Source organism: Amia ocellicauda, chromosome 9 (assembly GCF_036373705.1).
Source record: "Amia ocellicauda isolate fAmiCal2 chromosome 9, fAmiCal2.hap1, whole genome shotgun sequence".
NCBI classification, from domain to species: domain Eukaryota; kingdom Metazoa; phylum Chordata; class Actinopteri; order Amiiformes; family Amiidae; genus Amia; species Amia ocellicauda.
The window spans coordinates 42485060-42557148 of NC_089858.1; the positions used below are offsets into that span (position 1 = coordinate 42485060).

Consider the following 72089-nt stretch of genomic DNA (forward strand, 5'->3'; position numbering starts at 1 on the left):
TGAAAATTATCTTCTATAAAAAACAAAAACATAATCTATGGTTACCATAATATAACCATAATGTTACCTGACATTACTTTTTAATATTAATCTAGTACTTAAAGGGCTGGTTTCAGAAGCTAATTTTCGATTAGATAGATTAGTGCTAATCGTGGTTTGTGAAACCAGTTAAAAATGTTTAGTTATGCAAAACATTTCCTAATATTGCATTTACTTTTTTAATAATTCAAATAGTGTGGCATTGTTGCCCATTTGAAGTTCAATTAATCACAAATAGTTGAGGAATAAATACGGTAGGGAATATGTCATTCTTACTGCACATAAGCACAAATAATGACTTTTCTGTGCGTGTCCTCAATAATAAGTCGTAGTAGTAGTACTTAAGTTACGTAGTTAATGAATATCTATTTTACGCAGCAGTTTTTAAAGAAAGTTCTAAAGTCTCAAATCAACTGTAAACCTTTCCTGTGTATTGTGTCGGGTTATATTTTTGAGTTAAGTGTTGCGTGTGACTTTGTGGGTAACCGTTTCCTCCGTTTGCTAATTTCAAAATATATTTATTTCATTTTATGAATGTTACACTGCACGTATGTTACTGTTCTGCAAAATAATGCAGAACTTACGATTTAAAAAAGGAAGGAAGAAGTACAATGTTATTGTATTACCTAGATGCAAACACACATACCAAATTAATATAGTCTGAACTACAACTGAAAAGAAGGGAAAAAACTACAATATCCGTGATACACTGCAAAGAAAGGGGCGGGAACACTTTGAGGATGTACAGTCCAATCAAAAGCGCATCTGTCTCTGTGCAGTTACAGTCTTGTGTAATTTGGAAATTGACAATTCGTGTAAGGGCATTAATCATCAAGCGCTCGCCTGGAGTTGCCGGCGGTCTGAACGTTATGGAAGAAAGAATATAAGAAAAAAGGACGTGGTGGTAAATAATTATAATAACAATCCACAGTGTTTATAGAAAGGTTTCTTTGAAATGGGTAAGTTCTTTTTTCCTGTCTTGAAAATATGATGAAGAAGTTTATAATGAGTTGCTTTTCTAATTGTGATATAATTCTTTGGAAGTATAAAACTGACAATGAGTCATGTCAGGATTTTCATCACTATTTTTATTACTGCATATGACCGCATGTTGAGCAATTTCCTGGATTTGTTTGCCTTCTTCATTTTTTGTTGTTGCAGCTTTATTTCCTAATATAGATTTGGAAGTGCAATAGTTTAAAAATGTAGTGGTACAGTCCCAGAAACTAGATTTCAAGTTCATTGAAGGATACTAGAATTTCCTACCTCAGCGTTTCTGTGTGTCGCAAGATTGTGTGTATGGTTTACCTTCGATCATATTATAAGGTTAAAACACTGATTATTGGTATCTACCACGTAAAGTTGCAACTGACGTGTTTTTCATATTGATAATAATTATTAATTCAATGTATTGTAAAGAACACTGCTTCCCCAAACCTATACATGTATGGAAGGCGCCATCAATTTAAATAATATTACTAATTATGTTTAGTTAATGTTTAGCAACTACAGTATGTGGGAGGTATGATACGATACAGTTCTGTGAAAGTTTCATATCTCCTTTATGAAGTAAGCTTTGTGGTTGAGCAAATCACAAATTCATTAGGGTGATATAGTTAATGCAATGTTTACAGCGGGAGTCAGACCCATTTATCAGAAGCGGAATTACTGTGGAATCGCTGTTTTCAGAGAGAGAGGAAGTGGTAAAAGCGGTACAGTACAGCATGTTCGGTCAGACTCATTAAGCGCAGGAAGACTGACATCTGATTCTCGCTTTGCTCAATTGCAGTTGAGGTAAATTTGAAAGGATACACAGGTAAGAGACCAACCGATAAGTATTTTATGTCACAAAAGTATAGCTGAAAAACAGTTATCAGCGTAATACAAATGTTATCATTTTGAAATAGCCTACACATTCGGTATTCTGTAAGTGCTATGCTAATATGACCAATTTTGTCATTCAGATACGTCATTATGTTCGAGTGTAACCTGTCAGATTTATAAATCATTTACTCATCATTTCCTAAGTAATGTAACATATTGAGTTTGTGAGTTTGGTTCACTGGTGTAGTGGCGAATATTTTTTAATGTGATTGATTTTGATTGATTGATTGTAATAGCGTTTCTAAATTGCTTAATTTCCAAGCTAATATTATTGATGTGTAAAGCACTTAATTTCATCATAGGACTATTACAACATATTGTGTACTGACGTCTGCAAATTCTTTCCTGTGGACCTTTAGTTTTACAGTTCTAACTGAACTTGCAAGTATTGCATTGACTAATACCTTTTAAAATTGTTTGAGATTTCAAGTAATCTAAGGAATTTAAAAAACGCTAGTCTTCTGATTGAAATATATGTCAGATTTCCCTCCGTGTTTCACATGTGTTCATTTTTGCTGTTTAAATACCAAAAGAATGTCAAAAGTCAACCTCTGTAAATTCCAATCTTAATTAAATAGGCAACTTAATATAGAGAGCTTCTAGTCTAGTACTAGAGACATTTTGAAAAGCCAATTTTCTTGCTCAGCTTGCGTGACACTGATTGTTTTATGAGATGATTCTCAAGGCTATTCATTCACAAACGTGAATGTACAGTGATTCCACTTGATATTGAAAGTGCGCTGTTGTTGGTTTGCTGTACACCCGTTGCTTCCAAGTCTATTGAGTTATTATGCCCAGCTGTGTGCTTCTCAGGTATGTATAGTTTGGTAAATGCAAAATAGTTATTTTAAGGAGATATCATAGCATTATGCTAGCGTTTTCTTACTAAGTAATTCCTAGTAAAATCATTAATTAGTGATGCTAATAATGATATGCTGTTACCTTGTCAATGCTTATTCGTTGTGATTAGTTCATAATATCAGATATTGGATACCTTGTTAAAAACTGCCTGGTGCGTTTTATATTTCAAAGTGAGATGACATAAAAAGGCTATCATCTTGGTGAAGTTGACTGTAGAAGTTTTTTATGTTCATATAAAAGTATTAAAAAATAGTTAATTATAAAAAATCTTGGGAACATGTGAAAACGTGTTTCTCTAAAAGGTCTAAAGTTAAACCATATTTGTTGCCTGTCAGCTTTATGGTATTACACTTAAATTGGCAATTTCAGTTGACAATCAATCAATCAATCAATGGTTTTCTCTTACTGTATGCTTCTACTTTGAGTCCTTGTATTAAGAACAAATGGGAATGTTTGGTACAACTTGCACAACTCTTTTAGGCAATTTAAATACCTGAACTGAATGCCCTGTTGGACTGTGCATTATCATAAAAAGCATATACAAATGAAGTATACAGAGTAAAATGGAGGCTACTTTTTTTATATGAGGAATGAGTCTTAAATCAATTAACCTGTTATATCATATAGACTAGACTTAATGTCTATTTACAATAATCCCCTCTTCACCATAATCATAGATTATTTGATGGGTTGGAGGGAATGCAATAGTAATTTAAATATACATTTTAAATTAAAAGTAATATAGAAAGCAGCAATCTGCCACAGCACAGGAAATGTGTGATCTCGAAAAAGAAGCAGTTCTGTCAAGTGATTTGATTGTTGTTGATTGAGTGGAAGTGAAAATGAGATTGGAGAGAAAACTGGGGGAGGAGTGTCAGTCACAACAGATGTGGTTTCAGAGGTAAGAGGTTTGTACACAAGCTGATTGATAAACAAATAAACATACAGGTGGCCCTGTTGATATGAAAGAAATAGGAACATTTAACAGTTTTAATCATCAGAACATCACAATGATCATAGAGATATTGATATTGAAATAATAGACGCTTCTATAGCTTTTATGTTTTTAGAGCAAGGATTAAACATTCACATACATACACGTATGTGTACATAAAAGAAGACAAACAAAGTCCAGTTCTGAATTTCCAAGTACATAAATCCAGATTCACTATAACCCTTTCATTATTCATATCAGAATAGAGCAGCGTTTATTGTGGTTCAGCTCACAGTCAGGAAGTGGTCATGTTGTAACTGTGGTTTTTGTATCTAGAGCTTCCTGTTCTAGGGGTAAGGGGTTTGTGCAAGGGGGGTATATTTCTTAGAAACATTGTCAGCTGTTAGAATTTTTTTTCAAACCACCATGTTGTTTAATGTCCTTTCTCACGCCACATTTAGGAGATTGTCATAATGAGCATGGTTACGCCTTGCTCTGTGAACACCAAAAACCCCACTCCCACTTCAGATTCTCGGAGACATTGTACATCAACTGGAACTGTCAAATGTTTATTGTCGTCATCACAGAAGCAATGATGCATTTTGGATTATCCACTCATATTTATATGTACAATATTAGAAGGACATATGTGAAAGGGTAATTGATTCTGTGGTCAGTGAGACATTTTTGTGTGGATTTGTAGGAATGCTTTGGATTATTGTCCTACTGGAAGATCAAATGACTACCCAGTTTTAGCCTCCTGGCAGAGGCAACAGATTATGGTCTAAAATCTCCTGGTACTTGACAGAGTCCATGATACCATGTATCTAAGGGTGGGCATTGGCAAGTACCTTGCTATACAATATATATCACGATAGACATTTTACAATTCAATACATCATGATTCATCACAATATCTGAATATAATCACTATAAAAATGCTATATATTTGTGGTGAGCCCCAAATAATATTAAGCTATATACTTCAAAGGACAAACTTTAGCTAATTCTCATTACCAAAATAAAATTGAGAGCTTGAGAGAAAAGAAAGAGAGGCAATAGAAAGAAAGAAAGGGAGACAGTAAACTAGTTGTTCATGAAGAAAGGTGAGTTTACAGTCCATGTTAGGCTATGTTGTGCTTTTAGTTTAAACCAATGTACACTATACCTAGCTAGCTAGCTAGCTAATGGCAAGTATCCTATTATGGACACATTTTCCTCAGAAGCAGGAAGACGTGTTGACAGCACTGTTAGCTAGTGATTAACAAACTACTCAAATTTCATTATGGTCTCGCATTTTAGCAAAATGCCAGTGGTCAAAACGGATTAAACTACAATTATTGCTTATAGGACTATAAGCAATAATTGTAGTTTAATCCGTTTTGACCACTGGCATTTTGCTAAAATGCGAGACCATAATATTGACACAATATCAACTTATAGTGAAGTGACATGATTTGTCGCCTGCTGCATCATAGCAACTATTCATGAATGTAATAGGCTAAACGTGAACCTGTCTTGCTTGTTCATTTATTTGTGTTCATATTCTTAATTAAAATCACATTTAAATGATGATACATGGCCTAAAGGTGGGGGGTAGGGGTCCCAGGGTTTCCTGCAGCGCTATTCAAACCAGTGCTGCCTGGCCTGAATGGCTCAACAGTCGACAATCAGCGAGCACTCCCCCACCCCCACTCAACAGTTCAGGATTAGACAGCCTTGCCTATGCACATTTCTAAGGGAAACACACATTCCAGGTTTGTCAGGTAGGGAAATAATTGTTGAAACTAAGCAAGCCTAATCAAAATGCATAGTCAAAATCCATGAATTTCAAATGCAAATGCTGTTGCTTTCAAAACAAGCCTATACTTGTTAATGTGGCTTGAGTGTGAACCTTTTCATCATTAGTTCTTTTGAACTGGGATGAGTGAGGATGCCAAGTGGCTGACATTACCAGGCATTTTTCGTATATGCCTACAAAGCTGTGATTAATTGTTAAATCCCATTAATTTCTTAAATCAAGGACGTGATGATGACAAAAGCAACTAAAATATTATTCTAGTTATACATTTCCTTTTAGAAAATTGACTGATCAATTTTCAATCTAGGGAGGGATTATTAAGGCCACTTGTTTAATCTAGAGCAGCAGGACATAACTCCAGTCTTGGAGAGCCACAATCCAGGATGTTTTTTTGGTCTTTCTGAATCATCAACACTGAGAAAAATGGAAAATGTAATTCAGTTGGTCCAATAATTTATATAATTAGGTAGCCAACAGCTTAGGTGGAACTAAAACAATAAGACACTGGCTCTCAACGACCAGAGTGGTGCACCCCTGGTCTAGAGACACCTATCATGTAATACATTTGTAGCATAAAATACATGTGTGAATTAAAAAGCATGCCACTTAAATACATATATTAAATATGGTGTAGACCTGTAAAGTTATGATTTCTATCATAATGCAGTTTGTGTGTTAATTCCACTGTTAAGATGTAGAATTGACATTGAAAAATAGCACACATAAGAATCAATCAATCAATCAATGTTTCTATTTGTATATAGTGCTTTACAGATTGATAAACATACAGCAACAAAATAAATCAAATAAATAAACCATAAACAGTTTACACATTTACAAAAACTCAATGGCAGAAAGTTCTTAAATGGTGTTGCTGGCTATAGTCCTGCTGTCACTCAAAAAGTGTTTTTTGTGATCTCATTGCAGTGCATTGCAACCTGAAAGAACCTCAGAGAAAGAAGCCGGACCCAAAGGACTCCAGCAGGGACGACAGTGTCGGAGAGAGTAGGGGGACTCTTTACCAGGTAAGTCACACAGCTTCAAAGCCTGCTGATGTCTCAAGCTTTCTAACTAAGATATCAAGCCTAACTATTATATTTCATACATTGGTTGGTTATGGTGGTCTCTTATGTAACTTGAGTAGCAACAAGAAGCTAGTTACAGTACCTCAACTACTGTGCAGTGCTGGGACTTAACGGAATAAAAGTAGCAGCATTTAGTAGTCAGATTACAGAATTTGTATAATTATTTCGGTTACAGTTACTCCTGTCAAACGAGTATTCTGATTACCGATACTTATTTTAAAGAATAAGAGATTACTGAATACTTTTAGATCATTTACATGAAATTGTACAAGTGTAAGTGAATTGTCCAAATCTTAAGGGGCCGTGTGTAGTATTTTTGCAATATTTAGTTTATTTACGGTGTCTAGCCAAATTGCGGGTGATTCGGCACCATTCTGCAACAAGCAGCATAATGAAAACTGCTAGTCAGCGATATCCCAGCTAACATTCTACAACATTGTGGCAATATTGTGAGTTAGCATGGATTTAACTCGTAGAAAAACAGGCAATTGATAACTTTCAAAGAAAGCAAATGGAACAAATATTAAAGTGCAATACAAGATGTGCCTACCACGGGACAATGTACTGTCTACTTCCAAGGACTCAAAATGTAAAAAAAAAAAACATCTGGAGGTAAGATTTTATTTTTTAAATGTGTGCAGCCATAAAGTTGACAATTAAGTTTTCAAGAAAATGCTTTTTACAATAAGCCTAGCATTTCTCAAGGCCCAGAAAGATTAATCAAGGCACAGTGGTTTCATTCTTAATAAAACAGGAACAAGAATTTAATTAGTTGGAAGAAATAATGCAGAACTCAGATTCATCCAGTTTTGTCACAAATTCTGTAAACTGAATGGCATTTACAGGAAGTCCATAATATCAGTGTGGTATCATCAGAAAGAAATAAGAACATACATTTCTCAAGTCATATTATTTTTCTTTTAGCAATCTTACTGAAAACTCTTTGAATAACATTAATTAACAAAATGTAGTTTAAATTGCCTTGTTGGTATTTAAACAGAATTAAACAACTGTGCTGTATTTTTTAACAATCAGTAGCATGGTCACTTAAACAAAATGTCATTTAGGAGATGCTTTACATGTTGTGACATGACATGGTTTTAGCAACACCAATTTATAAAGTTCACATACACAGAATATTAAAACTTTAATAGAATCACCATTGACAGATTACAGTCAGGACATTTAAGGTAATATTAGGGTTTGTGTGAAGGGGACTTTTTGACTTTCTTGAAAAATAATCTATTACTTTTTTAGTCTTGCAGGTCTGTGTCTCCAGGTTTTTGCATTGGTAGTTAAACTGTGTGTGTCCAAGAGACTGTAATAATGTAGACTAGTTCAGAATGACATGTACATTATAATAAGAAGAAACAGTTGAGTTCCAGTCTTTAGAGACTTCTGGTAATTGAAGCTGAGAAAAAAGAACACCCAAATAGCAATGCATCATATTTCCAAGACAAAGTTGCAAGATTAAAGCACAGTGGTTTGTGTGGTTAAAGTTGGCCTGGTGATAACATCTAAACCCAATGCGCCACGAAACAATCATAGCAGAATGGCCTTATCACCCCATTGACATCAACAGCTCCCACGCACTTTTCCGAAATTCGATTGCTGTGGAAATTTAGAATAAGATGTTTACTGGCTATGTTTCAAAACAGATTTAAATTTTCAATGTAAAAACGTAACATAAGAAGAAGTGGAAATATTTGTTAAGGTAAATGTCAAGTGGCTACTAACCTGTCTTGTGTAGAACATCCCTTCTGGGATCTCTTCAGCTATTCAGATACTGTATTTTCAATTTATTTTCACAATTCCACTTTTATTTTTGTCTTGACTGTATAGTCACATAGTTAAGCAAATTGGAAAACTATTTATTCTCCTATTGATTTGAAAATAAATAGGCTACAGCCTCTTGTAACACCCAGTTACCAGACTAGTGATGTCACATTCAAATTCAAAAGCTGTATTTATTTTATGTTTGTTACAGCTTTTTTTTCTATATATATATATATATATATATATATATATATATATATATTTTAATATCTATTGTGTCTTTGATCCAGATTCTGTTATAGAGGACAGTGGTTAACTACCACTTTTTTTTTCCACTGATGCTCTTTATACAAGCCTTCTGCAAACATTCTGGTTAGTAGAGAGTTGAATTTTTTGTCAAGTTAAAATTGATAGTGTGTCTCATTTCCTGCATTGTCATTTAACATTTTTGGAATTGTATCAGACCCTGCTGCTACTCCCTGTTCTATAATATCAGGTCACTTTCTACTTTCAGATGGTTGGCTTTAACCATTAGAAACAGTAGTGAATTAGATTTAGAATTAGAAATTCCCATTAATTCGTTTTTGAGGGGTAACAGATTACAGCATCTGGGTGACAGGAATATTGTTACATTGATTAAATATTTTTAAATAATGTTAGATTGGTCTTTTTTGTGCTCAATATTCATCATATTTTCTTCATAACTTAAAATGAACATACTAGGAGTCTTAGTTCTGTTCTTTAAGATCACACATTAATAGATTGTTATTTATGTAAGTTAGAAAGATAGGAATCTTACCTACCTTACCTGGTTTGTATGACAGTGATTCTGTTTTACAGCAATGAGTAATACATGACATTAATATATCAATCAAATGGGAATGTGAAGTAGTGTTTACTGAATATGCAATATAATCATATATCAAATTAGAAAAAAGCTATGATACCAAATACCAGGGCTAAAATGAATCAATGTCTTAGATTTGAACATTTGGTTTCCAGAGCAAATTCCACAGATGTGTGTAACTATTCTGTATATGAATCAAATGAAAGCAGCAATCAAGTTTCAGGTGGAAGAAGTCAAAAACATGGAAACACTAAAAATGTTTTGCAGCATTTATTGGATCTCTACCCCTAATGTTTATACATTTTTTGGAACTGGCTTTCATGCTGCAAGAGGCTCACTGACTGCTTAGGGTCAGCACAAGAGCAGTACAAAAATATACATTATAGACTATATTTTCTGTTTTACGCTGTTTAAAATGTCTCTGAAGCCCTTCGCGCACCAGCAAGACAAGTGCTGAATAAATCATATACACATATATATATATATATATATATATATATATTATATAACGATCAGCCATAACATTATGACCACCTGCCTAATATTGTGTAGGTCCCCCTTTTGCTGCCAAAACAGCCCTGACCCATCGAGGCATGGACTCCACTAGACCTCTGAAGGTGTGCTGTGGTATCTGACACCAAGACGTTAGCAGCAGATCCTTTAAGTCCTGTACGTTGCGAGGTGGGGCCTCCATGGATCGGACTTGTTTGTCCAGCACATCACACAGATTCTCAATTGGATTGAGATCTGGGGAATTTGGAGGCCAAGTCAACACCTTTAACTCGTGATTCATCAGACCAGGCCACCTTCTTCCATTGCTCCGAGGTCCAGTTCTGATGATCACGTGCCTATTGTAGGCGCTTTCGGCAGTGGACAGGGATCAGCATGGGCACCCTGACTGGTCTGCGGCTACGCAGCCCCATACGCAACAAACTGCGATGCACTGTGTGTTCTGACAACTTTCTATCAGAACCAGCATTAACTTTTCCAGCAATTTGAGCTACAGTAGCTCGTCTGTTGGATTGGACCACACAGGCCAGCCTTCGCTCCCCACGTGCATCAATGAGCCTTGGCCACCCATGACCCTGTCGACGGTTCACCGCTTTTCCTTCCTTGGACCACTTTTGATAGGTACTGACCACTGCAGACTGGGAACACCCCACAAGAGCTGCAATTTTGGAGATGCTCTGACCCAGTTGTCTAGTCATCACAATTTGGCCCTTGTCAAAGTCGCTCAGATCCTTACGCTTGCCCATTTTTCCTGCTTCTAACACATCAACTTTGAGGACAAAATGTTCACTTGCTGCCTAATATATCCCACCCACTGACAGGTGCCATGATAACGAGATTATCAGTGTTATTGACTTCACCTGTCAGTGGTCATAATGTTATGGCTGATCGGTGTACATATATATATACACTCACCTAAAGGATTATTAGGAACACCTGTTCAATTTCTCATTAATGCAATTATCTAACCAACTAATCACATGGCAGTTGCTTCAATGCATTTAGGGGTGTGGTCCTGGTCAAGACAATCTCCTGAACTCCAAACTGAATGTCTGAATGGGAAAGAAAGGTGATTTAAGCAATTTTGAGCGTGGCATGGTTGTTGGTGCCAGACGGGCCGGTCTGAGTATTTCACAATCTGCTCAGTTACTGGGATTTTCACGCACAACCATTTCTAGGGTTTACAAAGAATGGTGTGAAAAGGGAAAAACATCCAGTATGCGGCAGTCCTGTGGGCGAAAATGCCTTGTTGATGCTAGAGGTCAGAGGAGAATGGGCCAACTGATTCAAGCTGATAGAAGAGCAACTTTGACTGAAATAACCACTCGTTACAACCGAGGTATGCAGCAAAGCATTTGTGAAGCCACAACACGTACAACCTTGAGGCGGATGGGCTACAACAGCAGAAGACCCCACCGGGTACCACTCATCTCCACTACAAATAGGAAAAAGAGGCTACAATTTGCACAAGCTCACCAAAATTGGACAGTTGAAGACTGGAAAAATGTTGCCTGGTCTGATGAGTCTCGATTTCTGTTGAGACATTCAGAGTCAGAATTTGGCATAAACAGAATGAGAACATGGATCCATCATGCCTTGTTACCACTGTGCAGGCTGGTGGTGGTGGTGTAATGGTGTGGGGGATGTTTTCTTGGCACACTTTAGGCCCCTTAGTGCCAATTGGGCATCATTTAAATGCCACGGCCTACCTGAGCATTGTTTCTGACCATGTCCATCCCTTTATGACCACCATGTACCCATCCTCTGATGGCTACTTCCAGCAGGATAATGCACCATGTCACAAAGGTCGAATCATTTCAAATTGGTTTCTTGAACATGACAATGAGTTCACTGTACTAAACTGGCCCCCACAGTCACCAGATCTCAACCCAATAGAGCATCTTTGGGATGTGGTGGAATGGGAGCTTCGTGCCCTGGATGTGCATCCCACAAATCTCCATCAACTGCAAGATGCTATCCTATCAATATGGGCCAACATTTCTAAAGAATGCTTTCAGCACCTTGTTGAATCAATGCCACGAAGAATTAAGGCAGTTCTGAAGGCGAAAGGGGGTCAAACACAGTATTAGTATGGTGTTCCTAATAATCCTTTAGGTGAGTGTATTTCAGCTCATGTATGCACATTTAAGAAGGTAAATAATATACTGTGTAATTCTTGCCAAAATTATTGTATTTTGTGTAGTTTGTCTTTGTAAAATATATTAAATCCAGGCCTGTATGTTATGTTAATATGTGGGCTACAAATGTATTTTGTGGGACACATTTGGCTTCAATAAACTGAAACTGATTATGTTCTAATAGCACGTCAGAGGAACTTAGTAGCCTGTTCATTTTAGAAATTTAGTTAAGCAACATTTTATTGTACTACACAATATTATGAGCAGTTGAACTTATTATATAGTTCAAAATAATGACTTTCTCCATATACTGAGGACAAAATTATAAATTGTTTGCAAATTTTACAAATTTTAAAATGTTGCACACAAACTGTATTCTTTAATGAACGCATTACGGTGTTCAGGTTGTTTTTACACTGGAGAAGCAACAGTTTTTTTTTGTTATCACATGTTAGTCAACCCTGTATTTAATGTATTTGAACTTTGATTAAACTAGAACTTGTATTTAACTGAAAATTAACTAATAATGTCCAGGAGAGGTTGGCTGAGGTATTATAGGTATGGGTGGTGCCGAGGATAAGTGTGCTCCGGGGGGGTGTGTTGACCAAGACTTCTGTCTTCACCACAAAAAGAAATATATGCATTAGTAGGCATTGAGCTTTCCTTATAACTTTTTAAAATTTAAACATGCCTCAGATAGGCAAGGGGCTATCATCCCTCGTGATCCTTTTGTTTATTTTGCCTTAAACAAATTACTTAGCCTCTTCACCTCACAACTTCAAGCAAATGACTAAACCCTGGCCCTATGACTAAACTCAAAACCCTGCCCTCCAAATGCTGCAACATTTATGATGCAAATCGTATCTAAATTGCTTGTCTCACTGTGGTATTTTAATTAATCTTTTCCTTGTTCCTGTGTATGCTAAATGGCTTACAGCAATTTCAGTCATCAAGTGGAGAGTCACACTGTCACTTGAGGTATTCACACTTTCAATACTAACGTCAGCAGGAAGGGGGGGATATATATGTGTATATATATATATATATATATATATATACACACACACACACACACACACACACATACATGTGTGTATATCAGAGAGAGACAAAACAAATTCACAGGAAATTACTGACAAGTCAGCATACAACAGTTTGTGGTCAAGATGTAAATCAGTTTGAGGAGAAATAAAAGCAAACGTTATGTTTGTCAGAGGGTGAGATGAGAGGGGAGGGGAGCAGCTGTACTTTGCTGTGACTCAGTCAGGGCTATCCCACGACAGAGCTGAAAGCTTCGCTATGATTCACAAGAGGCCAGGCTTCTCGTAACTGCTGCTGAGGAAAGGAACTCGATTCACTGTGAAACTGTCTTGCTGCTGTCTTTTAACACTTACAATCGAGATCTCACTGATCTTGGCTTCTATAGTAATTCAGAGTTTTTATTTGATTAAAAGAGTCAAATTAAGTGGCACAGGTGTTTTCTGCGATGTAAAGAGTTAAAAACGTTGCAAAGATCTTAGCATTTCTTAGGGAATATAGATAATAAAATAAACCTACTGACTATTCTGGTTTTGTAATATCAAAGTCTTAACTAATTGACTATTTAAAGGGTTCATATGAATCTATTAATATAATTTTAGTCCCTGTCTGTACTATGCATTTAAACAGTATTAGTGGGCTTTTAATAAAACTAAAAGTGTTCCATATGGTTGCGTCTACACTACACATAATTTAATATCAGACTTCAGACGACCTCGAGGGGTAGTCTATAGTCCGATTCTAAATTAGAATGCATCAGGTAGTGTGGTTAATAAGAATGTGCATGGTGTGATACTGATCTAATTTTGGTGTCCTCTACAATCCCAAAATGCTGGGTTATGTTTGGCACTCCAGATAAAATTAAAAAGTAGTAGTAGTTGTAGTTGTGTAGCCACTGTTTTGCCTGTTGCTGCTTTCCTATGGTTTTGAAAACAAAATATATGAGAGGCATGTGTTCTTCACCCTACATAAGTGCATGGTGGGATACTACCATAAAGCATTGCATTGTGAGGAGTTGTATCTGAAGTACATATGGATGCAGTAATCCCAAATTGTACAATCGTTCTTCTGTGTGGAAGCTTTGAGACTAATTATTTAGACTAGATAATATTCAAGTACGGTTCTCAAGATTGGTTATGTAATTTAGACAAGGCTGTAAAAGCCAGACACAAGAAGGTGGGAGAGGGTCTCAGGTTGTGCCGGTGTCCGGGCTTTATTGAGGTTAGTCCAGCAGGGAAACACAAAAACGGGAAAAATAAAACAAACTAAAACAAGCACACAAACGTCCACACAAACAGGGTGCTCCGGGCAGTCAAGGGTAATAGTGGTCAGGGGTAATAGTCCTTCCCATCGGGTTAGCTGCCTCCGTCGGGGAAGGAGAGGGGTTAAATAGACAGGGCACAGCTGCCGCTGACGTCACAGTCACCTCGGTGCTCATTGCCCGGTGCTCATTGTGAGTCCACAGCCTGTTTGTGAGGGAGCGGACAACACAGCTGCGGCACATGAGCACCTAATCAGCGGGCGTCAGCAGCAGCTGTGCCGTGACAGTCAGCAGCCTGTCATAAAGGCCTTAAATACCTTTACTTATCTTTCTGTTTCTCTGAATGATTGAAAAATGTCATTCTGGAATATATAATAGATAAATGTACACATGAATCTGTGGGAATGTTGCATGTACACATTGAAGTGGTATAGGTACACTAACTTAATTTGATTGCGCTTGTATGTACGAGACAGACTAGTTTTATCACACACTCACAAATCACAATTGTTCAAAAATAGGCCTGGACATTTTCTGTTATCTGACTTGTTAGATGTTACAATGGTGCAGGGCACCTAAGATCAGGAAACACCTATACATTTGTGAGTTTATATTACATTATATTGCCTTTGAAATGGTTTACTTTATGGTATGTGTCTATTTATTGACTGCATAACCCATTTTGTGCGTTTGTCCAACCTGGCTGTTGTTTCTGCTTAGATTGCCATTTTCCCATACTAAGTAAGTTCAGCAAAATAGCTTCTAAAAAAAGCAAACAAAAAATGAAAGCTGAATAATTTGTTGTACTCCACAAATAGCAATCTCATCAGAAGCAATGACAAAGGATCTCTAAGAACCCCCGGAATGATGCAATACGTTGTGGAATTAGAGGAAACCGCTGATGATGTGAAATAATGAGTTACAATGACACTTAGATAAAGCAAGCAAGCAAATACACAGAGCACTTTCTGTAGTCATCCAAATGGCAGAGGTCCCCGGTGTATATTACATGACAGGAAAAAGCTACTAAATTTCTTGTATTGCATGTTTTTTTTGTTTTTTTTTATCTTTTATTGAAATTCTGCATGTATATCATCTTAGAAAATATATATTGGTCCAAAGTGATGTTTAAAGCCTGCTCTATGCATCTGTGTATTTATATTTTTATAGGTACATTGTGATTATAATTATCACAACCCTTTGAAAGGAGTTTAAGTGATTTGAATGAGGTTTTAAAAATGACTATGCAACCAATTTATTTTGAATATAATGCTGAATGTTTCTCATTGCACGGTTATGAAGACAATAAGCACATAAATCAGTAAAATAAGACTGCAAGCTGAATAACTTTTCACTGTAAACGTCCACTAACCAGGCCAATAATATTGAAAGAAAGATGCAAATATGCTACAAAAAACTAAAATGTAATTGGGACTAACTTTACATCTATAACATCATGTGGAAGGAGCTGTATGGTTTATCTTAATGTCTGACTTTTTAAACTAGGGATGCTATTAGTTTACAGTTTACATTTTTTTTTTTTTAAGAAAATAACATAAGTCAAATAACAGTAGAAATTGGTGGGTAAAGGGGATTTATTGCAGTGTTTGGACATTATTAATCATTGTAGTTGCACACTTTTTTCACAGTTTCCTGTAAGATTTGTTTTGGTTGTGTTGATAAAAAAAATGTTTCAAAGTAAAATATAACAAATAAAAACCCAGCCCTGGTGAATCGCACCTTACTACACTGTTGTGTATTTGCTTTCCTGCCTGGATAAGGGTGTCTGCTAATAATGCTGCTAAGCAGTTCCACCACTTTTTCTTCTTCAGGTATGATAGGGCAGTCTTCCTATAAACACCTAGCAGATAGAGCTGTCCTGCAGGAAATATCTCCCTAATACTACTTGATTCTCTATAATTTCCTTTATTGAAAGACTGAATGGAAGCCTTTCCAGAAGAATAGGAACAAAGTATTTATCAATTATTTATTTTCAGAGTTTGCTGAACATTGATTCAGTCTAGAGAGGACTAATAATTCCAGCTGTAACTTGTGTGTAAAACTTAAGAAATTTAACAAACGAGAGGAAGCCATTCAACCCATCTGCTTGTTTGATGTCCATTAGTATCTAAGTGATCCAAGGATCCTATCTAGTCTATTTTTAAATGTTCCAAATTTTCAGCTTCAGCCACATCGTTGGGGAGTTTGTTTCAGATTGTGTCACCTGTTTTCTGTCTTGAATGCCTTGAAGCCCAATTTACATTTGTGTCCCTGTGTCCGTGTGTCCCTGTTGATCTGGAAAAGTTCCTCTGGTTTGATGTGGTCGATGCCTTTCATGATTTATTATTATTATTATTATTATTATTATTATTTTTATTTCTTGGCAGACGCCCTTATCCAGGGCGACTTACAACATAAGTGCAAAATAAAGTGCAAAAATACAGTTCAATTAAGGCATTAATCATTACAAATTCAATTGACATAAAACATAGCAATTCAAAATATAATACATTTTACAACTTCCAATTTACAATTTATACAGGCAAGTACAGTGAGGTCCTATATCCTGGACGGTAAAAAGCGCTGTCAAGATGTAGGGTCATAGTCAAGGGCTACAGGAAAGGGATCAAGGAGGAAACAAATAAAAAACGCAAGAAGCATAATAACAATCTGTGAAGTCCTATCTGACGGGGGTTAAAAGGACTAATATTATAAGTACTGTCTGAAAAGATGTGTCTTGAGTAAGCGCCGGAATGAGGTCAAGGACTTTGCTGTTTTGACTTCGGTGGGAAGGTCGTTCCACCATTTAGGAGCCAGGGATGAGAAGGAGCGGGCTCTGGAGGAAGGAGAGTGGAGAGGAGGTAGAGTTAGTCTTCTGGCACAGGAAGATCGCAGTGGTCTGGAGGGAATGTATGGAGAGACGAGTGTCTGAAGGTAACTTGGTGCAGTGTGGTTGAGACAGCGGTAGGTGAGGGTCAATGTCTTGAACTGAATGCGTGCCGGTATTGGGAGCCAGTGGAGGGAGCGGAGCAGTGAAGTAGCGTGTGCGAATCGGGGCAGAGAGAATACCAGACGAGCCGCAGAGTTCTGGATGAGTAGGCAGGCAGGCCAGGAGGGAGTTGCAGTAGTCCAGGCGGGAGAGGACCAGTGACTGGACGAGCAGCTGAGTCGAGTAGTCGGTGAGGAAGGGATGGATTCGGCGTATGTTGCTCAGGAAGAATCTGCAGGTGTGTGTCAGCGTGGTGATGTGCTAAGTGTAGGAGAGCGCAGGATCGAGGGTGACTCCTACATTTTTAGCGGAAGAAGAAGGAGAGAGTGTGGTGGATTCCAAGGGAATCGAGATGGGGAGGTCAGCAGAAGGTGAGGAAGAGTGGGAGAAAAACAGGAGATCCGATTTGGAGAGGTTGAGCTTGAGGTGGTGTGAGTGCATCCAGGCGGACAAGCAGGAAGAGATGCGAGAGGGGATGAGAGGGTCAGAAGAGGGAAAGACGGGAAGATCTGGGCATCATCAACATAGAAGTGGTAGGAGAAACCATGGGATGTGATGAGGGGGCCCAGGGAGCGAGTGTAGAGAGAGAACTGGAGCGGGCCCAGGACAGAGCTTTGGGGTACGCCTGTGAGGAGAGGTTGGGGGGTGGATGAGGAACCTCGCCATGTCACTTGGTAGGACCGGTCACTGAGGAAGACTTGAAGACTTGAATCAAGTCTCCACATAGTCTTCTCTGTTCCAGGGTGAAAAGGTTCAGTTCCCTCAGTCTCTCAGTAGGACATTCCCTTCAGACCTGGAATAAGTCTGGTTGCTCTCCTCTGAACTGCCTCTACAGCAATGATATCTTTCTTGAAGTGTGGTGCCCAGAACTGTACACAGTATTGCAGATGAGCTCTAACTAGTGCATTGTACACTACAATACAATTGTACACTAGCGTAACAATATACCCTAACATTTGGACTGCCACTCCATATAAATAAACCCATGAGCAAATTATGGTTGTTAGCAAATGTCTGCTGTGGACAGGGTTATTGTATAAATGTTTCATAGTTTCTTTTTGTGCTTTTGTATTTATGACCTGTCTGTGTATGTTGAAAAACCAAACGAAACACTGAAATTCTCATCTCATTTGTGAATCCCCCTAGGACAGTAGTGAGATGGAAGTTTGTGATTCTACGGAAGGAGGTGATGAACAGAGCACAGCCAGTCTCTTAGAGGTGGAGGAGAAGAACTTTATGACCACTTTGTATAAATTTATGAAGGAGAGGAACACACCCATCGAAAGGATACCACACCTGGGCTTCAAGCAGAGTATGTCAGTCTTCGACCTTTTTATCACTGAAGTTAACACCATAGTATTTAAGTGGCATCTTGGACTGCTATTGTGTAAATATGCAACAGATTGCACTTTCTTTTGTTGTCCCACAGAAAGATAGTTCTTACTATGTAATAAAACATGGGATTTAAAACTAATCTCATGTGAGGGGATGCAATTACTTAACAGTTTGAAGTAAGGCCTTGAAATTTGCCTAAACACCAATATTAGTAGAAAATAAAAATCAAGAAATATTCTGTCCCTCGGGTCCTTTTATACATTTATCTTTTAAAAACACTATACTGCATGCATACAATATATGTTTAAATAAAATGTTATTTATGGTTTTAACAAAAAATAGAGGTTATTTATGGTTTAAGTACTGGACTATTTGTTTATTTTGACTGTCCTGAATAAAGAACACCAATTTCAAGATACTAAAATAAAATGATTTTCAGTGATCTATCTTGCAAGGGAGTCAAATCAGTCAAAAACTACCACTAATGGTGGACCATTCCCTTGAAAAAGTATTGGTTCTTAAATTTATGTAACAGAGACTGTGAGCATGAATGCTGTAGGAAAACCCTTGCCAATCAAAAAAGGACAAGAACTTGACTGAGAGCTTTCAACCAGTAATGGTATAGATCAGGGGAGTCAGACTCCAGTCCTGGAGGTCTGCAGGGTTTGCTGTTTTTTCTTCCAACAGGATCTCTCAGTTATTCAATAATGTAATTATTTTCTCAGGTAGGCTTATCTAAAATTAACATTCTAGTTGTAAAACAAAATATGTTGTTTATTCAAAAGATAGCCCCTACAGAACATTTCAAAGTCTGGAAGTGTTAACCTAATTTAGTTTAATTAGATCAATTAAGGAGCCAAAAGCTGGTCTGGAACAAAAACCAGAACAAAACAGCACGGCTCTCTAGGACTGGAGTCTGACTCAACTGATATAGATCCTTTAAACCTAGCAGCCACTGTCTCCGGGTGCTTGTCTACTAAAACTGAAAAATCACATCTGAGAGTGATGAATACCAGCAGACCACATGGGTCAGCCAGATGCAACCAGTAGTAAAACCCACTATATAGACTCTTGCTGGAATTATCTGTGCTGTTTTCAACTGGCCTCTATTGTGAAACATCTAGTGTGTACATTTCTAAAAAATAGATAATAGTAAGAATTTTTAATTCCTTAATTGCCACAGATTAGCATAAATATACAGCAACAACAACAACAACAAAATATTTCTGGTGAAAACATAGATTTAGGCTGGGATTAAATCAAAACTTTGACCCACCCGCTAATAGAAAACTAAAGAACTGTACTCAGTTGCAGCTACATTTCTTGTAAGATGCCACTTTCTTCTAATCATAGATGTAACCGCTATGATGAACAAATGTGTAGTTTTTATTTAATCTGGCCCTTAGTATGGTATGTATTTATTCCTATGATTTATACTCCTGGTATCAATTACTGTATACACAGAATTAACAACAGAGATAATGAATTACATGTTTGAAGTAAAGGCTCTATTTCATTACAATGGATAACCATAATGAACCTTTTGTAGATTAACTTGCCATGGGTGACCAATAAATGGGGACACATATGCTAACACAGTGCTTTCCCTCTCATCTGTGGCAATTAAACAATAATGCAATTCCATTAGGAGGTGAATAATCTCTTTTCAGTCACTCATCATTGTGGTCCTGTTTGCTATCAGTGTCAACACATCATATTGTAAATTCATAATAACCTATTGTCTATCTCCTTTCTGTAGTTAACCTCTGGAAAATATACAAAGCTGTGGAAAAGCTGGGAGGATATGACTCCGTAAGTAGAGCTTATGCAATTGTGCAATTGCTTTTTTAAATATTTTAAAAAGGTGCAACATTCTCCCCCTGATACATATTGCTTATAACTTATAACTTTCCTGCATATATATATATATATATATATATATTTTTTTTTTATTATTTATAGAAAAGTAGATAAATCAATCTTCAAGTCCCCCAGGATATTTTCCAAAATAGAAGTAAGGGGTTTATTATGTATTTACATTCAGATTATGTATATGACATTTTTAGATTTATACTTTGATCTTAAAATATATACATATATATATATATATACACAGCTCTGAGACCACTCCAAGTTCAGAAATCAATGTTAAGTGGTCTCTTAATTATTTCCAGAGCTGTGTATATGTATATATATATATATATATATATATATATATACACACAGTGAGGGAAAAAAGTATTTGATCCCCTGCTGATTTTGTACGTTTGCCCACTGACAAAGAAATGATCAGTCTATAATTTTAATGGTAGGTGTATTTTAACAGTGAGAGACAGAATAACAACAAAAAAATCCAGAAAAACGCATTTCAAAAAAGTTATAAATTGATTTGCATGTTAATGAGGGAAATAAGTATTTGATCCCCTATCAATCAGCAAGATTTCTGGCTCCCAGGTGTCTTTTATACAGGTAACGAGCTGAGATTAGGAGCACTCTCTTAAAGGGAGTGCTCCTAATCTCAGCTCGTTACCTATATAAAAGACACCTGTCCACAGAAGCAATCAATCAATCAGATTCCAAACTCTCCACCATGGCCAAGACCAAAGAGCTGTCCAAGGATGTCAGGGACAAGATTGTAGACCTACACAAGGCTGGAATGGGCTACAAGACCATTGCCAAGCAGCTTGGTGAGAAGGTGACAACAGTTTGTGCGATTATTCGCAAATGGAAGAAACACAAAATAACTGTCAGTCTCCCTCGGTCTGGGGCTCCATGCATGATCTCACCTCATGGAGTTTCAATGATCATGAGAACAGTGAGGAATCAGCCCAGAACTACACAGGAGGATCTTGTTAATGATCTCAAGGCAGCTGGGACCATAGTCACCAAGAAAACAATTGGTAACACACTACGCCGTGAAGGACTGAAACCCTGCAGCGCCCGCAAGGTCCCCCTGCTCATGAAAGCACATGTACAGGCCCGTCTGAAGTTTGCCAATGAACATATGAATGATTCAGAAGAGAACTGGGTGAAAGTGTTGTGGTCAGATGAGACCAAAATCGAGCTCTTTGGCATCAACTCAACTCGCCGTGTTTGGAGGAGGAGGAATGACCACAAGAACACCATCCCCACCGTCAAACATGGAGGTGGAAACATTATGCTTTGGGGGTGTTTTTCTGCTAAGGGGACAGGACAACTGCACCGCATCAAAGGGACGATGGACGGGGCCATGTACCGTTAAATCTTGGGTGGGAACCTCCTTCCCTCAGCCAGGGCATTGAAAATGGTTTGTAGATGGGTATTCCAGCATGACAATGACCCAAAACACACAGCCAAGGCAACAAAGGAGTGGCTCAAGAAGAAGCACATTAAGGTCCTGGAGTGGCCTAGCCAGTCTCCAGACCTTAATCCCATAGAAAATCTGTGGAGTGAGCTGAAGGTTCGAGTTGCCAAACGTCAGCCTCGAAATCTTAATGACTTGGAGAGGATCTGCAAAGAGGAGTGGGACAAAATCCCTCCTGAGATGTGTGTAAACCTGGTGGCCAACTACAAGAAACGTCTGACCTCTGTGATTGCCTACAAGGGTTTTGCCACCAAGTACTAAGTCGAAGGGGTCAAATACTGATTTCACTCATTAACATGCAAATCAATTTATAACTTTTTTGAAATGCGTTTTTCTGGATTTTTTTGTTGTTATTCTGTCTCTCACTGTTAAAATACACCTACCATTAAAATTATAGACTGATCATTTCTTTGTCAGTGGGCAAACGTACAAAATCAGCAGGGGATCAAATACTTTTTTCCTTCACTGTATACACCGATCAGCCATAACATTATGACCACCTGCCTAATATTGTGTAGGTCCCCCTTTTGCCGCCAAAACAGCCCAGGCCCGTAGAGGCATGGACTCCACTAGACCTCTGAAGGTGTGCTGTAGTATCTGGCACCAAGACGTTAGCAGCAGATCCTTTAAGTCCTGTAAGTTGTGAGGTGGGGCCTTCATGGATCGGACTTGTTTGTCCAGCACATCCCACAGATGCTCGATTGGATTGAGATCTGGGGAATTTGGAGGCCAAGTCAATACCTTGAACTTGTGATTCATCAGACCAGGCCACCTTCTTCCATTGCTCCATGGTCCAGTTCTGATGCTCACGTGCCCATTGTAGACGCTTCTGGCAGTGGACAGGGGTCAGCATGGGCACCCTGACTGGTCTGCGGCTACGCAGCCCCATACGCAACAAATTGCAATGCACTGTGTGTTCTGACACCTTTCTATCAGAACCAGCATTCACTTTTTCAGCAATTTGAGCTACAGTAGCTCGTCTGTTGGATCGTACCACATGGGCCAGCCTTCGCTCCCCACGTGCATCAGTGAGCCTTGGCCGCCCATGACCCTGTTGCCGGTTCACCGCTTTTCCTTCCTTGGACCACTTTTGATAGGTACTGACCACTGCAGACCGGGAACACCCCACAAGAGCTGCAGTTTTGGAGATGCTCTGACCCAGTTGTCTAGTCATCACAATTTGGCCCTTGTCAAAGTCGCTCAGATCCTTACGCTTGCCCATTTTTCCTGCTTCTAACAAATCAACTTTGAGGACAAAATGTTCACTTGCTGCCTAATATATCACACCCACTGACAGGTGCCATGATAACGAGATTATCAGTGTTATTCACTTCACCTGTCAGTGGTCATAATGTTATGGCTGATCGGTGTACGTCTGTGTGTGTATATATAAATATGTATGTATGTGTATATACATAGATAGATCATATATATAACAAGAAAAGGAGAAACTATACACTACACATTTTCTTGTAATACATTTCCAATTAAACAAATAATATTGTTTTGTAGATATGCTCTAAGGAATGCTCCAGATAGCTGTTTCCAGTTTATTTAAAATGCATATTATTAACGAACACTGCAATTCAGGGTTTCTAGTTTCTATATGTATGTGTGCAGTGTTCCTGTAGCAATCCACTGTACCTTCCACCCACAGCCAAAAATCCTGCTACCGTTTGCAGTAATTATGTGCTAGTGTGTGGGAGATTGTTTGCATGTAATCTGATTCTAGATACAGTATATTTATAACTATACTGTATGTAGATTAATAAATATCATGGATATGCCATTGAGGATTAAAAGTAAAATGTTGAGTATTGTTATTTTCTTTTTGAACTATGTACAATAATCTACATTAAATGCTTTACGAAGATAGCTTCCTTATCTCTTCCTGTTGCATTTTGTTGTGAAACATTAAAACCACCCCACCACCACAACCCCCCACCTCCAAATGTAACTAACTTTTGTGTGTAATCTCAATTTCTCCATTACTCCCACATATAAACACTTACATAGATCAAGTTCAACAAGTTTGTAAAACAGCCTTACACAACATATGCACTGAAAAAGGTGACATGGGAGTTGTTGTGATCTTATTAGAAGTGTAATACACTTTTCTAAGCTAAAGTTCAGTTTTTTTAGATACAGACTTATCTATTATTCCTACCATAGTAATAGACAAAACGTTACCTTTTAGTGTAGAAGTAACCACTTGAGAACAAGACTGTTGACATTTGGAAAAGAACAAGGACTGACTCAACACATCCATAAATGTGTCTAATATACATAAAATAATCCCCCTCCACCCCAGTTCATGGGATACATTGCTTTCCTTTTTGTTGGGACAACATTGTGTAAAAGTAACATTTAGACTCAATTCATGAAAATGTATTTCACTGACAGTGTTTATAATAACTGAAGGTTTGCTGGTGCATATTATTACACAAGACCATGTGGAACATACTTAGAATGTATCCACATCAATGAGACTGATACAAACATTTGCACATAGAGGAACTTATGACAGATGGAAACAAGAGATGTGGCAGCCAAGGGCATTTGTTGTCAAAGTTTGTTTTGAACTCAGTGGAAATAATTGTTTGTGACAAAATGTGCAGTGTACATAGGTGGTGTTTATTGGTTTGATGACCGTTGAGTTTTAGATCACAACAGTGTGGGCAGCGTCCATTATAGGCTGAATGAAAGATCAAGCTGACCAAAGCTGGCTTTGTTCTATATCGTAACCTTGTTTATTTCTGTACCAAGTTTCCATTCTAGAACCTGCTTTGGTTTCTCAGTGCATCTTCTGAGTGGTGTTGTAGGCACATTTTATTTACAATAGTGCACACATCCAGAGCTGCAGAATCTTCAGTATTTTCCAGGTACATTGTTTGGTGGGTTGTTTATAGATTAATATTTGAAGGACCAGTGTTGTGGAGTTATGGAGTTATTTGGCCAGGACGCATTAAAGGAACATTTATATTTTCCTTACTAGCTTAATTTGTTTGCAGAATAGTACATTACCTAAAATACATTTTCCTACAAATTGAGTGTTGAATGTATATTAAGTATTAGGAATTGTTCTGGCCTCTGGCATGGTGTTGCACAAGTATGATGCCTTGATGATATGGAAGAATGTGTAGATAGGGGGCTGTTTATGAAGTGTTGATCAGATGTGGACTATAGTATGAAGAGAATTAGGTCCTGACTGCAACCCTAAAGACACTTGAGACACTAAAGTGTCTCTTGAGACACTAAAGGCACACTTATAAATGTTTTCAAAGTTTCATTATACAGACTTATGAATCTGTTTGTCGTCTGGATCTTTCTCAAATTGTTTAACCATCCAGGATTTGTTTTCTTCTAAACTTAGATTTGTATTATCTCATGCATTGTTATGATGTAGCACTGTATAAATCAAACTGCAGCATATATTCTAAATTGAAAAAACATATTGATAATAAAAGACAAAGACCCCCCAAAAAACTGCCTTGAAGTAGTTTTTTAAACGTACTACAAACTTTTTTCATTTTGCTTTTTTAAAAAACATAAATAGAATGATGTTGTTTTGCAATACCTCAGTTTTACATCCTTTTAAGAATGGGTTGATTAGACATGTATTTTTTAAAAGGATTTTGAATTGGTGGAAATAACTTTTGTGTGAAGTTCAGTGAAGCAGATGCTGAGGCACAGAGTGAATTAAAATTGGCAATTGTGCAGATAGCAGGTGTGAGTTCCCTGAATCTGCGGAAAGACTAATTGTGTGCCAGAGATGGAATGTTCAAATGCTGACAGTAGAGAAATATAGGGTGCTGGCCCGTTCATCTCTGTCTCAGTTTGGACCCCTGGAGGCCTGGGCTCCACCTAACCAGCTGACTGAGAGAAAAAGGGTGTGTGTGTCGAGACGGGGTAGGGGCCTGATCTGGATTTTTACTTTACTCTGAGGATTCTGTTTTATAAGGCCTCAAAATTCCCCTGAGGGACAGCTCACTTTCCAAATGGCTCAACATCTACTCCTAAATATTCCCATGGTGAAAAAGATAAATTAATCTATAACCTCAAATAAAATATATGAACTGTCGAAACAATAAGAGGGGAGTAGTTAAAGTCTATTTTGTGTGTAATAAGTACATGTTAAAAGGAATAGTATATACATAAGAACAAGAAAAAGGATGTATTTTATTGACATCTTTACCTTATAGCTAAGGTAAGAATTCAGAAATGAACTATAATCTACAGTCTATCTAGAATGGAATGCACATTAAACACTTAATTTTTAAGTAGGAGGGCTACATTTTTGCAATTGTTATTCTTTGCTGAAAAACAAAAGGTTAACTTGTTCTTTCTCCTAAAATATGCAGAATCCTGCAAGAAATTACTTTGTGACCAAACAAATACGACAGGCAGTATTTTCACTTATAATAATTTTCTTATCTAGGAAATTAGTAAAGTAAAGCATTACAGATCATAACATTCTCAATATCAATACTAAATACTCTATGAACTTATTAGTGCTGTTTGTTTGCTGAAACTTGTTATGGAGCTTTTAATGATTATGGGTTATAGACATTTCAAGCGGTCTCTTGTTCATACATCACTCGCAAACATTTGACTGCCTTTCAACTGGTTTTGCAACTGTTTGAAGTACTGCAGGGCTTCACGATGTAATTCTAAAATTTGTGTTTCTTCTGCCACCAGGTGACGGCTCGGCGACTGTGGAAAAATGTGTATGATGAACTAGGGGGCAGCCCGGGGAGCACAAGTGCTGCCACTTGCACTCGCCGCCACTATGAAAGGTGAACCTTACAAATTGTGCCAGTGTCTAATAAACTCAGATCCCCCCCATCAACCCAGCCACCTGGCATTCGAATCTCCTAATAACATAAAGCTCATTCTTTCCTTTTTCTTCCTTCTTTTTGTTTATAGTTATTTTTTTCCTTAATTCTGTTTTCCTTTGCTTCACAATAAAATAGTGTTGGAAGGGACACAAAATATAGAACTGAAACAAACTACATGCCCATCACAATGTAATAATGCTCACCACAATTGTTTTAGAAGGGAAAACCCCATTAGATGGTCTCCTAAGTTTACCTCATGAAAAAACTTTTATTTACAGTTTCCACCTTGCTTCAGGAAACTTTGAGTCAAAACTAAATGTTTTGTGTGAAATTTAAAGTAATGATTTTGGTGAATTAAAACCCTCTGTGTCTTGTATTATACATACCACTGCAAATATGAAAAGGGATATATGTACCAGTGCAAGTGTGAAAAGGGATATATTTTTGTGGTGGCCTACAGGCTGGTACTGCCCTTTGAGAGACACCTCAGAGGAGAGGAAGACAAACCCCTGCCCCCTGCCAAACCACGCAAACAGTACAAAACAGGCAAGGATTGCAAGGGCAAAAAGGCTGAGTGCAAAAGGAAGAAGAATGAAATGGACAAGGAAGGGGAAGTAGGCAGTGGCCTAGAGGTATTACTTTTATTTCCTATTGTTGACCACTGAGAAACTGAAGACCCTCAATACTTGCACCTTTCACAAAATCAGGATTCAATATTATAGTCTGAACCTAGAGAGTCTAAATGACAGATATTTTAAAAATATATATGTGGGGTTCTCCCCATTTACCAGTACACTAGTGTTATATACAGGGTCATCGAAAAATAACTCTGTGGTTTCAAACTTTAATAACTTTGACATAAAGGAACAAGCAAAATGTGCACCGAGATACAAATTGTGTTCAGTTTCAGAGATGGTGCAGAACTACACATGACAGATAACTGACTTTCTGGCATCCTGTTTTGTATTACAATTTTACATATTTTTATTTAAGGAGAAAAAAAATGCACACTTGCATTTCTTCTGTTAAAGCGTGTTTTTCTTATTTATGAGACGAAAACCAATCTTTTTAAACTGTCAGATATTAAAAAACATATAAATAAATGGTAAAATATATTTTTGGAACTCCTGCCCTATTTTAATACCTTTGAAATCACTATAGTGATGCTTAGTATACAGTACTTACTATAAGCATGTGCTCACATCGGTAGTATGCAGTACCAACACTGAAAATACAACCCATTTTGAGAGTTGAGTGTGCATAATTTCTGGACCTCTGTAAATCTGTATTTGGAGATATGCATTTTAACAAGATGGAGCAATACTTTTAATACTGTTGTTGTTGTCAAAAAACAAATGCTCTTTTAAGTCCCTCAAACTCAAGACTCTGCTCTGGTGTAGGAATTATCCAGACTAATTCCAGATTTACTAATTCCTGGTGACAGATGCTAACCCATGCTGTATGGCTTTACAGGACAAGAAGCAGGTTGGTAGCAGGTATGAAACTGGAACATGCTTACATACTGGCCATAGGTTGACACCATCTGACAACCCCAAACCAGATCTCCCTTGTCATGATGTATCGGAACAAGAGAGGGATGCCTGCCCTGCAAAGGAATGTGCTGTAAGAGTATTGGCCCCTGGGAACCATTCTGCTACCATCTGCCCAGCCTCCCACCAGATAAAAAACCTGCTTTCCAGTTATCACTCCACAGGGAGGGGAGTTATTTCTCCATTAGTAAAGAAGAAGCTGATTGCCCAGGCCAGTGAGGCAGGGAGTTTGAGTTTCTCTGCAATAGTTGCAGCTTCATGCCCTGAGCCCTGCCCCAGCCCAGATGAGGATTCCAAAGACAGGCCCTCTGTCATCCACTGTGCTCAGGTCCCAGAACTCCAGGCCGTGCTGCCTTCCCGCAGTGACTCATCTGAGGGGTCCCCTGAGCCCCCTTCCACTTCCTCCTCCTCTCCAAGCCCCTCTGCCTGCTCCATCACCTCTGAGGACTGCCTGTCACAACCAGAAGACTATGTGATCACTTCAGAACTTGAGAGATCTGGTTTCTCATCCATCCCCTCCATGAAGCCCCTCAACTGCTACCCAACTGCTAAGGAATCGAACAGCTACTCCCGTGGACCCAGGGGGCTTCTTCAAGTCAGCCCACTTCGGAGCGACACCACCAGGGCCAAGGGGCAGCAGCCTGACCTGTCATGGAGCCCAGGCTGCAAAATGGAGGAAGGACAGTCCACTCTCAAATCTCAGCATCCACTGTCCTCTGCCTCAACCACTTTAGGACCAAAAGCTTGCTGGGTTCCACCAATTCCTTCAAGTTTCAATAAGGTGCTGCCAAAAACCTCCTTTCTACAGAGCTACAAGCTTCCCCATGCCCTGAAGCGGCCAGCCCCAGAGGATGCTGCATATGGGAAGAAATTTCAAATGGTGCCCCCACTCCCCCAAGGAGAACCGAAGGAGAAAAACAAACCTGGGTTGCCCAAGCCTGTGGCCACTCACTCACTAATGCACCACCAAGGCAACTTTCCTGTTTCCTACTTTCTCCCAGCCTATGACAGAACTCGAACACCCTCTGCCAATCAGTTGAAAGGCCTTCACTCTCACTTCCTCAACTCCCTGCCAGCCCAACTGGCATTGCCTACCTCCCATGCACATCCTGACCTGATGTACCGCCAGCTCTCTGCAGGAGGTGCCTATCCTGTCCTATATGACTCTACCACCCGCACCCGGCATTATCCCTTCCCCATCTGGCACCCCCAAGCTGGGTATGCATTTGCTCGCTTGCAGCCCTTATACCCCAACACTAAACTGTGACACCCTGTGCCACCTTCATGAGCAATACAGCCCCACCCTGCAACTAAGAATGGTATTTTGTTTTTAAATCCACCTTAACTGTACGAAATGGGGAAAATTGTCATATCTAATGGCCAAGAAAAAAATATTTTAATGTGCTGGAAATCTAATTGTCTAAATGAATTAAATAGACTTAACTACAAAGAAGATCAGAAACATTCTGTTGTTCCTGTGGTGGATTGCAGGAATCTGTCTGAACGTGCATGGACTGAAAAAGAAGCAATAAGTTGCCTAATAATAATAGGATAGCAGAATTGGACAGAACCAAATACCTCATTAAACCACTCAGTATTAAATATTCAGGAACCTTATGTTTTATGTTATTTGCTGTTTGTTGGTATGATTTGGTATAATATGATGTAATTTTCTGGTGGCATAATATACCAAAGTACAGCTCCCCTGTTAACTGTTCTGTCCTAATAATATTAAATGCAGTATATTTACCATGTATGTATTCTGTGGATAAGGCGCAATATTGAGAAATAATTTGAGAAAAATTACTATGGTCAGCAAGTAAACAAAGTGTTTTATTTTTTTTCTAAAGGAGTTGAATATACTATTTTTAATTATGGAGATATTTGTATTGACTGGACTTATCAAACATGTACTGTTTAATGTTAAATGTTTATACTAGGTAATCACAATATGATCAAGATTATTTGTCCATTTAGCACTGTACATACCCTGACTCTTGAATACATAAATTGTAAAAAGCAATTCTTCGTTTTCCACTCTGTAATATCAATTTAGTTACGACACTGTAAACGGTTAATTTTCCAATATGGTCAGTACATTGTGCACTCCCCACTGTTACACTACATCAGACATTTCGTCCACAATTCACTTTGGGCAATGAAATGTATGTTTTTCTGAGTTGTTTTCTTACACTTTAATTATATTGTTTCATATATTGGGATATGTGTTACTTGTGTATTGGCTACAGCATGCAAAATTGTTCTGGTTAGGCAAGCAAACCCAACTGATTACTTAGCTCTGATCTTTCCTCAAGACAATCTTCAAGGAAATGGGACAGAATAACTCCTCGAATAACTGGAGTTGGGGTTTTCTAGGGGGTCAAATAAGGAACCCTTTTAAATCCACATTCAATAACAGAGCAATAAATTATGACAAAAATATTATGTTAATATATCAATAACACTTTCAACCCAAACATGACCAGGAATTGTCAGCCTGTGTGTTAATTAATTTTGCTTATTGTGCTATCCCTACCTAAGAAAGTTTACAAACGAGAGGAGGCCATTCGACCCATCGTGCTCATTTGGTGTCCATTAATAACTAAGTGATCCAAGGATTCTATCCAGTCTAATTTTAAATGTTCCCAAATTTTCAGCATCTACCACATCGCTGGGGAGTTTGTTCCAGATTGTTACTACTCTCTGTGTAAAGAAGCATCTTGAATGCCTTGTAGCCCAATTTCCATTTGTGTCCCTGGGTGCATGTGTCCCTGCTGACCAGCTCCTCTGGTTTGATATGGTCGACAGTGTACCATAGTGTAATTATAGTGGACATCTGCATGTAATACCTTGCACTTCTCCACATAGAATTTTATCTGCCAGGTGTCGGCCCACAACTTAATATTATCTAAGTCCCTTTGAATAACCTGTGCTGCCGAGATTGTATCTGCTGAGCTACCTGTTTTAGTATCATCTGCAAATTTGACAAGTTTGTTAACTATCCCAGAGTCCAGATCATTAATATAGATTAGTAAAAGCACAGGCCCTTATACTGATCCCTGAGGAACTCCACTAACAACCTCACTCCAGTTAGAAGCAACTCCTCTTATCGACACCCTCTGACCCCATTCACATTTGAGATTTAGGCTGGCCCAGGGCTGCCTTAACTCAAATGTGAATGGGGTCATAGATTTAAGGCGGCCCTGTGCTGTGTCAAAACTAGTCCCTCTTTTTGACCCGGCTGAAAGGCGGCTTAACTGTGAATGTGAACGCGCCGGGCCCTGGGCCGGGTGGAACGCATCAGTGTGTGGCGCAACTCAAGCCCCGCCCCCAGAGACTGTGTGTCTGAGTCAAAGAGACGCTGAAGGATATACAGGCACCAAGAAAGCTTTCATTATTTTACAAGACAAACAGTATTTTCTCTATATTGTTTGAATGTCATATCGATCTAAAGCCGTAAATGTAAAGATACATTTCGCTAGCTCACATTTTTATATAGATTATAAAAGTATAGGCTAAGAGTTATAATGATGTAAACAGTTCAAACTACTCAGTCAATTAAAATAAAAGTGTGTAGCTGGTAAACTTGTTATTGTTTTTTCTTGAACTAAGGCAATACAAATGCATACGATTTCTTGTGATTTAATGTAGATGTCCTACTAAATGTGCTTTGCTTTCGGGTGAATTGTAAAACAGCACTTTTAGACTTGCAGACATTTGAAAAGGGAAATAAATTAATTCAATTCCCCATTGAACCTGCACATATTTTAATTATATTAGAAAGCTTCGGCTGGAAAGGGTTAAGATTACTTTCAAAGAAAATATAGAACCGAACAATAGCCTATATATCAATATTAATACGTTTTGATTATAAATACATCGCATACACTTGTAAGCAGACCTAATGTCATGCATAACTGGTTTGTTTGAGCAGATTTGTATAATTCCCGGCATGTATTTCGTTTAGGCCCCCTTTTCACCCGCTTATGTGAACGCACTTAGGCCTCCTAAAACCGCAAATGTGAATGGGGTCTCTAAAAAAGCCGGACTAAATTTGAGGCGGCCCAGGGCCGGCCTAATAAGTGTGAACAGGGTCTCTGTTTTCTATACAGTTCATAATCCATCTACTTACATTACCTTGAATGCCTCCAATTTGAGGATCTGTCTTTGGTGTCGAACCTTATCAAAAGCTTTTTAAAAATCTAAGTACTGTATATCATATCATATGCTTTCATGTGATCTACAGCTGCAGTTGCATGTTTTAAAAAAAAAAAAAAGTAAATTATCTGCCTCATCTAAACCCATGTTGACTATCTCCAAGAATATGGCTTTCATTAAGATGCTCCTCTGTTTTCTGTCTATTAATTTTTTCCAACATTTTACAAGTGATGCAGGTGAGACTGATTGGTCTGTAATTTCCTGTCTCAGTTTTGTCCCCTTTCTTGTGGATAGGCCACTCAGTTGGCAAATCCACTGTTCTCATTTGAAATTGTGATTTGGAATATTTTAGTTAGCGGCAAGGGTCACAGGGAAACCAGAGCCAATCCCAGGAGGCATAGAGCGCAAGGCAGGAATACACCCAGGACAGGATGCCAGTCCATCGCTGCCACACACACGCACACACACATGTCTTTGGAAAGTAGGAGGAAACCAGAGTGCCCAGAGAAAACTTCAAAATTGTAATTTGCATTTCTTATCCATGTTTCGAAGTAAAGTTACAGAGATTTAGTTGTGGATCATACAGTTATAACTAATTCCATTAAAACAGGCACTTTAAAAGCAATCAGGCTATATATAGCAATGCACTTGTTAAAGTATTGTACTAGTCAATCGGTGTGCCTTTGCTTAATTTGAGGGAAGAGGTGTGTATTTTTCCAGGCTGCTTCTAATCAAGTACTTTGTGTAGTTCATCCAGGTCCATTTTGAGTAACTGATGATGATACTTACTTCTCAGATGATGTTAAGATTCCAAATTAGTTATTTCATCAAACAAAGGATGACAGAATAGTTCATTTACAACCAATGAACAAATGGTAAAAAAACTATTTAGTCAGAAATGTACATAAACATCTATGTAAAACTGTGGTTTATAAAGACATAGCACTCTCGAGTTTTCTCACAGCAAATTCTATGATTATTAAAACAACAACAATATAATCTTAAATAGTGTATTTTACAGAGTCTCTTTATATGGCTTTTGCATTTAACAACATTGTTACAAAAAAAAAAAATCTCTACAGATAACTGTTCAGGTAAACAAGTTCAGGTAAACAGCAGTGAGATTTAGTATAGTGAAACTACATCTTACACCCACATTGTTACTTAAATGTCAAGATTCACCATGATACCAAATCTTACTGCTGTTTACTTAACAGTTGTCTTTTGTGTGCAGATACCTTACAATATAGATACTTGGAAAGGTTTATTGACTGTGCATGTAGAAAAAGGAACATTTTTGTTTGTTAATGCTGCAGCAGGCCTCTTTGTAAAGGGGTCCCTCGTATTATGCGATTAAGTGGTTCCCAGAAATCGCTGCAAAATAGGGATGCATTCCAAAATTTAAAAAAATTATGAAAAGAAAAAAAAATGCATTTGTTCAATAATGTTCTCGTTCCCTTGAAGGCCCTGGGTCAGTGCACTGATGATTTTTATCTCTGCTGAGGAAATGATCCAAGAGACAGTTGACAGGCAGCATTTTTTCTCTGCCTATAGAGTTTTGTGACAAGCCAAACAGCTCTGAATTTCTCTAGCAACTTTAGAACATTACTCCCGTTTTGCCATTTATTTTAGACACATATTATACTTATTCACTACACTACATTAATACATTGCGCAAATTAAAGAAGATTAAATACCGTTTGTGATGTTTCTGGCTCTTCAGCTGCAGAGGAGAGTTGTGTTCTTCTAGCGTACATCTGCGCAGAATTGAGGAAATCTGCAATACAAGAACATGACCTCGCTTCCTCCTGCATAATCGAGGATGCGCTTGTAATGTGATTGCGCAATGAGCCGTTTTTATTAAATTGTGTGAGATTGTGTATAATGAGGGACACCTGTACACTGAAACTCAAGTAGGAAGAATTAAAAGTTTATAGGCTGCCCCCTTGTAGTCACTTGCAATATAACATTTCACTGATCCCGAATTCATATGCTTGGTTTGATAAACATTTGTGTTTTGATTTGCTGTGCCCGTCTTAACCTTTCTTCAAATGCTCACAAACTAATTAGAATAGTACTTTTTCTCATGTATAGAATAGCAATCCAAGTAATTAGATAAGGTGTAACTATTGTGTATGTGGTTTAAAAAAGGAAACTTTAGTTCAGACCAGGTGGGCAGGGAGCTCTAGGCAATGGGAGATGTTCTACTAATTAAACAAAACAAAAGGAAACTAGTAGGCAAGTCCTGAAATGTTTGTACCTTAATATCAGGAGTATAAGGAATAAGATTAATTATACCTTGAAGCCCTGAAGACCTTTGATGTTGTAGGAGTGACAGAAACATGGCTTACAGAAAATGATGGGGATGAATACAAATTGAAATGATACACACAGAGACAGGCATAATTGAAGAGGGTGTGGCGTAGCATAATATATCAGAAATTACAATGAGGCAGAATAACTCAAATTACTCAAAGTAATCAGGACTGCATGTAGCAAGGATGTGGCTGTTATAATTTAAAATTCCCATCATAGACTGGGAAAGCCCAGTTGGTACTACAGAAGCAGAAATAGAAATGGTTGAGATGGTAAAATGACTGCTTTCTATTTCAATTTGTCAGGGAACCAACCAGAGAGAGCGCATGCATTGATTTGATATTTTCAAATGACCAAGATAGAATCAGAGGGACATTAGAGAACCAATGGCAAACTGCGATCACATTATGGTTCGCTTTGAGGCATACTTTCAAAAAACAAGAATTAAGTCTAAAATAATGGTCTACAATTTTAGAAAAGCAAACATTGAAGGTATGAGGGAGTACTTACAAGAGTTAGACTGGAGCACACTGGATACAGATTCAGTGGATGGTTATATTTCAAGAATATACTACTCAGGAGAAATTTGTACCAAAAAAACATTGGCCAAAATGGTTTAATAGAAGTATGCAAGAATATATAGAACTGCAAAGTGATGTTAAGAGAGGGATTAGGAAAGCAAAGAGGGAAATGGAAAGAAACTAATGCAGAGAGCTTTTTTTCAATACTATAACAGCAAGAGGTCAATAAAGGAGGAACTGAAATGGGTAAAGGCTAAAAATTGAAGTATCTTATAAACAACAAGATGTGGAAAATGTTCTAAATTAGTATTTTACAGGTGTTTACAAAATAAAAAAACAGATAGAGTTTGACTGGACTGAGTGTTAACCTGTGGCATGCTAAGAGATACCAGAGTAAATGAAGATGAGGTACTAAAGGGATTAGCAGAATTAATGAGGGAATGAATTAATTTATTAAAGAAATTAGGGAAATAAAATTATACTGTGTCAACTGATTGAAAAACTGCTGTCATACTTATCCATAAGAAAGGGGACAAAAGTGCAGGAAAGTACAGACCTGTATTACCTGTATTACTTGTAACATTTTGGAGAAAATTATTAGACCGAAAATAGAGGAGAATCTAAAGAAAAAAGAAAAAACATATTTTTGGGTTTAGATGAGGCAGATCATGTCTTACTAATTGATCAGAAGTATCTGATATCATTTATCAGTTGCATGCAACTGCAGCTGCAAGCATATGATGATATACTTAGAGTTTCAGAATGCTTTTGACAAGGTTCCACACCAATGACTGATCCTAAAATTGGAAGCTGTAGGTATTCAGGGTAATATAATTAGATGGATTATGAACTGGTTGATGTATAGGAAACAGAGGGTGTCGATAAGAGGAGTTGCTTCTAACTGGAGTGAGGTTGTTAGTGGAGTTCCACAGGGATCAGTATTAGGGCCTGTTCTTTTTCTAATATATTTTAATGATCTGGACTCTGGGATAGTTAGCAAACTTGTCAAAATTGCAGAATAACCAGTAGCTAGCTACATGCAGGTAATAAAAATGTCCACTATAATTACACTATGGGAGGAATAAAACTGGAAGAAGTAATGCATGAGTAAGACCAGAAGTCTATGTGGACTCCTCACTTTCAACATCCAAACAATGTGGGGAAGCAATAAAAGAGGAAACAAAATGCTGGGGTATATTGTCAAAAGTGTTAAAAAAAGTGTTAATTAAGTGTCAATGTTAAGACTGTACAATGCACTACTTAGACCTCGTTTGGAATACTGTGTACAGTTCTGGGCTCCACACTTCAAGAAAGATATCACTGCTCTAGAGGCAGTTCAGAGGAGAGCAACCAGACTTATTCCAGGTTTGAAGGGAATGTCCTACTCAGAGAGACTGAGGGAACTGAACCTTTTCACCCTGGAATGGAGGAGACTACTTGGGGACTTGATTCCAGTCTTCAAAATCATGAAAGGCATCAACCACATCAAACCAGAGGAGCTTTTCCAGATCTGCAGGGACACAAGAACCCGGGGACACAAATGGAAATTGGGCTTCAAGACATTCAAGACATAAAACAGGAGACACTTCTTCACACATAGAGTTGTCACAATCTGGAACAAACTCCCCAGCGATGTGGTTGAAGCTGACAATTTTTGAACATTCAAAAATAGACTGGATAGGGTCCTTGGATGATTGATTTTATAGCTGTGATATCAACTTAATTACATGACATACATGATTTTTGTTTTAACACAAGTCTTTGGCGAACAACAAACATTTGCTTATTTATTTTTTTAAGCAATGGCTCTTTACTGGACGCTCTTCCATGCCCTCCTTGACTGGTCCGTGAGTTTTGGTGGGCGGCCCTCTCTGGGCAGATTTGTTGTGGTGCCATATTCTTTCAATTTTTTAATAATGGATTTAATGGTGTTCAAATGTTCAAAGTTTCTGATATTTTTTTATAACCCAATCCTGATCTGTACCTCTCCACAACTTTGTCCCTGACCTGTTTGGGGAGCTCCTTGGTCTTCATGGTGCCGCTTGCTTGGTGGTCCCCCGTGCTCAGTGGTGTTGCAGACTCTGGGGCTTTTCAGAACAGATGTATATATTACTAAGATCATGTGACACTTAGATTGCACACAGGTGGACTTTACTTAACTAATTATGACTTCTGAAGGTAATTGGTTGCACCAGATCTTATTTAGGGGCTTCATAAGTAAAGGGGCTGAAAACATATGCACGCACCACTTTTCCGTTTTTTATTTATTAGAATTTTTTTTAAACAAGTAATTTTTTTCATTTCACTTCACCAATTTTGACTATTTTGTGAATGTCCATTACATGAAATCCAAATAAATATCCATTTCAATTACAGGTTGTAATGCAACAAAATAGGAAGAATGCCAAGGGGGGTGAATACTTTCACAAGGCACTGTATTACAAAGAGTACAGCATCAGTAATTAATTCAAGCAAAACTAAAATTTAAAAGTCCTGAGCATCTTGCATCAGAGGAATTCAACTTAATTATTCAGTTTTGATAAAGATCCATTCTAAATATTAAGACCAGTTGGATAAAAGTCTCCATTGGCCCACAGGGGGCAGGGTTGTTCTTGCAGAGGATTCATAAAGTCAATCCCCAGCTAACACTGGGGATAGCTAACACTACATTTTGGCAACATTGTGTGTTAGCAGGGTCACTAAATAAATGCTAAATTTAAGTAGTTTGTACATATTGTTTATTTGTACATAGTCATACCCTAAAGTTATGTCTTAATTGGTCATTATAAATGCAATGTTAAAATAAGGAGAGTGGTTTCAGACAATCACATTTTGACCATTGATGTATTTATACAAATGTGAAATCTGACAAATGAGAATTTAAATAGGAAGAGATACTTACTCTTGAACTGTAAACTTAAAACAGAAGCATATGAATTCAAAGCCATCATGAAAACCGTAAAGAAATAGAAAGCAGAGATTATTTTGATACAAGCGCTGATTTTAGAATTAAACTCTGGGTACAAATGCACTACTAGCCCAAAATCAATCAAATTCTATCCCAAAACTAACCCAATATATATATATTTTTTTATGACAAACCCAAAGTAAATTATGTGGCATTTCCACCCTCCACATTTACATAAACCCCCTTCCATTCTTTCATGTACACTTCTGAATTACACTATTTAGCCATCATTGTATTAAAATAAATAAAATCAGTAGCCCTCATGAAGCAATTTGCTTCATCTTCTCATTACGGTTGTCTCCCAATTCCTAAATAGTTAGGAGGCCTCTCAAGGTCGAGTTAGGAGTACTTTTCATTCTAAAGAATCTTTATGAATACCTTTTACTCTTAAGAGTAAAAGTAAGAGCACATTGACGTCAATCTCAGATATTTCAGGCACTTAGGACTGATTAATCACTCTCCGACAGGCCCTGATTTAGGTTAAAAGGTTTAAGATCAGATCAATGATTCTCCCCTGAATATGATTAACTTGAGGATCTAATTTAAAAATGCAGTATCTTGGTCCCAAAGGTTGGCATGGCTCTTTTGATGGCCCAAATAATAAGTTTAATTAGAACACAAATGGAATGCCTAAAGCCACAGTAGCCCTCCCCAACCAAGATTGTATCTCACTAGAAATTTGCCAAATTATATTTAGTCAAAATTGTATAAACCAAGCAGCTTTTTAAACTACATAGTAGGTTCATGGAAGTCTTTGGGACAAGAGGGAAAACGCACAATCGGGAGTTCAAACCCAAAAATAACGTATTTATTTAAGTAATATATAGTTATTTTTGGGTTTGAACTCCCGATTGTGCGTTTTCCCTCTTGTCCTAATTGTTTTCGTTGACTGGCACCTCATTCACAGTATTGGTGTGCTTACTTCTTGTTGTACCAATTAAGTCTATAAACATAATTGAGAGAGATGAGTGTTATACCTTCATACCAAAAAATATTTTTGATCTAACAATTGGCTGTGTTCAGCATTTAAGTCAAATTTAGTATGCGAGTTCACAAACAGAAAACAAACATCTTGACCATTACAAGTAACTTTATACAACGCCATTGACTTTATTAAGAGGATGAAGACCAAATGTAACATACAGTACATTAAACCATAGTAAACTGTCACATTGGAATTATAGAAGTCTTGTGTCCCAAACCATAAAGATCATGACCCTTAGTTTTGTTTCATTTTTTAATTGCAAGTAAACATAAATGAGGTTATAATGTTTTAAAGGAATTTTGTTTTTGTAGCACGGAGCTCAGTGGGGCAGCTCGTGAGGGACCAGCTTGTAATGTGCACCACAGGATGGGCAACGCTGTGCCTCCCCCTGGTGCAACCAGAACCACACTATAGTGGTGTTGTCTTCCTCACCTGGGACACAAGAGAAAAAAGGGTCAGAGGCATCAGGAACTACCAAGACATCAATTAAACCTTCTGGAATTCTGCACTCCATTTTCAGGCCGGAAATGTTTGTTTCCACCAAAAATTATGACTACCTAATACAACAACTTAAAGACATTGTGGCAATTAAGAAATTAAATCTCTCCCTTACTAATATTATCCATTTGTTGTCAAATTAATGGTGACTGTTAGGGATGGTCATTTGAAATGTATTCAGTAGTTGGATAATATCCTTTATTTCTTCGTTTTTTGTTTTTTTTTGATGTTGCGCAAGGGGTGCTAGCAGTAGTGTGATTTAAAATGCGTCAGCCCTTTGGTACCATATTTGACTTTTTCAGAATTCACTTTTAAAAGTACTGCAGTATACATTTTAAGTGTACAAAATACACCTCTGAAAAGTCCAGCACGCTCAAAGCTGTGGCAAATTTATGCGTGACGTCACACTAGGACAAGTACACCATCTCTCAGGCTGTTTTCCTGCATTAGTGCTAACGAAAACCAGTTAGCGAACAATAGCGAACGTATGTATGCATGTATGCGTGCGTGCGTGTGTGTGTGTTGCCCAGCGTTGGACTGGCGTCCCATCCTGGGTGTATTCCTGCCTTGCGCCCTATGCCTGCCGGGGATCAGCTCCGGCTTCCCTGCTACCCTTGCCAGGATAAGCGGTTTTGAAAATGGATGGATGGAACTTCGTGAAGACTAGCTATTTCGTACAGAATTCCCGGGCTCCGAGCGCACCTCTTTCTGTGATTTGCGACTCAGTTGGGATGCCACCTGGCCCCACATCCCAGGACATTTAGAGACGGAACAGGTATAAAATTAGCTGCTAATTTTAAATAAATTAACATATTAATTATCCCTACACCTTTAGCAAACATTAACTCAGTTGCTGAATAACTGTGCCACAAACAAGTCATTCTGACGATTCAACATCCTGCCTCCGAACAGTTGAGCAATGTTACCGAATGGGAGAGTAATTGCACGTTATGGCAATTTAATACGTTATTAACAAACAGAAAGTAAACTACTTTAATGTATTAGTGCCTGCATATGACCAAAGGAAATGTTATGATTAATAATGAAAACAGAATTAGAACCATGTAAATGTACTACACTTACAGATGCATCCCACAATCCTCTTGTTGGTAACGGAAGGTACTATATGAGGGTCTTGTTTGGACCCAGCATATTGCTTTGGTTTAAACACACTAAAGGGGTCCTGAAACACAAAGAGGTAGAACTTTAGTTTGCATCATAAAGGTTTTTTGTTTGTAATTTCAATATAATATATCTTAAATTAGTAGTCTTATTTGTAAAGAGAAACCCATTTAATAAAGTGTAAATTAAAACAACCAGCCCCAACATATGGGGTTGAAAAATAATGTTTGTTCAGTACATTTAATGGTGTAAAACAATAGCCAAGATTACATGCATCTTCATGAACAGGCATCAAGATTTTTTCTGTGAAATTACTGGAGTACACTTAACCGTTGTACTTTATATAAAATGTATCATAGGAAACTGACCTGAATTTTCAAAGTTGCAAATCACTCTAGTTTTTAGAAGACGTGTGTGGTTTATAGATCGATATACACACAAATCGACTAATACACTTAATACTTTAGATCTGTAAGCATATTTAAAGAAATATGTTATCCTGTTTTCCTTAAATTAAAATTAGTTCAACTGAATTTTCCACATTGATCTAAGGTCTATGAAATATGCAGTTGATTGGTAATACTATTTCAAACTTATAGAACTGACCGTGCCCGCTTTCATCGCGTTCATGATTTTCTTCTCCAAACCCGTGGCTTGTTCTTCGTCAGTTGGGATGCCTGGAAAACATTAAAAGTAAATATACATTAACTGCACACTAATCTAACGAGTAACAAGCATCGCTCAGCTTTTACTGCACGATTGAAATTGTAATTTACAAATAAGACCGATATTAAATTCTGGATTATTATATTATGTGGATACCACCACCAATTTAAATACAAACTACTGCCCTTGACTAGTAAGCAAGAAACCGATATATTGCATGCAACTGTTGTGTGCTAACCTGCAATGCGGAGGAATCACGAAGGACATTTCTTAGCGGTTTCGCTTTGCACTTCATTCATTGTAAGCCAAGGTCACTCTCAGTTCCCAAATGTACTTGTGTAAAACACTTCGATATTTAATATTGTAAATAAAGTACTGTGTATCTAGTAATAGCACTCTTTAATAGTCATTTTTAGCAGCTTGGTTATTTTAGGGAAGATAAATGTATTTCCTGGATGGGTGTTCCTCCTGGTATATATTAAAAACTACAATTGTGCCGTTACGTCCTAATCCAACCATTTAACTGTATTGCGGTATAAAATAAAACATTAATTAAACGGAATATTACTTAAATCTTGAAAAATAATCTCTGATCCGATTGTGGCCTGTTACGGCAGTTGTCTTTGCCTGCCCTTGGCGGAGGACCAATCCTGATAGTGCCCGATATCTACACCACACCAACCAAGCCAGCATCCGTGAACCTTCTCCCAAACTCACCTCCCGCCGACATGCCACGGGTGAGGGCTAGTACCGGCGCTGCCCGGCAGCTACTCGCGGCACGAACGGCCGATCTCATAAGTAACCTTGCAGCCATCTCTTCTCCTACAAGCTCTGAAACAAGACAAGCGAAAGAGACTAACAAAGTGCGCCTCTGCCGGATGTCGCAGTTATATGATGTCACAGCAGTCCAGTCAGGTGTGAAGGGAATGGCCGCGTTCACGACACTTCTCTGCCGGCTAGATTGCATACGGGAGTCTGCGTGTGACGTCACAGTCTGTGCAGTCGTGAACGCAGCCGCATACTTTGCCGAGTCTGCGCATACTTTTTCGCATACTCTGCGACGAAACTGTCTAGGTTACCCGTTTGCATGAACTCAACCGGAAAAGACGTCACAATGCGACGCATCCACAGGCTGCAAAGTCTGCACAGCCGCGCAGCTGCTCAAAAGGTACTGCGCTGTTGCAGCGCGGCTTCAAAACAACAAACGAGCGCTGTGTGAGAAAGATATGTTTCAGAGACAGACCTCACTCCGTGTGCCAGCGCCACCTAGTCAGGGGGTGTGAATCACCCTTGAGTCATGTCATGAAGGATCTTATTAATTTCATGCTAAATATGGCTAAGTACAACAGAAATAATATATTTTAAAGATTGACAGTTCAACAATAAAATAATATGCATGTGTAGTGGTGTACGTACACATTATAACTTAATTTCCACGTATTATGTGAATTTGTAAGTTGCACACCTGGCAAGGAAATCCATAATACATACAAAATATTGTACGTGTATTTCTCTGAATGCACAGGTTTAATGTAGATTCGAAACCAGTGTATATATCATATTGTACACACACAAACAAAATCTGTTGTAATTAATTTGATCAGTATGTGATTATTTAACCCTTAAATGTCCCAACAATGAGTAGGAATAAAGATTTCTACTAATTAAAGATTATTAACGGATCGTAAAGCTACTTAATCTGATATGAACTGATTAAATGGACTATTTTCCGATTACATTGTAAAGTGTGAAGCTGGTGCAGCACGAAGGGAACTTCGATTGCATTAACTGTAAATAGGACTGACTTCTGTCAGCACCGCCTCCATGTTTGTTCTGCTGGAGTCTGCAGCTGCAGTGCCAGAGCAGTCCACGCTCCGTCTGCGCAGACCGTGACGTCACACGCACACTCCCGTCTGCAATCCAGCCGGCAGAGAAGTGTCGTGAACGCGGCCCGTGGGTTGAAAACAATAAACGAGCGCTTCATGATAAAGATGTGTGCAAGCAACCAGAGACAAACCTCATTCCATGTGATACCGCCACCTAGTCAGGGGGTGTGAATCGTTTTCGAGTAATGTCATGAATGAGCTTATGATGTTCATGCTAGATATGCCTAAGTACAACTGGAATATCATATTTTGAAGTTTGTCAGTTCACCAGTAAATGAATATTCATGTTTTAGTGGTGTGCATATACATTATAACCTAAATTCCATGTATTATGTGCATTTGTAAGTTGCATACCTGGCAAGGAAATACATAATAATACAGACAAAATGTTTTACATGTGTATTTCTCTCAAAGCACATGTTCAATGTAGATCGGAAACCAGTGTAAATATAATATTGTACACAAAAAAAGGGTCTACTAATTACCATAAAGTAACAAATGCCCCCCAAGTAACAAATTACCCCAAAGTATCACAAATCACCAAATTACCACAAATTACCACAAAGTATCACAACTTACTGTAAATTACCACGAAGTACCCAATAATTACCACAAAGATACATTTGACTTGTTAGAAATAACAAACGCAAAGCATAATTTGAAGCAATATGCTTTATTTTCTTGCAGAAGTACAGTAACAACATATTGTGAAGTATTACTAAAACATTGTTCATTAAGCTTTCTTTGTAAAAGCTGGGGAAGCGTATTGGTTTCCTAAGGATGATTATTATTCTCTTAACCAAAAGTTGCTACAGTGGTAGATGTCTATGGGCAGTTGTTGGTGATAAATTGAACAATTGTTGTAGGTTGCATTGTTTGGCAGCCATATTGGATATTGCGGACATGTATCGAAAAACACTTATATCAGGTTTATTAAACTGCTTTTCAATTCTAGTTCTTTGTTAAGGTTCGACCTGCTTTAACCCTTTTTTCTGCCTGATTTCTTTGGCAAGCTGAGGGGTTCTTGGAATTTAAAGTTGGCCATCACTAGACATCAATGCTTAACTTTTTACTGTCTCCTAGCTTTCATTAATTGTTGGTAGGTTCAACTAAGTGATCCAATGATCCTATCCAGTCTATTTCTAAATGTTCCCAAATTTTCAGCTTCAACCACATTGCTGGGTAGTTTGTTCCAGATTGTGACAACTCTCTGTGTGAAGAAGAAGTGTCTCCTGTTTTCCGTCTTGAATGCCTTGAAGCCCAATTTCCATTTGTGTCCCCGGGTCCGTTTGTCCCTGCTGATCTGGAAAACTCTAGTTTGATGTGGTTGATGCCTTTTTGAAGACTTGAATCAAGTCCCCACATACTTGTAGCAGACACAGATGATCTTGGTAGCAAGATTTTTGACCAAACACGAGATGACGACAAGCCAGCCCAGTCTGTAGAAGACAGAGTCTTTCTCAAGATTATGGATCGAGAAGTCTACCAAGATGATGCGAACAGCTGGGTAGCTCACTTACCTTTTCATTCACCTCGCCGACACCTCCCAAACAACCGAGAACAGGCAGCTAAACGTTTTATATCCCTGCGTCATACACTAGAATGAAAGCCAAAAATGAAAGAGCAGTTTATCAACTTCATGCAGAAGATGTTTGACTTAAACCAAGCTGAATCAGCTCCACCATTGAAGATCAATCAGGAGTGTTGGTATCTGCCAATGTTTGGTGTCTTCCACAACCAGAAACCAGATCAGATACGGGTTGTGTTTGACTCGAGTGCCAAACAGGAAGGTGTGTCCCTCAATGATGTCCTCCTGAGCAGCCCAGATCTTAACAACACACTCCTAGGAGTACTTATTCGCTTCCGCAAAGTACCCATTGCAGTCACTGCAGACGTGGAACAGATGTTTTACTGCTTTACTGTCTGTGAAGACCACCATGACTTCTTATGATTCTTGTGGTACGAAGACCATGACTTCAGTAAAGGAGTGAAAAATATCGCATGAGAGAACATGTGTTTGGCAGTAGCCCCTTTCCAGCCATCACTATATACTGCTTGAGACGAGCTGCCTTGGAAGCTGAGAAATACCACGGCTCAGACACCAGACAGTTTGTTATGGGAAATGTTTATGTAGATGATGGACTTACCTCATTCTCCAGCAAAGAAGAAGCTGTCAAAGTCCTAAAAATAGACAAAACACATGTTAGCTGAATCAAGTATCAAGCTACACAAGATAGCTTCCAACAGCGGTGCAGTCATGGAAGCTTTTATCCCTGAGGATTGGGCCAAAGACCTAAAGGACTTGGACCTAGGCAAAGATCCATTACCTTTTCAGCGCAGCCTAGGTCTCAGCTGGGATCTACAGACCGACAGTTTCACTTTCTGTATATCTCAAGAAGAGAAGCCAATCACTAGAAGATTCTGTCAACTGTAAACAGCTTGTATGTTTGTAGTTCCAATCACCAGGCCCAGCCTACACTGTTCCTCACTAGGAGCTGTGCGCTGCTGTCTTGGCAGTTTTGATGGCTGACTTAATTCAGGACAACATAGATGTTGACATTCACAGAGTCAAATTCTACACAGACAGCAAGATTGTGTTAGGATACATTCACAACACATCAAGAAGGTTTTACGTGCACGTCTCTAACAGAGTGATACGCATCCGAAAATCTACTCGCCAAGAACAGTGGCACTATGTCAACACAAAGGACAACCCTGCAGACCACAGAACCCAAGCTGTACCATCAGCACTCCTGAAAAACACAAACTGGTTCACAGGTCCATCTTTCCTGCTAAGATCTGCAACAGGAGAAGCTCCTCAGTCAGTAACCTACAACCACATGGAACCAGACTCCAATAGAGAGATCCTTCCATAAGTTAACACATTCACCACTAAAGTCTTTGGAGATCACCTTGGTTGCCACAGGTTCAAATGATTCTCCAGTTGGAAGTCGCTCATACGAGCTACAGCCAAACTCATTATTATTATTATTATTATTATTATTATTATTATTATTATTATTATTTTTTTTTTTTTTCTTGGTAGATGCCCTTATCCAGGGACCTTATCCATAAGTGAAATACAAAGTGCAAGAACACAGTTAAGTACAAGGCATCAAACATAACAAATTCAAATTTACATTAAACAAAGCAATTCAAGATATAATACATTTTACAACTTCCAATTTATACGGTTAACTACAGTAAGTGCGGACAACATCCTGGAAAGTAAAGCTAAGTGCCGTCAAGGTCACAGTCAAGGGTTACGGGAAAATCAATCAATAACGCAAGAAGAAGGGGGGCACTGAAGGCTGCTGGAACTGACTGCTGGTGCAGAGGGCCAGGGGGCTGTTAAATACTGTACTGTAACTAATTAGGACAGTACACACCTGCGTTGCGTTGAATGACTGTCAAGAGGGTCCTCCCTCCCACGCAGGACTGCTAATAGCAAAATTAATGGCCACTTTATATCTGAATATAGACAAAGACCGAGCCAGACACATGCAGTTACACTGAACAATAGCTCATAGTAATCCTAAATAAATGCTAAATAATAACAGCCTACAATGTAACACTTCTGATTTATAGAAAGGGCATGTCGAGTGTGCTATGTAAGTTGCTAAATTAACTAACAAACAGTCGCTACTCTTACTACAAAACAGGTGCAAGATATAAAATTCTTAGCTAAACAAGTAACCACATAAACAATCAATGTAACTCTTAATTAAACTGAGAAACATGAGAGAAAAAGCGATACTTAAAAATTAACATAGAAGATCCAGAGTTGAAAGATCACCTCCAAATTCAAGGTTGTACATGAACCTTCAACTCGCCACATTCTTCCCATATGGGTGGAGTCTAGGAGAGGATGATAGGAGTTACCCGCTGCATCCTGGACACCATGCTTCTCAAGGTGGACTCTACTCGTCTCTCACACAAGGTCCTAACCACTTGGCTGAAGTTATGGCTATTATGAATGCCAGACCCTTAATACCTGCCTCTGCGGATCCGGAGATGCCGGCAATGCTTACACCTGCAATGCTCCTCACACAGAAGATAGATTCAGTGTCTTCTCATCCAGGGGACTTTGACATCGAAAATTCTACATTAAGCAGTGGAGACAAGTCCAGACAAGTGCAGATTCATTCTGGCAATGATGGAGGTGAGAATATCTGGTGATCCTCCAGTCCAGAAGGAAATGACAATCAGACAAACCTAACATGCAAATTGGAGATGTGTTGTTAAAGGACTCTCATGTCAAGAGCAACGAATGGCTTACTGGAGTCATTGTCAAAAAGGTTCCTAGTCAAGACAACAGAGTAAGGAAAGTGGACATGAAAATCATCAGGCAGGGTATACCCAAGGTGTATTCAAGACCTGTCTCAGAAGTTGTGTTACTCCTCAGCAAAGAGACTGTATAGTGGTAAACAGCATTATACCAGGCGGGGAGTGTGCTGCCCACTATTTAGTTGTAAAGTGACACCTAGTACTGGGGACTGGGGACTGGGGACTGGAGACTGGGACTGGGACTGGGACTGGGACTGTACAGGAGCAGTTGAGCTGAGAGAAAAATGCTGGTCGCCGGCTACACAGAGTGAGAAACTGTTTGTCTGCTGCATTAAAGGAGAGCGACTATTTCATGAGACTGTTGTATATGTTTGAGAAAGTCGGGTTGGTGACTTACGTGATTAAGCACCCATCCCTGGATATTAAGTTTACACTTCTCCCACCTCAGGCGCTCTTTGGTTTTAGTATTCTGAATTGTATTGTTTTATCACACGTGCACTTGCAATCTGTCTTTTATATTGCTTTTAGAATTATTAACGCTATATTTTACTTGTAATTGGGTACCCCTGTTTTGTATTTTAAATAGTTATTATCCGAGTTGGCTTTTATCTTGTCTTGATATATTCTTAGTCTGAGAGTAACATCTGCAATTATCGGGCCCGAGTTTTTTTTTTGTAAATTTTTACTTGTGTTATTTTATTTCATTATTCACTGGTTTATAATGTATTAAGATGTGTGCAGATTGTTTGGTTTATTTATTGGTTTGGTTGTAAAGTTAATCACCTGATATTAGATTAGATTTGTATAGATTTATGGCACTTTATTTAAATTGTTCACTTATTCCCTGTTTGCTGGTCTGAACTTGCCATCTCAGACTCTTTTGTTATTTCAAGGTGAAAGGTTTTATTGGAGAACTCGAAGGACAATATTTTACCCTGTGTGTAACAAATGCATTATTTTAAATTCTGGTCTCATTGTCTTGCATACCAATCCCTGCAGTTGCCATTGGTCCACTCAGTTGAGATCTGTGCGGGAAATCATTGGAGGTTAATTATATTAATCTGACAAGTAACATGTTACATTAGTGTTAAGCAAATCAACATTCTATCACTTAAGCAAAAGCTAATGGCACTTGTTTTAGCTAGTTTAAGTTTTAACTTTATGTGCTAGTTCATATTGCACTGTTGTGTAGGCTAATTGTGTTCATAGTAATAACAAACGTGATTGTAACATGTTTTATGTTATCCTTTGTCCTTTGTAATGCCAGGGGGGTCCTAGGGGCTAGAGAACCCAGGTGCAGAGCACAGGGGACAGGTCAGCACAGGACAGATGATTAAAGCCAGTCAACAAGTAAAACGGGGGCAAGACAATACTCATGGTCACAAAAAATTAGGAGGTGGTCAAGGGATCAGGCAAACAGGATAGACTAGGAAATCGAAGAATCGTGGGTCTAAAGGGAAAGCAAAGGTCTGGAACACTGGTAAGCTAAACTCATGAAATTAGGCTCAGGACTGTCACTTCAGGAGCAAACAATGCTTCGCATGGGATACAGGGAACAAAGGGGTATAAATACCCTGTAATGAGATCTAGGGAACAGGTGTGTGTAATTGAGGAAAAGAAACCCAGGAGAAAACAAGACTAGTATTCGGGTGAGACCTAACATTAAGAAAGTTAATAAGAATTTTAATAATAGTTTTTTCACACTGTTATTGTGGTTTTACCTTAATTTCCCCATGTTTCCTATGATTATAACATGTCTTCACTGTGCATTACTCTACTGCAGTTAAGTTAAGTTAAGTTAATTATGGTGTACATAATTAGAAATGATGAATAGAAATGTCTATTATGATGTATAAAGGTATTCTCCCATAGTACAGTGTAGTGACTCACATTATGCTAAAAGAAAATTATAGCAAATATAAAGTAAAACTGTGAAAATACCATGATAATTTAAACTACGCATAATTTGAATAGGTACTCATTTGATGGGTTTGATGAAGCTTGTCACTGGCAACCAGGCCTGTATTAAGGTATTTGGAGGCCCAGGGCTACTGACATTTCTCCCCTTGGAGACCCCCCCTCCCCTCCAATAATAATGTACAATCAGCTGATAGTCCTGCGCTCTGCACTCATGCACAAGCTTATACAATACCAACACAATCATCAATCATGTCATTCGAATAAGGCAGTGTACAGCGTTACCACTCACATCACAGTAGCCATGGCATGCAAAATAGTATGGTAGTCGGCACTACCACTAGCTCTCATTACCGACCGCATCGTTTCGAATTAAATCAACGCTAGTTGTAGCCGATGGGACCACGTTATCAGGCAGCGCAGCATGATGTGACATTAGACAAAAACATAGTGTAGTCGGCAATCAATCTTCATTAACATTACAAAGTATAAAAACAAATTTGACTTACCATTGCTAGATTTTATGCTTTCTTGCCTTCAAACTTTAGAATTCCATAATAATGTCTGTGAAGTCCAGTTGGTGAAGCAGGTCATGTTCAATCGACATGAGACTTAAATGATTGAGTCTCTGTTGCCCCATAGTGGACCTAAGCTGGTGCTTAATCAGTGCCAACTTTGAAAATGACTGCTCACCCACCGTGTTTGTAAGGTGAGGAAAATCCTCAGTGCAATATTCACATTTGGAAATACAAATTGCAGCTGTTTCTTCCGCAGCATTTGGAGCAAGTTTCTTGGAGATGTCACTTGTGTCCTTTGAGAAATGAATGAACTGTATCAATTAATCAACAAATTCCACCCTGGAGGGGCGCAAGACCCTTTATGGGGGGGCGCAGGGAAAGAGCTGAACAGGTAAAAAGTCAAGATGAGACACAAGAAATCCCAGAGGAGATCTGACAACTGTTGATTGCCACCCCGCTGAATTTGCATTGGATAAACTGACATCTTCATCGTTAGACAGAGACATTAGATTTGTCAAAAAGCTGAAGTGGGTGCATGTTTCTTTGTATGCGTCATGCCTGTGTTTTAACTCAGTGTTCAATTTGTCAATCATTGCAAAAAACACCTCAACATGAAATTTGTCTCTTCCTGACAAAATGTGGTCCGGCTCCACTGACTCATGTGATTGACGTTTTCTCTTTATATGTCGACTCTTCTCACCTTTGAACTCTTGTGACACATTATCTGACATGTCCTTTGCTTTTTCCTCAAATGTGTCAAACTACATACACAGGTTCTCAACAAAATCAATGAGGGAGCTTACTAAGTTCACGGCTTTTACGAGGTCTAGATCTACAGCTTGGAGGGAAACGCTAGTGGACTGGAAGCATTGAAGTACTGTATTCCAAAATATGAAACTTGATCACAGAAACAACCCACCTGAGTACCTCACTCCAGTATGCGTGTTCCTCTTGACACTGTTTTAAGCGCAGCATCTATATCATTGATCTGAGTACGTGCAATCCATGTTAGCATTGCATTTCGGTGGGAGCTACTAGCCTCATGCTCCTCTACACGAGCGTTTGCATGTTTCCAGTCACTGAACCCCGAATCAATAAATGCTGTCTTGAAATAGACGACAAACTAAACAATACACATTGCCGGTGGAGGGTGAGTAAAGGAGCCACTCTCAGGGCACGCACTCCCCATTTTTGAGAGATTTTGAGAGGCATCTGTGGTGAGTTTTGTAAATTCTCTCTGAGGTGGAAAAATCACTGTCTTTATTCTGGCAAATTAGGGGGCCCTTGCTCACCCAATGTGATCTCACCTCCTCAGTTATCGGACCCCAACATGCCATATCAGAACTAGCAATAGCATTATCTGTTTCGTAAGTTTCTCCCACCTTAAGTTCGCTGTTCAATGGCTGGCTATCTTCTTGCTCATCTGCTGTGGCTGTGCACCTAGCGCTAACCGTCTCGCCGCTCTCTGCTTGCTCTTGCTCATGTGGCTCTTCCTCACTTTCATTCTTCTGACACTGACTTTTAAAGAATGTAGTTAGTTTTGGTGTACTATTTATAACCTCCTCGGCTTTAGCTAGTTTGAGTTTTGTGATTTTTCTTTTTTTCGCACTGCTCTCGTATTTCCGTGACATGTTTGCTGCTAGCTACTCAGCTTAGTTTATTTTAGTTAAACGCCAGTGGGTATAGATAGCATAAGATTTTTTTATTGCTTCAAATAACTACGGCATGCCAAAAAGGACACAAAATGTTTTACAAAAAGGCAAATTGTTTAGTTTTTTTTTTATTAGCCAACCGTTATCAGTTTGACTTTACAGGGATGGCGGGGCCCTGGGCTTCAGCCCATGTTGCCCATTGGCTTAACGTGGCCCTGCTGGCAACTCCCTCCTATACCCTTTTAATTCAAGGACTAAAGATGCTATGTTGTATGAAGAACAAGTCCAATCATAGACACATCTAATCTGAACTAACAACTTAAATAACACCACCTTATTTCATGTTTTAAAACAGCCAAAGTTTGCAACATCTTCCCAGGAAAAACTGAGGCTGAGGTAAAAGGTTTTATGTGGCAGAAATGAAATTCCACCAAAATCATCTGGCACCAGCAGTGAAACACCCCTGATCTGCAGATCGAGATCTGATCAGAAAATGTCAAATGCACTTGAATCTGTTTCACAATAAATTGATATGGGGATGTTACAATTGAATTGGATTAGTTTCGTTTATAAATGTTTTAATTAATATAAGTTACTATTCTTATTAACTAAGTTCCTATTATTTATGTAACTTTTATGTTGTGTGCAGAATATGTTTCTAATTGTCACAGCTACCATCTAGCCCTTACACTCCATCCCCGCTAGATGTCCCCATCACCTTGTCATTCCCAGTCACTTCTCCCAGCTCCAATCATTATATCAACATTCCTGAGACCCACGTGCACTTCCGCAATCACCCTCTGCTCCCATTTGCCCTGCACCTCCCAACCTAGTTTTCTGTTCCCCTTATAAACCCCTCACTACGCTCAGTCTGGGCGAAGGTTTGTCAGCCATGTCTCTATGGAATGCCGTTTGAGTCAATATTAAATAAATAAGTCAATATATAAGTAACAGGTTTTTTTTTTTTTTTTAATTATCTTTTTCATAATGGCACATTTCAGTATTTCATGGCACTATTTCATAATGGCACATTTCCATTTGGTATATTCAAATGAATGGGCGTGGTTTCTTACAGATTCAGACCAAAGCAGCAGCACATCGAGTCTGTATCGCTGCTGTGCGCACAATACGGAGGACAGCGGAGGAGTTTATCGGCGGATACTGTTTTTGCCCGTATTGAAGGCTTTTTTGAAATACTCGGGCGGATAAGTGCTCTGGTGGCAAAAACACTTATAATACAGGTAGACGCCTAAGACGCCAGGGCCAGTAAACACAATTAAACATGACTGACATTAAACAATCATGCAATCTGGTGTAGCAATATGATATACAAAGAGATGGGAGGATGAGTGGCATATTTTTCACCAGAAAATCGATAAGACAGGAGACCGGTGGATAGCAAAGTTGTTCGTCAGCAGTTAAAGTAGATCGAACGTTAATGTCAAAGTCTTTACACATAAACTTGATCAGTCCACAATACATAGTATATACTACTCCCTTGATAACATCCATCTAATTACGTTTTCTTAAGTGATTATTTTCATAATGTATGTTTCAGTAGTTTCACAACACCGATTAGCGTGGGGCGGGGGATGCGATTTGATTTGATTTCGGCTGATTCTCTTGGCTCCGGGAGTGACGGTGTGGAGGCACTGCGCAGGCGCGGGGCAGGATCCCTTGTGACACACATACATAAGTAGATAAATGTGAGAGAAAATTCTAAAGCCACTTTCATGTAGCTTATGAACTGAGACGCGTTAAGCAATTTTACTCGTAGCCCTTTCATCAGTACCGCCAATTGCAGATGTCAGAAAAAAACACCACAGGTGATGTGAATGGTATTGCGATGTTATATCAAATATAAAGCTTGGGTATGCACTGCTGATATGTTTGAAAATTAAACCAGATTTTGCGAGGTCCTCTGAGGTTCTGCGCACTTCGTACTGTGTATTTAACGTGCGTTTGATATTGATTATGTTCAGTTAAGTGCCTGCTCTTTTGTACAGGACTGGTAGGTGTGGGTCTAGTCATAATAAAAGTTAGGATACTATTGGTTAGTAGAGTAAACCACGTTAAGCTATTTCCACATTCACCGCATTTAACATTACGCACAATTCACCTTGGTTACAATACAATAGTAACACGTGGTTACGTTTTAAGTACAGTTAACCACCTTAAGCCCTTTCCACATTAAGCGACATTCACATATATGCAGCGCTTAACGTCATACTCGTATTGTTAATGTTACTTAAATGTCTCCATACTTTATTGATTGCATTAGGAAGTTTCCAAATGTAAACATACACAGTTAGAAAAGTAATGGTCATGTTTAAAGCACATTAAGCTTTTTTCAGCGTTAGGCCTTTTAGACTCTCTATAAATATCACAGCACTACAGCAGGATGCTCTTTCATTTCTAAGTACAGATAATGTACTAATGAATATCGTCTGTGTTATTGACGCTACCAGTGTGATGTACTAAGAACAGCAGGGCGTGTCGGAGCCTCCGCTGTCCTCCGTATTGTCTGCACAGCAGCGATACACACTCGATGTGCTGCTGCTTTGGTCTGAATCTGTGAGAAACCACGCCCATTCATTTGAATATACCAAATGGAAATGTGCCATTATGAAATAGTGCCATGAAATACTGAAATGTGCCATTATGAAATAGTGCCATGAAATTCTGAAATGTGGCATTATGAAAAACATAATTAAAAAGAATACTATTTATTTATATATTGACTCATTTATATATTTATTTTTATATTTATTTATATATTTATATATGTATTGCCCCATTTATTTATTTATTTCATAGCCATATTTATTTATTTATTTAATATTGACTCAAACGGCATTCCATATGTCTCCAATTCTTAGCATTCTCCCCATGCCTTGTCTCAGCCTTGTCTCAGCCTTGACCTCCCGACCACGACTCAGTCTCTCCCTTGCTTGCTCTGTTTGCCTGATCGCCTGACCCTCGCCTGTGACCACGGCCAGGTCTGTGCCTAGCCCTTTATTGCCCTGTTCCACCGGTATTCGACCAACGCCTGAGTGACCACCGCTACCAGCAATGCAATTGGGTCCCCTGTTCCCGAGCCCCGTGGTACGTCACACTAATTATATATTTGTATTCTGATTTTTGCATCTGTTTTATAATAACTTGGAATGTTACAATTCCTTATTTGCTTTTTACAATATAAACTATTTTAAAAGTACTTTATTTGGTTTGTATTGTTGGTTCTTCTATTAGACATGTGGTAAGTACAAGGAGACAAAACTTTTGACTTGTAATCATAACACTAGCAAAATTAAGTTATATTGTTAGCCCTTCACTTGGGATTAATGGTATAACGAACATTGTAAGGTTCATTATGATAAGATGTATTGTACCAAACCTGATGGTATGTAACCATTCAGTTTGTTTTAATAATTTATCTCTGCACATGCATGTAAAATATATTTTGTTACAAAGCTCTGAATGATTGTAATACTTATAATGCAGCTAATGTACCATTCAATGGAACAGTAAAAGACACGATCAGTACAATCACTACTATCATACAGTCCCACTCTAGCCTACATCATCTTCTAAAATACAGCATCAGTACCATTTTAAAGTAGCACAGTCAAACTTCAGTACCATGGTACAAGAAAATCTCAAGTACCATGGTATGGTACCAGGGTACATGTACCATAGTACATGTTCCATGGTTCACCATCTTACACCTGACCAAGCTCAGGACGAGATCACCAGGTCAGGTCTCCTGAGAGAGGAAACCATGAATTTTCTCACCAGAGAAACAAGTATTAGCTGATGACATGGGCCAATCATCAGCTTCTACATCTTCTAACCAGGCCCTCAGCTCATGTAACACAGAGGCACCTCCTGAAGCATATATAAAATAAATAGTGGAAGACACTGAAGTTAATATTTTTATTGATACTGGCTCTGATATTTCCCTTATCAGTGAGGAAGTGTGAATGTCCATTGATGCACCAAAAAAACGACCAATACAGAAATTATACTGTCTGAATTTCAATTACTGGAGAAACGCTGGATACTATTGGAGCAATTACAATTTCTGTTCGCATTGGATCTGAAGTCTTCCAGCATGATGTTCAAGTAATGCGCACCACTACTCATTGTTGCCTACATGGATGGGATTTCCTTAAATGGAACCACACCCTCATTGACATCCATAATGGAATATTTCACATCTAGAATCTGTTCCTCTGGTCTGGGGAAAACACCATGCTCCCATATGTTGCAATGCCCTTATGTTTTGTAATGTTACAATTGCTACAATGACAGAGCAGAATGTCACAGCTTCAGTCTTACCACTGAACAGATTTGGTCCAGTACCAGATGATTTTATTGTTATGTTAGAGCCTCATGCTCATGACAGTGGACTTATTGTACACTAGTACACAAGACAACCATTACCTAATGGGAAGAGCCTTCTGACCTGTCAATCGGTGAAAGTGTGTACCAAAGTTGCCCAATAGGGGCCCTGCTGGCAGGAGAGAGACCCGCCCCCCGCGTCTGTGAAAAGTCTCCTCCTGACTGCAGCTCCCTGCCATTTCTACTATCACCTGTCAGTGAATGTGCTTTACTGCTATTTGCTTGTGATTGCCTTAAAGCTTGAGAAGTGTGCTCACCTACTCTTCGGAGTGTGGTTTGAATTCTTGCTTCCTCTTCGGAGTGTATTATAATATTCCTGTCTCTTCGGAGCTTGGACTATGGTCCTCCTTATTATTATTGTATTATTATTATTGTATTATTATTATTATTATTATTATTATTATTATTATTATTATTATTATTATTATTAATTGCTTCTCTTGGGAGGTAAGTGTGCGGTAGGAGTCTCGATTGGTGACGGCCTCTGTCCCTCCACGGAGATCTATCGCACAGAGTTTACCTTCTTGTACCATTTTTCTTTCTTACAGATTCGAGTGGTGTAGGAGAGGACAGAGACAGAGACTACTCCTCCGGATTCTCTCGACCTCTGTCCGCGGATTTTAAACCGCTCGATACGTCCAGAGTAAGGCTCGACAAACACCTTGTCGACAACGAACTGTTGATCCCTCAACTCCCTTGTCAATGTAGACTACCCTGTCAATCCCTCAACCTTTCTGTCGATATCGACCGTGGAATTCCTCCCCGTGTCCATCCCGTGTCGACCTCGACCGAACTTCGTGCTCCATCGACCTCTCAACAACACGACCTGCTCTAAACCTCTGGACGCCCGTGTCGACCTCTCGGACCTCGACGTCGACAACCTCAACTTAAACATCGAGGGGGGGGCAGTATCAGAGCTGAGGAGTTTGGCGAAGTCCATCTGCCAGAAGAGCTGTCAACCTACTTAGAGAGTCTGAACAAAGGAGACACAGACTCTGTTAACCGTGAGTCAAATTAATGCAAAGGGGGGAGCATGCACAGAGCGCACTGACGGGAGAAGGAGGCTGCGTGCACTGCGCGGCATTTATGGAGGCCATGCGCCATAAGAGGTCCAGGAACTCCCCTTCGGCTAGCCGCCACAGCGTAAGCTCTGCCCGCCGCTCTTCTGTGTGCTCGGCTTAGCACAGACCCCCGGCGAGTGTCTCTCCAAGGAGGAGGCGCTCGTCTTCCTCCAGAGCTTCGCCGGCGAGGGTGCAGTCTGCGTTCCTCCCTCCCCTGGGAGGAGAGCGTGATCCCCCAGATGAAGGTCCCAGAAACTGAGGTGTTCTTGCTCCAGATCTGCCAGACGCTCTGCTCCGCAAACTCCTCCAAGGCACAGGAGACAGGAAGCAGACAGGATTGCGTCTCTGATTAAAACAGTGAGGGAACTGTCACACAGGCTGGACTCCCAGCAACAGATGCTGCACTCTATGGCGGTATGCCTTCTGGCGGAAGAGAATGTTTCCCATCACCCTCAGCTGCCAACCCCACCAGAAGAAGTGCTGTCCCACGTGGTGTCGCACTAGGGCATATCAGATCCTCCATCCTTTACAGAGGAGACCGAGGTAGTGAGTTGCATGTCGGAGCACTTTTAAGGGCTGAGTTTGGAATTTAAAGCCCCAGTGAGATGTGTGGCTATGGCAGTGGACATTCCCTGGTGCCCCCAGGAAGAGGTTTTGAAAAAAAGGAAAAGAAGGGACTGGGATTTTTCCCACCAATAGGCGACTCGGTGTCCAGGCTGGTTCAGGCTAATGCCATATTAGGTTTTTTGCTCTAATAAACAACGCAGAAATATGGAAGCTATGCTGAAGAAAACGTATTCTGGAGAAACTTCCATCTTAATCCTGTACATGGATTACCTGACGGGACGCCTGAGGGAGCACCGGTCTATGATGGATGTGGAGGAGATGGGGCTAGTCAGCGCCTATATGACTGACTTGCTGCGAGAAAGGGTGAAGCCCATGGGGAGTTCCCTCGCAGCTATGGTTGCAGCCAGACGTCATCTGTGGCTGACGCAGGCGAAGCTCCAGGACAAGGAGAAGTCCATCCTCCTTGATGCTCCCATTACCCCGGGTCGGGTGTTCGGGAGACGGTGGAACTCTCTATCAAGCGGTCGGCGAAGGCAAAGGAGACAGCTTCCAAATATGCTGATCTCCAACAGGCTAGACAGCAGCCACAGCAGTGCCTATGGTTATCCCAGCAACCCGTCAGGCTGTGGCCAAGGCAGGGAAGGACTCAACCCAGGCTGCAACAGTCTAGTGGCTGGCAGCCTGAACAGCCATCTCGGCATATCACGATAAAATTGACAATGTCTCCCCAGGAGTGCATTTCCTGGCGATCCAGTTTCTGAAAGGTGTGAGACGCTTGAGACCACCAATAAAGGCCACAATTCCATCCTGGGACATCAAATTAGAGCTGAAAGGACTGAGCAGTGCTCCCTTTGAGCCCATCTCCACAACAGAACTCCGCTTCCTCTCACTCAAGGTAGCTATTCTTGTAGTGATAACATCGGCAAGGAGAAGTAATGAAATTCACGCCTTGTCTGTGGATAAAGCCTGTCTGATCTTCTCAGGAAGCAATGACAAAGTCACTCTCAGGACGAATCCGGCCTTCCTGCCCAAGGTTTTGTCGCCATTCCACATAAACCAGCCTGTTGTCCTGGTGTCTTTCCAACCCCCTCCACATGAATCGGATGAGGACTGCAGACTACACACACTCTGCCCTGTCTGGGCTTTGAGGTGCTATATGCGGAGGACTGCGCAGAGCCGCAAATCCGACCAGCTGTTTGTCTGCTACGGTTCCACCACCAGAGGACAGGTGATTTCAAAACAGCAAAAAGAAAGACAGCCATCACCCTTCAGGGGTGGCTCGGCCAGATGACCTTCCTGATGAAGAAATGGCAGGGAGCTGCAGTCAGGAGGAGACTTTTCACAGACGCCGGGGGCGGGTCTCCCTCCTGTCAGCAGGGCCCCTGTTGGGCAGCTTTGGTACATACTTTCACTGATTGACAGGTCAGAAGGCTCTTCCCATTAGGTAATGGCTGTCTTTCTTTTTCAGGGAACCGGGGTTATGATAATAACCTATTGTTTTCTGTTACTGAAGCATACGTTTCTGCCAGTATTGCTTCCTGTCCTGCTGATGCTAGCCCATCATTTGTCTTTATTAAATGTGACCTTCCAAAGACTAAAACAAACAGCTTCAGCAGCTCCTGCATTAATATCAAGACATCTTTAGCACCAACTCCAGTGATCATGAACGGACTCATTTAGTATGACATCACATCTGAACAGGAGATGCAGAACCTATTAAGCAGCGTGCTTACAGGACTTCACCACCCATGAAGAGCGAGCTTCAACAACAAATCTAGAATCTGCTGGAAAGGGGAAATATTGAGGAAAGTCAAACCCCCTGGGCATCGCCAGTGGTGCTTGTGAAGAAAAAGGATGGCACGTATCGCTTCTGCATTGATTATCGGAAACTGAACTCCATCACCATCAAAGATTCACATCCACTCCCACGCACAGATGATCTGCTGAACACCTTGGCTGGTTCCTGCCTGTTCAGTACAATGTACCTGTGTAGTGGATATCAGCAGGTTGAAATGGAGTAGAGTGATAAAGAAAAAACTGCCTTCACCACAGGATATGGGCTACATCATTGCAATGTAATGTCCATGAGCCTGTCAAATGCTCCACCCACTTTCCAGCAGCTTATGGAGTTGGTGATGAAGGGTTTACACTGGTCTACTGTGCTGATCTATTTAGATGACATCATCCTTTTAGCAAGTTACTTCCTGAGCATCTTAAGTCCTTAGAAGAGGTCTTCACTTGCTTCCGTCAGGTAGGACTAAAGCTAAAGCCTTCCAAGTGCTGTTTTGCAAGGAAGGAAGTGTCAGGACATGTCATTTCCATAGACGGGTTATGACCAGACCCCTGTAATACACAGAAAGTACTCAACTGGCCTACTCCAGTGACAGCTACTGAGGTATGTGCTTTTATAGGCCTATGTACTTACTATCACAGATTTGTGCAAAACTTTGCACATATAAGTCTCAATAGTACTAATATTCTTATTCCCACAGTATGACCAGCCATTCCTGTTGCACACCGATGCTTCTGGCAATGCTGTTGGGTCTGTATTGGCCCAAGTTCAGGATAGCACAGAACCTGCCATTGCATACGTTAGCCATGTACATTCGGCCCAAGAAAAGAGGTGGTCAACGTATGATCATGAGCATACGCAATATGCAATGAACATAGCAATTCAAAATACAATACATTTTACAATTGCTATGTTTGATGTAAATTGATATTTGTAATGATTGATGCCTTTACTAAACTGTATTTTTGCACTTTGTATTGCACTTATGTTGTAAGTCAGCCTGGATAAGGGCATCCAAGAAATCCAAAATAGTGAGCTTTATGCAATTGTGTGGTCTGTCCGCAATTTTCTACACTATTTGTCGGGGCAGCCATTTGTGATTATTACCGATCGCAAATCATTTCTCTTACCTGGTGAACTTTTGAGTAGAGGATATGACCTGCACCAGCATCAGCAGGCTGATCAGACAATACAGTAAGTGCTGCAATGGAAGAAACAGCAACGTAAACCCCCATACTGGAAGATTAGACATGGAGAACCAGCCTGTCAGCCAACATCAGCTCTGGAGAGAATATTGTCGTCTCCTGATTCACAGTGAGATCCTGGTACGCAGGATAAGGAATTACAAGGCCAAGGCAAATGTCTTTCTAGTTGTTGTTCCAGAGAGCCTTAACCTCATGTTCTTCCTTACCTACATGGGCATGTCTTAACAGGACACCTTGGAGCAGAGAAAACTCTGCAGAGAGCACTGCTGCTGGCCAGCGATGTAATGGACTTTTGTCAAAGATGTGAAGCTTGTCAATCTAGAAGGATTAAACTAAATTTAAACTTAAACTACACCCCGGTTTATAGCACCTTTACAACCTGTACTCACTGACAGGCCTTTCCAGAAGGTGGCAGCTGATATCACTGAGCTCCCAACAGCCAATAAAGGTAACAGATATATTTTAATAGTACAAGACTATTTCACTAAGTACATTAACCTTGCAAGTCCAGCTTGTAAAGCTCCTGTATTCCACAGAATCTGAGTGGGATGATCTCCTTAGCCAAATTGAACTTGCACACAATACAAGTGTGCATTGCAGTACAGGTTCACACCTTTCTATTTGGCTCATGGCCAGTGTTCCTGGGGCAAGGCGTAGCCAGAGCTGGGAGCCCCCACAGTCTCCATAAGAACACCTTATGCCTTAGAGGTAGTTGCCATAGACCATTTGTCCCTGGGCCATCCGGATGATTACTACCCTTATGTGCTCGTCATGGTGGACCTGTTCTCTCGATTTGCGTGGACAGTACCGGTGCAAGACCAGTCAGCTCCCACTAACAGTGAAGGTGTTGTGGAAGGTGGTGATGCAACCTTTTGACTGTCCTGAGCATCTCCACAGCAGCCTAGGGGCCAGCTTTGAATCAAAACTCATGGCAGATTTGGCAAATACATATGGGATAAGAAAGAGTGGGACCACAGGGCAATGGTGCTTGCGAGAGGCTGAGTCAGACCCTGCTCTCCCTGTTAGGGGCTTTGGGATAGGCCAAAAATAGTAAATGGCCTGAACGACTCCCTGAGCTTATCCATGCCTACAACAATATTGTGCATGAGACCGTGTGTTATTCCCCATTCTATTTAATGTTTGGTCAACAGGCACGGCTCCCAGTTGATGTAGCCTCTGGAGCATTGCTATCTACTATGCCCCAGACCTTGGAGATGTGGGTGGCCAGTCCTCACCAAAGGTTAAGTATTGCATATTTGAGTGTGGCAGGAGCATACAGGAGCGATATGGGAATCAATTATATCGGGGAGCCGTAAGTACCCCTTTTCTGCTGGTGTTTGTCCGCAATTTTCATCGCAGGGCCCAAGGCAAGTTGTCACCACATTGGGTCCCCGATCCCTTTGTGGTATTGGCAAGGTTGAGGGACAGGGGCCCAGTGTATCAGATTCAATCTGAGGGTAGGGAGGGTACGACATGTACTGTCCATTGGCGGCATTAGTATATAATACAGTATTAAATTATTATAATGTAGTATATGTATTATTATTTGAAGTGGAATACATATTTGTATATAAAACGGTATTAAACAAATTTAATGTAGTGTATACACCGATCAGCCATAACATTATGACCACTGACAGGTGAAGTGAATAACACTGATAATCTCGTTATCATGGCACCTGTCAGTGGGTGGGATATATTAGGCAGCAAGTGAACATTTTGTCCTCAAAGGTGATGTGTTAGAAGCAGGAAAAATGGGCAAGCGTAAGGATCTGAGCGACTTTGACAAGGGCCAAATTGTGATGGCTAGACGTCTGGGTCAGAGCATGTCCAAAACTGCAGCTCTTGTGGGGTGTTCCCAGTCTGCAGTGGTCAGTACCTATCAAAAGTGGTCCAAGGAAGGAAAAGCGGTGAACCGCCGACAGGGTCATGGGTGGCCAAGGCTCATTGATGCACGTGGGGAGCAAAGGCTGGCCCGTGTGGTCCGATCCAACAGATGAACTACTGTAGCTCAAATTGCTGGAAAAGTTAATGCTGGTTCTGATAGAAAGGTGTCAGAACACACAGTGCATCGCAGTTTGTTGCGTATGGGGCTGCGTAGCTGCAGACCAGTCAGGGTGCCCATGCTGACCCCTGTCCACTGCCAAAAGCGCCTACAATGGGCATGTGAGGACTGGACCACGGAGCAATGGAAGAAGGTGGCCTGGTCTGATGAATCACGAGTTCAAGGTGTTGAGTTGGCCTCCAAATTCTCCAGATCTCAATCCAATCAAGCATCTGTGGGATGTGCTGGACAAACAAGTCCGATACATGGAGGCCCCACCTCGCAACTTACAGGACTTAAAGGAACTGCTGCTAACGTCTTGGTGCCAGATACCACAGCACACCTTCAGAGGTCTAGTGGAGTCCATGCCTCGATGGGTCAGGGCTGTTTTGGGTGCAAAAGGGGGACCTACAAAATATTAGTCGGGTGGTCATAATGTTATGGCTGATCAGTGTATATTATTAGTAGAAGTGGAATAAGTATTTGTATATAATACAGTATAAAAATAATAAAGATTTTGTAAGAGAACAAGACTGCATGTTTTCACATGGAGACTAATACACATTGCCTTTGATGATGAAATGCAGTGGGGGGGGACAATTAACACTTTCATTAGCAAAATCATAGATTTTGATTGTGTGAGAAAGTATCAAGTTGGTGCTGAGTTGGTGGATGTCCCATCTCCAGAATTATGTTTTTATTCGGTTTTTTTTTTAGATAACACAGAGCATCTTAATACATATTATTGCCTGCTAGCACTGACCAGTCTGCTGGTTGCTACACAGCCTTGGCTTTGGTCCTAGATTCCAGCATGATCAAAAGCAGAAGTATATTATTATTATTTTGCTTGGTTTGCATTTTCCATACATGGAGTTGTTTTTCATCAAACTTTGTATATGAATCCCTGTCAGATGTTGGTCTAAATTCATACTCTTGGGAGCTTTGGTTCTCAGAAGGCCTTGGTCATGAAACCACTGATAAGTGACTCTGGACTCTAAACATTGAACAGACAGGGAAATACATTCTCATTGAACACACAGAGAAATACACTCCCTCTGTCTTACAAGTGGGAGAGTATTCCTCTGTGAGTGCAGTCATAGTGTATTTCTGTGTGTTCAGTGTGTATTTGTCTTTCAAAAATGAAGTCTAGAGTCAGATATCAGTGGTTATCTTGTAATTGAGTGATGCTTGTGTTTGGGAGCATTAGTAATATAATATCCTCTCTGAGAAGGGCAAAAGTGACATTTAAAAGCACCATAGTTTAAGTGAAGGATTTTATAGTCCTCAGTGAGAGTTTGTCTGTGTGGTCAGTGGGAGTGTATTTCTCTGTATGTTCAGAGAGAATGTATATATATTTGTCTTTAGTAGAAATATATTTCTGTATGTTCAGTAAGAGTGTACTGTTAGACTAAAACACCCTTCTCTTATATCCTGCACTTAAACTCTTATGCTTATACATGTGCCTTTTGTCCCTCTCAGTGGGGATATTGCTGACACTCCCAAAACACAAACCGACTGCATCACTTCAGTCAGACAATTACAAGTTAACCTGTATAGACTTTCCATTCTTGCTTCAGTAAAGTTTTTCATCTAGTCTAAGAAACATAGCTGCAGAGATATCAAAAAATATTTGATTTCAACATTGACCTTTGTCTTAGATTCCAGAGAATTATTGTTCCAGTGACAAACTCCAGCGTGATCAAAAGCAGAAGTATATATATATATATTGTTTTTTTCTTAAATTTTCCTTTCTTTGCATGTTCCTTGTTATATGGAGTTCTTTTTCATAAGCAAATTTTATCAGATATTGGCCTAAATTCAAAGCTATAGAGCCATACAAAAGGACTGTCCATGTGAGCAACACAAATAACTGACTTGGGATGTTTTTGAAAGAAAAATGCTCCTTTTCACTGAACACACAGAGACATATACTCTCGCTGAACACACAGAGAAATACTCTCCCACTGAACATACAGAGAAATACACACATTAACACTGACTCAGGACATGCTCATCAGCGTGTGGTATAATGGTATCCTGTTGAGAAATCACTCATGCCCACTGTGCAATATCAATCAATCAATCAATTTATATTTTAGTATAGCTCCCTTTGCAGGGTAGCCACAGAGTGCTTTACAGTTTGAAAACAGACAAACAAAAACTAATAAAATAAATAAACCTTGAATAGTTAAATAAACCATTAGGTACAGAGGAGAGAAAAACTTTAAACTCCTATGATAGTAGATTGTTATTGGAGAAAATACATCTCTGGGGATACATGGCTTAATCCAAGGCCTAATGGTTATCTCCCCTCAAGGCAGTAAATTTCTGTGTACAGCAGCAAGAAGCTCTGCCAATGGTGCTGTTGGCTGTGGTCTTTCCCTCTGGTGGGGGCCCCATTTGATTCACCAGACCTCAATCCAATAGAACATTTGTGGTTCCAAATCAAGAAGGTAGTTCACAAACTGAAACCAGAGTCTGCCTGGAGGAATGGTCAAACCCCCCCCCCCCCCAAGAAGTCCCAGAACTTCATAGAACACTACAGGAGACGTTGTGGCAATGTAATCCATTAACAAGTATAAACTATAAGGGTGTGAATAACTGTGACCCTGCTGTTTTCTGTAATAAAATAATTTCAGTAGTTTACAACACCAATTGTGATTTGGTGTGAGGTTTAAATGTAAATAGGTTTGGATTTACTCACTTGACTGAGACAAACCTCCAAAAGAGTAAAGCCGGTTGCTGTACCACCAGTGCAGAATTTATGCTCATGGTATATAAGTGCTTGTTTGATGTCCCTAAGGTATGATCTAATGTATACAGTGAGGGAAATAATATTTGATCCCCTGCTGATTTTGTACGTTTGCCCACTGACAAAGAAATGATCAGTCTATAATTTTAATGGTAGGTGTATTTTAACAGTGAGAGACAGAATAACAACAAAAAAATCCAGAAAAATGCATTTCAAAAAAGTTATAAATTGATTTGCATGTTAATGAGGGAAATAAGTATTTGATCCCCTATCAATCAGCAAGATTTCTGGCTCCCAGGTGTCTTTTATACAGGTAACGAGCTGAGATTAGGAGCACTCTCTTAAAGGGAGTGCTCCTAATCTCATCTCGTTACCTGTATAAAAGACACCTGTCCACAGAAGCAATCAATCAATCAGATTCCAAACTCTCCACCATGGCAAAGACCAAAGAGCTGTCCAAGGATGTCAGGGACAAGATTGTAGACCTACACAAGGCTGGAATGGGCTACAAGACCATCGCCAAGCAGCTTGGTGAGAAGGTGACAACAGTTGGTGCTATTATTCGCAAATGGAAGAAACACAAAATAACTGTCAGTCTGGGTTTCCATGCAAGATCTCACCTCGTGGAGTTTCAATGATCATGAGAACGGTGAGGAATCAGCCAAGAACTACACGGGAGGATCTTGTTAATGATCTCAAGGCAGCTGGGACCATAGTCACCAAGAAAACAATTGGTAACACACTACGCCATGAAGGACTGAAATCCTGCAGCGCCCGCAAGGCCCCCCTGTTCAAGAAAGCACATGTACAGGCCCGTCTGAAGTTTGCCAACATCTGAATGATTGAGAGGAGAACTAGGTGAAAGTGTTGTGGTCAGATGAGACCAAAATCCAGCTCTTTGGCATCAACTCAACTCGCCGTGTTTGGAGGAGGAGGAATGACCCCAAGAACACCATCCCCACCGTCAAACATGGAGGTGGAAACATTATGCTTTGGGGGTGTTTTTCTGCTAAGGGGACAGGACAACTGCACCGCATCAAAGGGACGATGGACGGGGCCATGTACTGTCAAATCTTGGGTGAGAACCTCCTTCCCTCAGCCAGGGCATCGAAAATGGGTCGTGGATGGTATTCCAGCATGACAATAACCCAAAACACAGCCAAGGCAACAAAGGAGTGGCTCAAGAAGAAGCACATTAAGGTCCTGGAGTGGCCTAGCCAGCCTCCAGACCTTAATCCCATAGAAAATCTGTGGAGGGAGCTGAAGGTTTGAGTTGCCAAACGTCAGCCTTGAAACCTTAATGACTTGGAGAGGATCTGCAAAGAGGAGTGGGACAAAATCCCTCCTGAGATGTAGTTGGCCACCAGGTTTGCACACAAGAAACGTCTGACCTCTGTGATTGCCAACAAGGGTTTTGCCACAAAGTACTAAGTCAAAGGGGTCAAATACTTATTTCCCTCATTAACATGCAAATCAATGTATAACTTTTTTGAAATGCATTTTTCTGGATTTTGTTGTTGTTATTCTGTCTCTCACTGTTAAAATACACCTACCATTAAAATTATAGACTGATCATTTCTTTGTCAGTGGGCAAACATACAAAATCAGCAGGGGATCAAGTACTTTTTTCCCCCACTGTATATAGTCAGCAGCTCAATTTGGAGTGGCTGGACAATTATTCAGCGATGTGAACAGCTTGGGTGAAAATTTGATGAAGATGATGGAACTAGTTATGATGTCCATTTTTATCAATGAACTGTATTTCCATGTGTGTGACTCCTGTTTATTCAGGGGTATCCATAAATCTGGACGGAACTGCATATACTACTACTGAACACACAGAGAGAAATACACACTGAGATCCTATCAGGCTATACTGAGCAGGGAGGGTGGAGACAGACTGACTGACTAAGTTAAATAAAGGGAAGTCACTCAGTCAGAGTACTTGAGAGGGACACACAGTCTATATATGAGTAGAGTGGACAGGCATCAGTCAGTGTAGCACACAAGGTCACGAAGTCAGACAGTTAGTCACTACAATGGACAGTGCGAAAGAAATGCAGTGTCTCTGTGTGTTAATATCATTCCTGCTAGGTGAGTCACATTCTAAATAGAATCAGTTTGTGTGTATTACAGTGTGTCAATACAGTACCATATTTGTTACAGGCTGTCACTACAGTACAGTAGTGTTACAAAATTTCGGAATGCTACAGTAGAGTGTATGTGTTACAATGTGGATAGTGCCTCAGTGCCTCTCTGCCTCTCTCTCTCTCTCTCAGGGACTCAGTCAGCTGCCACGCAGACTAACATCCAACAGGTGGAAGGCATTGTGGGAGGCAAAGCCACTTTTGAAGCCAGAGTATTGGCAGGACTTTTTAAACACACAGAAAGCAGAAGCACTATTGCAAGGGTGTCCAGTGGGGGGAGCCTCACTGTCTATCCAGAGAGATTCAGGGGAAGAGTGCGCTGGGACAGTGAGACTGGCTTCTTCTACATCACAGAGCTCAATACACAAGACACGGGGTATTACACAGTTCACAATACAACCGGAAGTGGCTCAATCACAACCTTTCACCTGGCTGTGTACAGTAAGTGTCATTGCTGTGGTCTGTGTGTCTGTGAGAGTTGATGTGTGTACTGTTCTGTACTCAGCTGTGCCTCTCTGTGTGGGAATGTCTGTTGTGTGCTGTACTGTCTAAATCTCTGTGTGAGAGTATCTGTGCAAATCTGTGAATCAGAGAGACATATAGAGGGTTAATACAGTGCAGTACAGACACACGGACAGACTGATGACACAACACTATTTTATGTTCTGCTGGGTGAGTCACATGTTCTAAATAGAATCAGTGTGTGTTAGTGTCAGTATAGTACAATACACTGTGTAGTAGAGCATGTCAGTTCAGTACAGTGTGTTAAAGTGTGTCAGTACAATGTAATGTGTGTATGTCAAAGTGTGTCAGTACGGCACAGTATGTGTTACAGTGTGTAAGTACAGTAAAGTGTGTGTATGTTAAAGTGTGTCAAAAATGTAGAGTCTCTCTTAGTGCAGTGATAATGTACTGCCATCTCCCATCAGTGATTGTGTCTGCACTATACTGTATCCCCCCCACCCCTCCCCTCTCTGTTTCAGCGACTCAGTCAGCTGCCACGCAGACTAACATCCAACAGGTGGAAGGCATTGTGGGAGGCAAAGCCACTTTTGAAGCCAGAGTATTGGCAGGACTTTTTAAACACACAGAAAGCAGAAGCACTATTGCAAGGGTGTCCAGTGGGGGGAGCCTCACTGTCTATCCAGAGAGATTCAGGGGAAGAGTGCGCTGGGACAGTGAGACTGGCTTCTTCTACATCACAGAGCTCAATACACAAGACACGGGGTATTACACAGTTCACAATACAACCGGAAGTGGCTCAATCACAACCTTTCACCTGGCTGTGTACAGTAAGTGTCATTGCTGTGGTCTGTGTGTCTGTGAGAGTTGATGAGTGTACTGTTCTGTACTCAGCTGTGCCTCTCTGTGTGGGAATGTCTGTTGTGTGCTGTACTGTCTAAATCTCTGTGTGAGAGTATCTGTGCAAATCTGTGAATCAGAGAGACAGAGAGACATATAGAGGGTTAATACAGTGCAGTACAGACACACTGACAGACTGATGACACAACACTATTTTATGTTCTGCTGGGTGAGTCACATGTTCTAAATAGAATCAGTGTGTGTTAGTGTCAGTATAGTACAATACACTGTGTAGTAGAGCGTGTCAGTTCAGTAGAGTGTGTTAAAGTGTGTGTTAAAGTGTGTCAGTACAATGTAATGTGTGTATGTCAAAGTGTGTCAGTACAGCACAGTATGTGTTACAGTGTGTAAGTACAGTAAAGTGTGTATATGTTAAAGTGTGTCAAAAATGTAGAGTCTCTCTTAGTGCAGTGATAAGGTACTGCCATCTCCCATCAGTGATTGTGTCTGTACTGTACTGTATCCCCCCCACCCCTCCCCTCTCTGTTTCAGCAACTCAGTCATCTGCCACCCAGAGTGACATCCAACAGGTGGAAGGCATCGTGGGAGGTGAAGCCACTTTTGAAGCCAGAGTATTAGCAGGGCTTTTTAAACACACAGAAAGCAGAAGCACTATTGCAAGGGTGTCCAGTGGGGGGAGCCTCACTGTCTATCCAGAGAGATTCAGGGGAAGAGTGCGCTGGGACAGTGAGACTGGCTTCTTCTACATCACAGAGCTCAATACACAAGACACGGGGTATTACACAGTTCACAATACAACCGGAAGTGGCTCAATCACAACCTTTCACCTGGCTGTGTACAGTAAGTGTCATTGCTGTGGTCTGTGTGAGTTGATGTGTGTACTGTTCTGTACTCAGCTGTGCCTCTGTGTGGGAATGTCTAAATCTTTGTGCAAGAGTATTGGTGTGTGTGTGAATCAGAGAGATAGAGGGATAATACAGTACAGCAAAGTATGTGTTACAGTGTGTCATTACAGTATAGTGTTAGTGTGTCACAAAAAGTAGAGTCTCTATAAGTGAAATGATAATGTACTGCCATCTCTCTGTTTCAGCGACTCAGTCATCTGCCAGCCAGACTGACATCCAAGAGGTGAAAGGCATTGTGGGAGGCACGGCCACTTTTGAAACCAGAGTATCCATAGGGCTTATTAAACACACAGAAAGCAGAAGCACTATTGCAAGGGTGTCCAGTGGAGGGAGTGTCACTGTGTATTCAGAGAGGTTCAGAGGGAGAGTGCGCTGGGACAGTGAGACTGGCTTATTCTACATCACAGAGCTCCAAACACAAGACTCTGGGGAATACACAGTACTAAATGTAGCAGGATATTCTCTCACCACCTTCCACCTGTCTGTGTATGGTAAGTGTCAGTGTTGTGCTGAATGTCTCTGTGAGAGTCATTTTTGTTGGTGTGTGTGTGTGTGTGCATACTCTAATGTACCAATCTGTGCATTATTTTATTTTATTTTTGTTTATCCCCCAAACTTTTTATTATTAAGTGGCAGGCTTATGCACATCTACCTGGTGCCCTAGCAAGCAAATTTACCACCACACACTGACTCTACCGTACATTTACACTGCAGGAGGGGAGATTACAGACAAAGCTTCTTTAATTTATAGTGACTTTAGGAGACAGTGGCAGTACTACAGGACACATAGGCCACTAGAGGGATTGAAGCCTCTCTTTTTCTCTCTCTCTCAGCCCAGCATGAAGTCCAGCAGGTGAAAGACATAGTGAGAAGAGTGGGCCCTGTTGAAGCCAGAGTATCACAGGGGTTTGTTAAATACAAATCTGAAGGTAGGTTCAGAGGAAGAGAGTATTGTTGTCAGTCAGTGTCAGTGTGTATGTACTACATTTTATTAACTGTTTTTATTGGAGAAGTATTTTACATTTCAAAATTAAAAACATACAAAATTTAAATACTTATTAAATAATTAAAAAACAATTCTAAAATCACTTAAAACTTTTTAAAATCTTAACGTGATTTAAATTAAACCAAAAAATACAAGAACTCATAATACTTGTGCAATAAATCATTCAGAAAAGATGCGTTTACAAGGCAAATTGCCAAAACAACAAAAAAGGTCGAATGCATTGAAATTAACTTAAAATGCACCAGATAAATCAATAAACAAATAAAACCATACAATAAAAACAAAACCAAAACAATACAATTTATTAACACTCTCTCTCTCTCTCTCTCTCTCAGGGTTAATCACTGCAGGTTGCAGTGCGACCCCAGTCCACTGGAGGGCACTGTATGTATTCTCTGTGATCAGTGTGCTGGCAGTGCTGCCTGTGGTTTAGGTCACAGTGGAACTGAAAGAGCAGCAGGAGAGGTACCTGTCCCTGTCTGTGTGTAGCCACTTGGCCCCTAACTCTGCATTTATTGAATACAGCCAATACATTAATATAGTTGTTTGTCTGTTATTAGGTTTCTGTACAGTAATTAAATAACCCCTCCTCCTCACCTTCTACCGATCTCTCCATCTCTCAATCCCCTTGGAATCTACCATAATCTCCCCCTCTTCTTCCACTAAGAATTTAGGAGTCATCCTTGAAACTGCTCTATCTTACTCTCAGCACATCTCCATGCTGACACATAGTTGCCAATTCCTCCTGAGCAACATACACTGAATCGGCCACTTCCTCAACAACAACTCAACTCAGCTCCTCGCCCAGACCTGTGTTATTTTCTGCGTGCATTACTGCAACTCCGTCCTGACTGGCCTGCCCACAACTACTACCCACCAATTCTCTATGCACTGATTTGCACATGGTACTCCATTGCTCCTTACCTTTGCCCCCGGTCTGCTTCCCATCCTCCAGAGCCCACTCCTTTTCAACCCATGCCCCTAAGTGGTGGAACAGCATTTCCAATGAGGTCAGGATAGAAGATTGTAGCAGTTTATTCTCCGGAGCTGTTCAGACTTTTTTTTTTTTACTTTATATAACTATGCTTCCTTATGCTCCTGGTTACGTATTCCTTTTGTAGAACTCCTGTTGTTTACTGTGATATCTCCTATTCCCCCTC

The 72089-nt window shown here is 39.8% G+C and overlaps 3 protein-coding genes across 5 annotated transcripts in view; 2 read left to right on the forward strand and 1 right to left on the reverse strand.

Annotated features, from left to right (window-relative positions):
* Nucleotides 1–845: 845 nt before the first annotated feature.
* Nucleotides 846–30408, forward strand: arid5a (AT-rich interactive domain 5A). 2 transcript variants are annotated; one of them, XM_066714536.1, is made up of 7 exons: nucleotides 846–998; nucleotides 6447–6544; nucleotides 18310–18475; nucleotides 20258–20310; nucleotides 26540–26637; nucleotides 27140–27311; nucleotides 28153–30408. In XM_066714536.1, exons 1-7 carry the CDS (start codon nucleotides 995–997, stop codon nucleotides 29494–29496), a joined length of 1935 nt encoding a protein of 644 aa, XP_066570633.1. In that variant the 5' UTR covers nucleotides 846–994; the 3' UTR covers nucleotides 29497–30408. The 2 variants fall into 2 exon arrangements, with proteins under 2 accessions (XP_066570633.1, XP_066570634.1); XM_066714537.1 differs by lacking the exon at nucleotides 846–998 and adding an exon at nucleotides 1753–1855.
* Nucleotides 30409–39278: 8870 nt separating this feature from the next.
* On the reverse strand, nucleotides 39279–42445 carry cox5ba (cytochrome c oxidase subunit 5Ba). Its single transcript, XM_066714538.1, has 4 exons — nucleotides 42181–42445; nucleotides 41404–41474; nucleotides 40759–40858; nucleotides 39279–39609 (listed from the first exon to the last, which is right to left on the reverse strand). The coding sequence occupies exons 1-4, from the start codon at nucleotides 42428–42430 to the stop codon at nucleotides 39497–39499; spliced, it is 534 nt and encodes a 177-aa protein (XP_066570635.1). The 5' UTR covers nucleotides 42431–42445; the 3' UTR covers nucleotides 39279–39496.
* Nucleotides 42446–67505: 25060 nt separating this feature from the next.
* The window catches only part of LOC136759491 (uncharacterized), a 4830-nt gene continuing 246 nt past the window's right edge, over nucleotides 67506–72089 (forward strand). Inside the window, exons 1-8 of one of the 2 annotated variants that reach the window (XM_066714540.1) lie at nucleotides 67506–67642; nucleotides 67828–68136; nucleotides 68679–68987; nucleotides 69550–69858; nucleotides 70109–70414; nucleotides 70757–70852; nucleotides 71265–71394; nucleotides 71885–72089. The exon at nucleotides 71885–72089 is cut by the window's right edge and continues 246 nt beyond it. In XM_066714540.1, the coding sequence (XP_066570637.1) occupies nucleotides 67588–67642; nucleotides 67828–68136; nucleotides 68679–68987; nucleotides 69550–69858; nucleotides 70109–70414; nucleotides 70757–70852; nucleotides 71265–71362 (1482 nt within the window). In that variant the 5' untranslated portion in view covers nucleotides 67506–67587 and the 3' untranslated portion in view covers nucleotides 71363–71394; nucleotides 71885–72089. Of the gene's footprint in view, nucleotides 67643–67827; nucleotides 68137–68678; nucleotides 68988–69549; nucleotides 69859–70108; nucleotides 70415–70756; nucleotides 70853–71264 lie in introns of both variants that reach the window. The other variant, XM_066714539.1, reaches the window with a different exon arrangement.

What these genes read in the sequence shown, in the direction of transcription:
- cox5ba (XM_066714538.1), bottom strand. Translation starts at nt 42,430, where the DNA reads ATGCAATCTAGCCGGCAGAGAAGTGTCGTGAACGCGGCCATTCCCTTC. An exon ending in ACGCGATGAAAGCGGGCACG is followed by an intron (nt 40,859 to 41,403) that starts GTCAGTTCTATA and finishes TTTGTGTTTCAG; the next exon opens with GACCCCTTTAGTGTGTTTAA. An exon ending in GAGGATTGTGGGATGCATCT is followed by an intron (nt 39,610 to 40,758) that starts GTAAGTGTAGTA and finishes CTTGTGTCCCAG; the next exon opens with GTGAGGAAGACAACACCACT.
- arid5a (XM_066714536.1), top strand. An exon ending in ACACCTGGGCTTCAAGCAGA is followed by an intron (nt 18,476 to 20,257) that starts GTATGTCAGTCT and finishes TCCTTTCTGTAG; the next exon opens with TTAACCTCTGGAAAATATAC. An exon ending in AAGTAGGCAGTGGCCTAGAG is followed by an intron (nt 27,312 to 28,152) that starts GTATTACTTTTA and finishes ATGGCTTTACAG; the next exon opens with GACAAGAAGCAGGTTGGTAG.